The 72,089-nt window shown below is 37.4% G+C and overlaps 1 protein-coding gene across 1 annotated transcript; it reads left to right on the forward strand.

The window, feature by feature from the left end:
- The first annotated feature begins 11,609 nt into the window (after positions 1-11,609).
- cndp1 (carnosine dipeptidase 1) lies at positions 11,610-32,745 on the forward strand. The gene is made up of 12 exons (XM_084725883.1): positions 11,610-11,705; positions 14,676-14,786; positions 17,074-17,217; positions 17,876-18,038; positions 20,495-20,583; positions 24,085-24,282; positions 24,398-24,482; positions 28,096-28,256; positions 28,350-28,514; positions 28,631-28,772; positions 30,299-30,446; positions 32,113-32,745. Exons 1-12 carry the CDS (start codon positions 11,631-11,633, stop codon positions 32,189-32,191), a joined length of 1,560 nt encoding a protein of 519 aa, XP_084582009.1. The 5' UTR covers positions 11,610-11,630; the 3' UTR covers positions 32,192-32,745.
- Positions 32,746-72,089: the final 39,344 nt, after the last annotated feature.

A 72,089-nucleotide genomic window follows, 5' to 3' on the forward strand; every position in this document is an offset into this window, starting at 1 on the left:
TAGCACCTTGAAACAGCTTGACCTGAATAGAATAGACCCTTATCTAGTGTTCTTGGTAATACCTGTGTTTAAAATGACTGTTGTGGGAAAAGGTCTACGGAGTTTCATTCAGTCAACAAAATGATTAAATATTTCATTGGAGCGAATAGCCTAAATGATCTTTTTTGGGGTTTTTTCTGCTTATTTAATTTAATATTATTTCAATAATAGCTTAGTCAAGTCTTACTTTAATGTTTTATGTGGTGAAATGGCCTGGGTTCAAATATTTATCTACTGTGGGACTCCTATGGGTTCTTCACTTGGCAGTTTCTTCATGTACAGTATCGGGCAGCGGTACCTTTGTGGGTTAAGTGGTAAGAAAATCAATCCTTGTTAGTATAACTTAGTTTGAAGAGGGTGTACTTTACAGTTTAATGTATAATGTTCAAGATGCTTCCCTGTAAGCTGTTTTTTCCCCTGACTCACTTCTCTCATGATGCTGTGTAAGTGTGTGTAGGAAATAATATGTTTCTCCTGCTGCTGAGGGACAAATATTTGTCCCAGTACTGCCACCATGTCGGCATGGAAAGGAAATGCTGCCAAAGGCCTTGATCAGTGCTCCTGCAATTTCCTTAGAGTAACTTACTTGTAATAAAATTTATTACTAAAAGTAATAATAAACTGAAATACAGATGTATCATCGATAGTAGTCTCAGAGTTATTGCTGTATTGATGGATGAGGTGTTGTAATTAACGCATTAGAGAATCAATACTGATATTAATATTAAAATGACAAAACAATATTTTCCCCTCGCCTGTAGTGCTGTTTATCTATCTAGATTTTTTTGTTGTGAGTTGTAGAGTTTTGGAGGTATCTGCCAGAGAGGTGTCTGTTCTCTCTCCAATGTAATGGGACTAAATATCACAAGTCCTGTGTTGCTCAAAGCACCAAAAAATAAACCATTCAAAAACCATTGTCTTGTTCCAAAAATCATGACCTGGTTACACGCAATAATTCACAGCCTTTTTTTTGTAAGCACTTTCATTTATATTCTACTGCAGTGCATATGTATAACATTTTGTTAGCAGGATAGTGAGCCGTATAACAGCTGGAAGTACTACTACTATTTTAAATTATACAACAAAATACAACAATATATACATACATACAACAAAAGCCGATGACATGCCAAAAGTCAATTACAAATGTTAGCCTTCAGTAACTGATTCGGAAAATTTTCAATAGTATTTAGGCTGCACTCAGAGGTGTTTCTGATGGCCTGTTTGACATGATGTAGGGGAGACACAACACCTTTTGAGTTTCTCTCTATGTCTCGGAGAGTATTTGGACTAGACCAACCAAATCTTTATATATTAAGCTTACATTTGTATGCTAGTTACCCATACTGTTAAAGATGATTACATATGGCATGGGGCTGCACGATTCTTGCTAAAATGTAAATCACATTTTTCTCACTAAGAATTGAGATTGGGTGGCATGGTGATGCAATGGTTAGCACTGCCGCCTCGCAGAAAGAAGGTCCTGAGTTCGATCCCCCAGCTCCCTGGCTGGGCCTTTCTGTGCAGAGTTTACATGTTCTCCCCGTGTCTGCGTGGGTTCTCTCCGGGTTCTCCGGCTTCCTCCCACAGTCCAAAGACATGCATGCTAGGTTAAATTGCCTGCAGGTGTGAATGTGAGTGTGAGTGGTTGTCTGTCTATGTGTCAGCCCTGCGACGAACTGCCGAATTGTCCAGGGTGTACCCCGCCTCTCACCCAATGTCAGCTGGGATAGGCTCCAGCAACCCGCGACCCCTACAGAATAAATGGTTACAGAAAATGGATGGATGGATGGAATTGAGATCAGGATTCTCTCACACAATTCTTATTTTTTTTTAACAAAAGCATTTATTGCCCTCTTGGACACTCAAATAAAGCAACAAGTCTGAGACGCTTGCTGTCTAGACAAGGTTTTAATCAGATGACATAAACATGCAACAAATCAAAGTGTTGTAATTTAAACGTAACATACATTAAAGTGTTGGGTTTAAACTTAAAAAGTCTTGTAAAATACTTTAAGTCTCAACTTGTTCCAGTGCTAATCAGCCTATACATGAATGCAGCATGACATGAATGCATAGGGCAGTAGGAGCAGGTGAATCGTCATCATTTAGAAATGAAATTGCATAGATGTATGAATTAAGATTGCGATTTTTTACAATTAATCATGCGGCCCTCATATGACATACCATTCAGAATATTTATTTGAATGGAAGAAGTGAGATGTTGCAATTGACCCCAACCCTGGGGACACATGAAGACATCAAGTAAAAGAATATAATGCTGGGTAATCATCAACTGCAGCTAGTTTTGTCACAATACCAGAATTTTAAACTTCGATACCGTACTAGTATTAAAAGTAATGCTCAATACCTTTTTCGATACCACGGCAAAAATGAAAAAAAGTTTGAGGCACATGTTCTAAGCTTGGGAAAAGAACTCACTGAGTCAGAGGAATTCAGTTAAATAAAGACCTTTGCTTGCTGCTAATAAAGATCTGAGTTAGTCTGCAAAACAACTGAGATACAACAGGAAGCACTCTTTTTTTATTCTCGTAATGTCATGGTACCACCCAACCTCTCACATTTGAGTTATTCCTGCCTCCATGTACTTCCTTTGAATAGTCTGGCAATAACAAGCAGTATTAAACAATACTTTGGCGCTTTAGACCCGCTATAACCTGGTCAAAGCGCAAAGTCCATGGTCTTTCAGCACAAGATAGCACCCAGTGGGTTTGGCTGAAACACACACACACACCTTCACAATCACAAAACACCTTAATTTATGTTCATTCTTTTCCTGTCTGGATTAGTAAAGCGGCATCTGAAAATATTTTCTATCAGCAATTAAGTGTTAAAATATTGAAGTCAAAAGCCTGCGCATGTGTCTCGCGCTTGGCTGAGGCGCGCATATGTCTCCACAATCACAGAACACCTTTCATTAATGTTAAGACAATGTTGGACACACCTTGAATAAATTAAATCCATTGCACCTCACACTTTCCACTTGCACTTTAGATCCCTTTAGATGATTAATCAACCATTGATCATTCTTTTACATTTTGTTTTCACGTAATTTCCCCTTTTTTCCAGCCCTGTCCAGTCAAGCCGACACAGTTTGTAGGGCATGCAGAAGTAGGTTCCTACTCACAAGTCTGGAAATTCCATAAGATGTCCTGGATAAATTAGGCATGATACATAATAATACATTATACACAAAATAGGATAGTGCTTTTCTTCTTAACAACTTGCACACAGTGCTGGAACAGAAAAGGTTACAACACTGTCTAGTTTTGCTACAAGCCAACTGAACTGAGGCCTTTAACAAGTGTTTGAATCTTTTCTTGTTATGGCTTCTGTATTTCTGATAAAATCAAGTGTTAGTATTGTATTGTTTTTAATCATGTGGTATTGAAAAAGTATTGAAGTATCAGTACTTCTGACAACCTTAGTTGTGGTAGCCCCTCATTTAAGATCTTTAAAAGCCTGCTGTAGCCGAGGTAGTGTGTCCTGTCAGAGTTGCCACAAAGTTATTGCCAAAGTTCCATTTTTGACATGTGGAAAAAAAAATAAAAAGAAGCTGTTGCTGCTGTTCATTGCACTTCGTTTCCAAGTCTCCACATTGTGGTCATTATTTTCTTTTTAAACACAACAGCAATGGTATTATCAGTATGATGTCTCACTGTGGGCATCTTCAAATGCCAATTTGGTAGGCAGTGCCCAAAACCCCCAGAAGTAACTGGTTGTTTGGGGCAACACCTGTATCCAACAGAGTGTAAATCTGAGGACATGAGAGCCATCATGAAGATTCACAATGACAATCACTTGCTGATCTATGGGTATCCTACCACTGACTTTTTCAGCATGGACTTCCCTAGTGCTACCTTGAGGCTGAATATGCCAGGTGACAACAGTCTCTGTGAACAAACATACAGGAATTTTTAACATGTTTACCAGTCCAGTGCAGGAGTGAAGGATACCGCTGAGTATGAAGAAACACAGGCCTTTTTAAACCTCTCCAAATACTGGCATGCTGCATGTGGATCCTGAAAAACAAATCAATCCCAGTGATGCTTTAGGACACCATTTTGAAACACTTTCGTAGTGACACTAACGATGACAATTATGTGAAATCAGCCTGCATGACCATGAAAGGCTGTCAGCTGGAGCAGTCATCAGTTGAATTGAAGCACTTTGTAAAGTCCCGCAACATGATACGTAGCAATGGAGCATCCATCACTAGCTCGGATTACCCTCTTTCAGGTGATGAAGTAACCAATGTGGACACTAACGACGGACCACCAGTCACAGCTGGCATAAATGAAACCACAGCCACAGCTGACTGCCACTGCTGGCAACAGTGATGCACCATCAGCCACAGCTGGCTCAGATGACACCACAGCTGCTGGCACCAATAAGAATCCACCTGGAAATGAGGCTGTAAAGGGTGTGTACTCAAATCCAGCACACTGTACAACAAGAATCATTGGTATTGACCTTTATTTTCATACACAGGGAACAGAGGCATGAGCTCAGAGGCATGAGCGGTGTCGTGTGCCCAAAAACCCAAACATTTGAATCTTCTCACAGGCAACGGTACCAGAATGGAGCAGGCAGGAGACATTGTCGAGGAGGCAGCGGGTCGAAAACCAGGTAAGTACAGAGTTCAAGCAAAACACACCAGTAGGGAGCGAACAGAAGGTCAGTCGAGGCCAGGTAGAGAGTCGGGGATCCAGAGGGGAGGTAAGTAGCTTTACTCCACAGGAAAACACAGGCAGGGAAAACATTAAAACTCACACCATAACGTCTTCAGAGGGAAACATCAAACAGCCACGGGGACAGGCAGACAAAAACCAGGAACATTGAAGCAGAAGTGGCAGAAGGCAGCGGGGATTTTCCAGGATTAAGACAAGGCAGGTCGGGGAATCAGTCCATCAATGAATGCTGGAAAGTCTTGCATGGAGATATTGAAGAACAATCTGGCAGTGAGTGACTAGGGAGCACGGGTATAAGTACTGACCTGATTATTGAGGAGCTGCAGCTGTGTGCACAGGTGAGTGGAGTTGGGCTGATGAGGTGGGAGGGGCTGGCAGGCAGAGGGAATCAGGGGTGGGGCCAATGGAAAAGTACTGGGAGAACTGGTCGAACTTAGCATGGAGACGGCATGGGCTTCAGTGAAGTCAAAAACCCAGAGGAAGAGGTTCAAGAGGATTGTAGCACCCAATAATTTAATAATTTACTGCAAATGTAATAATGCCTGAAAATGTAATAAAATTTGCACTTTCGAAAATGTAATAAAACCCAATAATGCAATAACTTGACCAATAATGTAATAAAATATTCTGACTGATATTGTAATAACATTTTTACCGATAATGTAATACCTTATTACATTATTGGAGATTTATTACATTTTCAGGTGGGTCGTTTTTTTTTTAAAAATGCTAATGTAAAACTTGACAGATAATGTAATATAGAGTTCTACATTTTGTGTTTTGAGAATCTAAGACTGTTATATAGCCTACACTGGATTTGAAACAACAGAATGACTGAATTGCAGATCTATACCATACAGCTATATGCACATGCAGATACTCAAAGACATCCTGGTCCTGCTGAGTGTGTGATGGACTTTGGTTTGGTTTTGGCTTTCCTTTGGCTTTCCTTTGGTGAGCTGGAATTCTGGTATAGTTTTTGAGCAGCACTGGAGACACCAGGTAACTTCCCTAAACATACCTCTTCACTTCACAGTTTTCCAACATATCATTACCTCATGAAAACAAGTCAGTGACACTTCATTTGTAAAGATATAACATAAGCATTCCTAACACCCACATACACATTATGTGACACCTGACATAAATATAGGCCTCACTCATTAATGGTCTCATGAATGGTCTCACTTTTAATCAGTAAGATGTCAAGTGACAAAGTGGTCAGTCATAAAGTATATTATGAGATTTACCTGTAGGCTTTAAATAAAGATTAAATTATCTTGAAAACTGAGTGGGCACTTCTATATTAAGTGTAAAGTCAACAGGTGATTGCACAGGACAAACAATTCTAGAAATAGTCTAGTAACATACTAAAGTGAACAGATTTCTTAAGTGCCTCTTAAGTGCTTCTTAACCTAAACCATTAGGCCTATAAAGTTCGAAAATTAATAATGATTGAAAAAATAAATTAATAAAACTTGTGGTCCGTGCACCTGCGAACCACCTGTGAACAGGCCACAGTGACAAAAAGGTTGGGAACCCCTGTCTTAAGCTATTTATAGAAGTAGCCAAGCCTTGGCTAAAGTGTCAAGAAGTTAGCATCAAGAACTAGGCCAATATGCAGTCACATGGTCAATAAAATGTATGTTCAATTATATTTCAATTGAAAATTGAAAAAATGTCTAAAGCCTACCATTACCCAACTATTATCAAACATTATCACAGAAATCTGAAGGTATTGATGCTGAGACATTGCATACTCACTTACCAAGTGGTCACATAAAGGAAGAAATGTCTCTCTTGGCTAGCCACCACCTGAAAGAGACCCTCTAGTGGCCAGGATGCCGACGTCCAAGATGAATTAATACATCAAAAGCATCATTTATACAATATAGTGACTGTAAAATGGCAAATCGTATATATATATATATCTCGTATATATATATACATATGTATATCTCGTATATATATATATATATATATATATATATATATATATATATATATATATACATATATATGTAAACCCCAAAAACATATATAAACCCTGAAAGTTAAAAAATAACCAAGTCAGTTGTCATTATGTTTTGTCATTTTTATGCTGACATTTTTTATTAAACCTGTACTTATAGAGGTAAATCTCACGGTATGTCAGCTGACCACTATCACTTGACATAGGCTAGAGGAAGATGGTAAATGGTCTGTATTTATATAGTGCTTTACTATACCTGAAACGATACCCAAAGCGCTTTACATTATACATCACCTTCACCCAGTCACACACTGATGGCGGAAGAGCTGCCATGCAAGACGTTAACCACGACCCATCAGGAGTGGTTAGGGGTTCGGTGTCTTGCTCAGGGACACCTCAACATGAGCTCTGCAGGCCAGGATCGAACCAGCAACGGTTACAAGACGGCCACTCTACCCACTGAGCCATGCCGCCCCGTCATTCAAAGTGATATAATAACCATTTATGAGAGGATATATTTATGTCAAATTTTAAATAATGTGTTGGCGTTACGAATACTTATGCATACCCTCGTCAAATGAAGTGTTACTTAAATTTGTTTTGTTGGTTTGTGGTTGTTTTCACGAGGTAGTGATTCGTTGGAAAACTGGAGAGCGAAGTATGTTTAGGGAAGCAATAGTTATTCTCGTTTCAAAGTCAGTGTATTTAATTTCTTAGATTCTCAAAACACAAAATATAGACCTCTATATTACATTATCTGTCAAGTTTTACATTATCTTTTTTTTTTTAAAAGACCCACCTGAAAATGTAATAAATCTCCAATAATGTCATAAGGTATTACATTATCGGTAAAAATGTTATTACAATATCAGTCAGAATATTTTATTACATTATTGGTCAAGTTATTACATTATTGGGTTTTATTACATTTTCGATTGAGTTAAGTGCAAATTTCATTACATTTTCAGGCGTTATTACATTTTCAGTAAATTATTACATTATTGGGTACTACAAGGATCTAGCAATTCTTCTGCGGGAAGTTGCTGCATTGTAAACTCATTTGTTATGACACAGTTTTCATACATCAGTGTGGGCTTGCTGGCAAGATCCAGTCAGTGGTTACTATTAAATAATCTTATGATTTTTTACTATACCATTGATAACTTGCAAAGGGAGCCTTGTTGTAAAGTGTAAATGGTGTATGCTGAAAACATCACGGTAAACTATATTTGCTTTTGTGTAAGAATCTGCTAATAAAAATTATGTATTAATTTGATATGCCAAATGGAAATTTTTGACTATAAATACATGCTGACAGTGATTATAGGTTAGTAACTTATTAACAAAGCAAAATAAGCAATTAGATTGGTGGTTTTTAACAGCAAAAATAAATATGGTGTCATTATTTGGCAAGCAACAGGTGACTGCAGCTATTTTTATCTAATGTGTTGTAACATCTTATTAATGATTTATAAAGTGTTTACAACCCAATTAATAACACAGTTATAAATAACTTATTAGGGTAGTCTTATTGGTATCAGACCATGCTGCTGCTGTGTGGATATATTGAACATTTAGAATTTAGAATTTATCATTCACCTTTTCACAATTTCTTTTAACAAAATATGTCCCAAGCATGTTTCACGAGGTTTAAACTGAGCAAAAACTTATATGACCTATAATTTATATGACCTATTTGTCACACCGTATGGTATGTATATAGCTGTGTTTTTCTACACAAAAAAGTATAGGCCTACTTCACTTGATCTAATAATTTATTCTGGAGTATTCTGGAATAGCTTATTTTATTTATTTTTTCTTCTTTAACTCTTTTTTTTTTTGTCTGTCAGAAGCCCAGTCACCAAGATCATGTGAAGTGAACCTTGAGTAAAGTTCACTTATGGCCTATATTTTATGTTTTAAATGCACAGTGTGTAATTTTTGCCACTAGAGGTCTGTCAAATACAAAAAAATGTAGTTTGTTGAGGTCATGAAGTAGCATGGAATCATGGCAGTCATCTTTACTGTTAAACAATCTACCAGAAAACTACCAGTCACAGCAGAAAAAAATGTAAACCCTGGGATGCACCCGATTTTTTCCCTGATAATGCTACACTGTGAAGAACAAAACTGTGCTGAAGTCTGCAGAAGAAGATTGTTAGCTATTAGTTGCTAGCAGCCGGTTGGCTGGCTGCAGAGTCCTGCCCTTTCAAGGGCAGGCAGTTTCAAAAAACAGTGTTTGGATGAACCATCTGTCTGTCATGTCTAACACAGGCTAACTTCAACAAATCAGAGCAAATTCTTGTCGAGAGAAGAGCAAAAGCAACTTTTCCATCAAGAAAAGCCTTCAGTATAATTCTTTACTCTTCTTTCAATGAAGAAATTCTCTCAAATTCTGATATAACTGATGCTATCACAGTATCTACACTAACCTCTTCAGGAGCTGCCATTGTTTGTTTGAGTCGTGATGAATTGCTTCCACGGACGCTTCTTGCTGTCGTCACACCGAAAACCACACCTGTAGCAGCCACTAGTCCCTCCAAGGATGCTGATTGAGCACAATGGATTCTTGCATGGTCTTGCAAATCTAGCTGGGGGATAAACCCACGTGAAGTCAGTTTATTCACCTCTTTGAAATGTGGCTGAGTGTTTGGTCACCTATTTTCAGATTAAATGTACTAATCAATAAGAGGAAAGAAGGGGGGTTTACTGACCTTCATTTACCACTACACCCCTGCTAACAGCTAGTAGAGCTGATAGCTAATGAAACTGAAACACAGCAGAGAAATGTGAAGCAATGAACAGTAAACTGCAGTTCAAAGTGACAACACAATAAACTTAAAATAAATGTAAAAGTAAATAAATCTATTGAAATACAGCTGAGTTAAGTTCAGAGGTAAAAGAAACATTAGTTGGAGTTTGGAGTTACAGTCAGTGTTCACCAGATATGGCAGTAACCAGATACATTTAGTTCAATACTGTAGTAAAGTAAAGTAGCTGAAGTACTTGTACTTTGATAACAAAAAGTGTAGCGGATTACAAAGTGCTTACATAAACCAAAACTCAGGCAACAAATGTATTAACTATCACACTAAAGCCCTGTCATCAAGTGAAATAGTTGGAGTTATCTTTGATTCAGATCTTAGTCTTGAGCCACATATTAGAAACATAACTAAAACTGCATTTTATCATCTTAAGAACATCGCCAGAGTGTTTCTCATCCTCGCCAACTCGGACACTAATGCATGCTTATATTACCTGCAGAATTAATTACAGTAATGCTCTACCTTCTGGTCTTCCTAAGAAAATATTGCTCAGTTACCATTATTCTAAAACTCAGCTGTACACGTGCTGACGAGGACCAGACAGGGGGTACGTTTAACACAGATTTTAAAGTCTCTTCATTGGCTTCCTGTGTGCTTCAGAATTTATTTTAAGATTGTTTTACAAATTTATAAAGCTTTTTATGTCCTACCTATTTATCTGATTTGCTTTTATCCTATGAACCCTCTAGAACCCTCAGGTCTTCTGGTAGTGGACTTTTAATCATCCAAAAACTACCAGTCCTTTTACTTCCTGAAGACCTGAGGGCTGCGGAGAGTGTTGATATTTTTAAAAGGAACCTCAAGACCTACCTTTTTAGTCTGGCTTTTGATTGAACTTTATCTATTTATTTATTGTGTATTTATTTACACATCTTAATCTGACCCTACCTTTTGTTCCTTTGTTTTACTAATCTCATTTCCTCTCTTTTAGTATTTCATTATTTTGTGTTCTTAACTTTTCACTTACTTTTCATCTATTGTCTGGAGTTTGATTTTAATTTATCTTTCTATTTTGAGTTTTTATCCTGCCTCTGGTGTTTCCTCACTTATGTAAGTGTTTCCTCAGTTCCTGTTTTTAAGTGCTGTTCTCGTTTAGTTCTTTGTCAATTACAAAGTCATTGCTCTGTGTGTGTGCATGGGTGTGTGTGTGTTGGGGGTGTATTGTTTTATTATGTGATTTACTTTGTGTTACATTCTGTTTGTATGAGAAGTGCTACATAAATATAGTCTGATTGATTGACTGAATAATTAAGAGAGGTACTGCCACCGCAACTACGCCTGCAAATTTTATTCAGTTTGAAACTTTTTAATTGATCATCACAAACTGAGGTGTTTCCAACTGCCATTGTTCCAGCTGCTTCTCATTCAATTAGAAAATTTCAAGCAGGTAATTTTTGGCTCCTTTCAAATTCCTGTTGCCTTTTTCACCATGATTCATTCAAATCTTTATGGAAAATAAAAAGTCCTCGACTCTGTGAGAGTGGAATATTGCATGCAGGTGCACACAGTTCCAGTTGCCAGATTAAAGTTTTTTTCACCCCCCTGTAAGTTTTATTTTCATGTGTGTGTGACAGATCCCTCGGCTCTTGGCCTGTCTCACACTGGGACGCACAGAAAGAGACAGGAAGTTTTTACCAAGCACAATTTATCCAATGAACATGAAGAGATGATGGGATTAAATATTTTCAGGCAAACCTGTCTTGGGGTAATAATCTAATATAGCTACATGTCAGCTAGGAATGCTTACAAGTAGCTCAACATTAAGTTCAGCACAATGGGACGCCCGCCTAATATGGAACAAGAAAAGCCGCTCTGCTTTTTGTGTAACTGTTTTTTTTTTTTTTTTTGCTTGGAGATTCCAAAACACAAACTACAGGAATTTGTTCATATCACCACGCTGCTTTTGTTCCTGTTGTACCCTGGTGTGCATTCTTGGAGATGGATCAATAGATTGAGTGTAATTCTTGTGCCTGTCAGCAAGAAACTTTTAATTTGTCAGCTGTCTTGGCGCTGTGTCAGGAAATGTTTGACTGTGTGACCCTGGGGCCCAGTAGGAGTGTGATATGAAGGGAGGGTATATAAATGTCCAGGCAGCAACACGGGACCACAGTCTGCCTGCGTGAGAAGACTGTCACACACACCTCCAGCAGAGAAAAGGTAGGGTCAACGGCTATCCACTACTTTGAAAACACTCTCAGGTGAGTGTGATATACTGTACTATAAGCTGTTGTGTTTTTAGGGAATTATGGGGCTTCAAAAACCTGATTCTGTTATTACACATAAATTACAGATCAGCTGGTTACAACCAATTCTCATCCCAGGTCGTACTTTACTGTTGTCTTTGTCACACCCCTGCCAGAAAGCCTTCTTAACACAAGCTTAACATTGTGAAATGGTTGAAGTTTGTTTAGATTTAGGCCAGAGATGTTCTGCTACCATTTTTTCCTACCCAATATTACTAACTACTAACGCTGTGGATGTTATATGAGTGCTATCATTTTTGTAATGCCTGGTTCAGGTTAAACGAAAAAAAGAAAAAAAGAACAAATATGTAACATATAATGTACAGAGAGCAGGTCAGAATTGTGAAAGAATGATGCAGAATCATCCAGAAGGGGTTTATATAGTGACTGGCTCACTGTACATTATCCTGCTTGTTACATGGTTAGGTACTTAAAAAAATCAATAATTTGTCTGTTATAAGCAGAAACTGTCTGATACATATACAGAAATAACAGGCATTAGAATTCTGTAATTGACCAATAAGAATCAAGTATTTAAAGAAGCTGTGTAATAAATACAGAAAATGATTACCATTGAACACAACTTCACCATCCTGGGGGGGAAATGCTGTACAGGACAGTGAAGTTGCTGGTCCAATTTCGAGGGTAATTTTTAAATAACATGATATCGGACTGTGCGTAGGTTTGCATACTCATCGATATCTATACCAGCATTTTAGGCTGTAGCAGAGGCATTTTCCTATGCTGGTATCTGTATCAAAACAACCCTAGTTTAAGTATGAAAAGTACTTGGTTAAGTTGTTATGCATGTCATGTCAATGTCGAAGTCAATTTTATTTATGTAGCACATTTAAAACAACCATGGTTGACCAAAGTGCTTTACAAGCTTAAAATACTAAACAAACAAGCATAATACGCAAATTAGAATAGGATAAATAAACAAATAAAACTAAAGTATGCATGCACACATGCATACACATATATGCACACATGCATGCATACACCTACATATATATGTGTATATACACATACATACATGCTAACACATACATACATATCTATACACAACTAAATACACAAGTTGAATGCAACACTATGTGACCACGTAACTGCATCACCTACTTAAAATAATAATAATAATAATCTTTATTTATAGAGCACTTTTCAAAATTCACATTACAAAGTGCTTCACAAAGGCAACAAAATAAAACAAGGATCAAGTGTCACACAACAACTCAAACAGGTAAAATAAGATAGTACATTTAACATTTTAAGAAAAGCAGTGCACAACAGTTCAAACTTGTTGTTCAAAATGTTATATGTCAAACTTTACATAACATTGACTTTTGGTCTCCCCTGAACACAAACCCTGGCCTCCTAGGTGAATGTCCTGTGTTTGTTTGACCCATCCATCTCTCCTGCAGAGGCAGAATTTCTCCCTCTTTATACCGCATCACCTCATATGGAGACTGAATTGACTTAATACAGAAACACAAGGTGCCCCTGACCATCTGTATGCTGAGGGGCATGACAGAACATTGATATCTGACAACCTGAAAAGGGGAACGGGCTGGTCGGCTTTGATTGTTTATTTTTTTTTCTTTTTTGGATTGAATATCCTTAAATTTGACTGTTTCAAACAAGTATTACTAATTAATGAGTTGACTAGTCTACTTTATATGTGTGGGGTTGACTTTGAAACCCCAGCTGGAATGATTAGTCAATCAACTGATATGTCAATCAACAGAAAAACTGGCAACAGTTTTCAGAATCAATTCATCATTTCATTAATTTGTGAAGGAAAATATGGAAAAAATGCCAACCATTCTCTAGGTCCAGGCTCTTTTCCAATTTCCAGTTTTCCAATCTTTAGGCAACATGCTAAGGCCTTGGAGCCATTGAGGGATCTACACTAACTTTTAACAGACATCCTGTCTCTCCTCCAGACAGTAGATGCAGCTGTCGTCTCCTTTCAGATAAACAAGGAAACAACCTGATGGTGTTGCTATGGGGGCTGAGGTCACAGAGACGTTATCTTGTCTGTCTGAACAGAGAAGACATAACTGTAATGTGGTTTGGATAACACAGCTGTGGAGCCAGGGGTGTTGAACTGTGGTCTCAGACCTTGCGTATTCATAAGTCATAAGTCAGTGTGTTGGGTTGACCTTATTTGGGCAAAGGTTCATCATTACCTTGTCTGTTAATATTTAAAGACTATCTCGGAGGACTGAAACTCCAGAACTGAAGGGAGCATCAATACCAACTGTGTACTGGTTATTCCTTCATTCTCATTGATTAAGTGGTTTAATGAGGACTCCTGTGTACTTCATTCTTCTGATGCATGGGCAAAGGATAAAATCCAGTTGCCTTTTTTCTTTGTCATGTATCCTGACTATCTTTGGGTTTTAGTGAAACGAAAGAAGACTTCACTTTGGACTGAGAGAAGTTGTGACATTTTATAGACTAACACTTAAATAAATTGAGTAAATAATTAATCAAGAATGAAAATGGTTCCACCCCTAATTTAGAGCATGATGTAAGGGGAGCAGTTTTACATAGAATACACTTGAAAAGGGAGGAAAAAAAAAAAAAAAAAAGCAAATTTTACATTTTTTTTTCTTTTGGTGTGGCTGATAATTTCACAGGTGGTTGAGGTTGAACTGGGGTTATCTGTGCTCATGACATGTCTAAAATCCTGTGCTCTACAGCCCTGAATGTGTTTACTGTACTGAGGGCGGATTCTGTATATCAATCAGTCAAGTTTATTTGTTAATAATATAAGGTACAATAAATGATATGTTCATCAGACACACTCTGATGCAGCAATGACCTTTCATACAGCCAACTGTAGTGTCAGTGATCCACTTTCTGACTCTCCCAACAGATGGATCTTTCACGTCTGTCATCCGTCCTGCTGGTCATTTCTACTGTCCACGCTTTCCAGTATACAGAGCTGGTGCAGTACATTGACAGCCATCAAGAAGAATATGTGGAGGTACAATTTCTTCTTCTTCCTCTAGCAACACCTTTGAGAGTCCACTCACCATAATGACTGCATTTACTAGAGAGCATTGGTTATGAACCTTTCTGTGTCATGACCCTCCCAGAATAATCAGGTTGATGTGTGACACATGAAAGCTACTGAACTCACACAGGAAGACCATTGTTCTGACTCTCATAAAAACACACAACAAAATCTATTCTAAGGCAAATGATATCACTGGTACAGGCGATATGATGTAAAAAAAAAAAAAAAAATTCTCCTGTGTAAAATATGGCCCAGATTTCCCATCGTGCTTACTGGACTGAGTAATTCTATTCTATTTGGACTGTTTTATGTTATGAAATGCAAGTATTACTTTAAGTATGTGTGTTAGCATCCATACAGTACATGGTGGTTTACGTTGGTAATTCATTTTTGTGATAGTTTATGGTTTTAACACATATCTTCAGGCCAGCTGTATTTTGCATACTTTTGAGTGTTTGTGCCTCATGTTAAATGTCTTTAACCTATTAATGTTTATAGTTTAATTTGATCATTTCCTTTACAGCACTTTAAGTACGAGCTGTACCAGCACAAATCAAAAAATGTTTTTAAAATTGCTTTTTCTTAAAATCCTTTCATACGTCTGCATTTCCACTGGTGTTTTTAGTGAAAAATAATAAAATGTATGTATACCAAATGTAGGTAATGTAATGCAATGTGACTAACGTCTTAATATAGCATGATATAGAAATGGTTGTATAAAAAGTTCTGACAAATACTTGGTACCAAAACTACTTAAAAACTACATCAGTTTCAATATGAGCTTTTATCCAGTGTAAATCTGATATTTAGTATATCAAATGAAGGATTTTTTTATTTTATTTTCTTCTTTCAAGAAAATTAACTTCTCACTGTCTATCAATTAAGGCATGATAAATATGTCACATCTAAAATGAGTTTTTTTCACCTCAGACCAAAAAAATCTCTCTTTTCCTTGACTTACTAAATGTAGTTGTTTGTCATTAATGGGTTAATGGGCTGACGTCACTGAGACATGCTTCCTGGTTCTAATTCTGTGCTGCTTGCCACAGTATGATGTTATATTTTATATTCCACAAACATCTAATGACACCTTAAAATTATCTTGCAATTCCATTGCAACTCCACTATTTTAGGGCAACGAAATATGCTTTAAAACTTATCTAGTGCTGACTTAAGAATACTAATACACTGAATGCATGGATTTCAAACAACTTTAAGTTTTAGCTTGTATGTGCCAAGCTCAAGGCCTGCGATCTGAATCAGCCCAGCTCCTCATTTTACGTGGCCCGTAGAATATCATTTGTGCAATACAGTTCTATGCTACATTACAGAAGTGCAGCACCACAAACTACATGTTCCAGAATGCACCCTGTTTTGTTATCAGTGCACTGAAGGTGTATATGCTAGATAGCATCTCAATATCATATCCAGCATTGGCACTGCCATTATTTTTCATAGACTTCTTATTTCAGAATTAATTAATTATTAATGTGTTGCAAAAACCAATAAGAAGTGAATTCAGGCAATTATCTAAGGGATAGTGTGCAGTATGCAGGTCATTATTGGGAAATAAATCCCAACAGGATGATGCAGGACCCCAACACAAAGCATTTACATGACACAAAATATTCATTTTAAAATGATTTTATGTCTTTATTTTGCAATAGTGACATGCTCACTGTACATTATCTTGCTTGTTACATTGTTATTTACCAAAAATGCAATAATTTGACACTAAATATTAATTTTAAAATGATTTTAATGATTTAACAATGACTTTGTTGTTCCTCCAGGATCTTTGATCAGACTGTGACCATATCAATGGTCTGTTCTTCATAACAACAGTCTGCTATGCAGAAAAAAACAAATCTTAGAATGCTGAAATTGGCCAATCAGAATCGAGTATTTGACAAAGCCATGTCATAAATAATAACAAGTATATACATTTATATAGTCTTACATTAACAATCATAATGCTGATGTAGCCCAGGATGAAACTGAGTTTGACACCCCTGTTTTATCAAGTAATTAAATGGAAATTATTAATTGTTTCCAATTATCTCTCTGGTCATAATTACTGTGATCACTAGAGGTCGCCACCTAACAATAAAAGTAAAGGCAGGTCATAATAAGCAACTCGTTTCACATATTTTTCTGGGGAGGTTGGACTGAGTATTTTAAAAAAGGACAGAGGACTTAGATAAAGTTTAGTGCTGATGATTTAAATGTTATATATTTGTGTGTGTATTTTTAGGCTCTGCGGGACTGGGTTGCAATCGAAAGTGACTCCAGCAACGTCTTGAAGAGACTGGACCTGCACCGCATGATGGAGATGGCAGCTCAGAAGCTGAGGCAGATGGGAGGGACTGTCGAGATGGTGGACATCGGAGAACAAGAAGTCAGTGACAGAGCAAACCGCCGCCTCCCTTCCTTTCTGAAATGCTGCAGTATTAGAGATATTAGAGCTTTGTACATAATCACCACCTTAATTGGTTGGTAAATATCCTGCATTTCAAACACAGAGGTTGGCTCATCTGGGAGGGTAGCGGTGGCAAAAGAGTCACCAACTTCAAAGCGGCAGTGGAGCGGTCAGGAATAAATCTGCCTCCTCATTAATGACTGAGACACATCAAAGCAGCTTCCCAAACTCATTAAACATATAGGGAATGTGAGGTCAAACTAGAGGTCAACAATCTCAGCTTCTCACCAGTAATTAGGAGCAACATAGCTTGAACTCTTACTGCATTACATTGTTTCAGTGAATGGTAAAAACAATAAGCTGCTGGCCCAAACTCTGCTGAAGTGCTTATTTTGGAAAAGCAGAGCAGGAGGACTCCTCTGCACCTCTGCTTTCCTGTAAGATTATAACATTGAAATTCCTTTGATATTTGAGAAGCAGATACACAGATTGAGATTGTGTCACACTGGTCAAGTGATAGACTTTGCTGTTGCAACATGTAAAAAACAAATAAATTGAGAAACCTGAAAATCAAAGTGATCAGGGGTGGAATAAACCATATGTATCACCTTTAATACATGTCCTTTAATGTCTGCAGCTTCCTGATGGGCAGACATTGGCGTTGCCTAAAGTGGTGACAGCTCAGTTTGGCAGTGACCCAAACAAACATACAGTGTGTGTTTACGGTCATGTGGATGTCCAGCCGGCGAAGCTAGAGGACGGCTGGGCGACGGATCCCTACAACCTGACTGACATCAATGGTAAACTCTTCACTCGTCATGACCAAACAAACAAATCTTTTCTTTTTTTTAAATTCAAGTTGTTTCGAAAGTTGCCAAAGATACCAAAACATGTCAGGCTGAATTTGGGTAAAATGTGTATAAAATGATTCACAAATCATTTACAATATTTGCAGCCTTAAAAACATGGAGTCTTCGGGTTTGAATGATCTATTCTCTGTAAATATCACACACACACGTGACACTGAGAGAGAGAGTGAGTCCTGTGACTTTTTCCAACCTCAGGCTGGCTTCACATGGTGAAACTTTCATGCAACTTTTGTCAGTTGAAAATCAGTTGCTGCTGACTTGCATGGTATAAAACCCTCAGGCAGCAACAGACTAGGGCTGGGCGGTATACCGGTTCGTACCGAAAACCAGTCTTTATTGTTGTTATGATATGAATTTTTCATATACCGCCATACCGGTGAATATCCTAAACAACGTCCAGAATGTGCGCGACGGGAAAGTGTTTCAGCGGGGACCCATTTCACTGCTGCATACCAACACCACAGACGTGCTTGCTTGAGTGTGTGTACTAGGGATCTTCATGCCGACTAATTTCTCTGTTGATTAGAAGCAAAATTTAATTTAGAATAGTCACTAAGAAAACACAAGGCAGAATTTATTAATTTATAATTTTAAACACTGTCTGAAAAAATACTGTGTGTATTAAGAGCCATTTGAAGACGTTAATCACAGTCTACAATCGCCAGATCGTACTTGAAATGCCGCTGAAATGCGCGCTACTTCGCACTGTGCAATACAAACCTTACACGCTTATGCTTCACCTTTTCAGACTGAAGAGGGTCACAGTGTCTGCAGGTAAAGAACCCAGAGCTAACGTTAGCTGCCAACTGGCATCATGCATCATGCATGAATGAAATATTGACAAATATTTTAAATGACTAGTATTTCTGGTGCTGACTAGCGTGGGTGGGGACGTTTAATTGTATAGTCGTCCATGTGATGGTAACCATACTTTGAAGGGGTCATGCTTTTTTACCTGTCTGGACATGAAAAAAACATGACACAATCCTTATGACAGTAAAATGGGCTATTTAAAGACGATCAACTGCAGTAATTCTGTTCTCAATAGAAGAAAATGTGGGTAAGAACACTGTTGCATGAAAAAAAAAATACCGTCAAATACCATGAAACCGATATGATTAAAAAAAAAAAAACGTGATATGAAAAATTTGTCATACCGCCCAGCCCTACAACAGACTTGAAACTTGTCTGAAACTCAAATGCAACGGTTGCAAAACTTTCAACTTTGTGAAACTATTTTCACGTAACAGTCAATCAAAATGCTGATAACATGTCAGATGATGACATCAAACTATGATGCAGTATCATTCCAAATCATTCTAACAGACTGATTTCAACTGAAATGAAGAAGAAGAAAAAACAGAAGAGGGTCTTTTGGATGCTTCAGAAAGAAATTATCCTCATAGACTTCATTCAAAGTTGGTAACACTGTCAACACACAAATGTGAGCTAGGTAAAGTTTGCTTGCATTGCAGTCAGCAGGCGACTAATGTTACTGCTAACTTAGTTATAGCTACGCTTTAATATAAAGTTTTGATGAGAATCAGAGCTTTTACAATTAAGCTACAGTTTCATACTAATATCAGAAGGTGGCAACAAAGAGCTGTTTATTCATTTAAGTGAGAATGCACTCTCTGGAGACCCAGTGAATCAAGTTCCTTAAATAGAGAGTAGCCAGTAACCAAAGTCACATTTTCCTCCAGCATAACAATAAAAGAATTAATGCATCAGTATCTCTTTTCCTATATCCAGGACGGCCATTATGAAACAAAGAGGCCAGCCAGTGCCCGAAGAAAAAGCAATGCAACACATTAATTGTAGTAATTTAGTAATTTAGTGAAATATGCTATTGAATTGATTATTGTAGATTTTTTTTATTTATTTATTTTGGTATGTGTATTATTTGGTATGCATTGATATTATGTTTCATGCAGTTTGAAACCATCAATTAGTTGTAATAATACCTCTTAATAAATCAGTGGTGCTGTCCATGGTGCTGAAATAGCACACCTCATTATAATTCACATTTCTGTCCATTCTGCTCTTCAATCTCTGTAATGTTGGATATTTCTTGCATCACTATACAGCACACTGCAGAGGCTTGCCACCTCTGACCATTAGCTCCGTAGATTAGATTAGATTAGATTAGATTAGATTTCTGTTTCACATAGATATTTAAAGAAAAATCAACTATGCAACAAAATAATATTACAAAAATTCAAATATTATGAACAAGCAGCTGATGTGCAATCAGTGTTTCACATTCAGTGCTTCACCTACACAGGTACATGGGTCAGCACACTGGTTGTTGGCATTCCTTGTATTTTCCGGTGTAACATAACCCCTGGCTTGCTGACCTGATCATTTACTGACTGCTGTGTCTGTAGGCAACCTTTATGGAAGAGGAGCATCAGACAACAAGGCCCCAGTTTTAGCCTGGATCCATGCGGTGGAGGCTTACCAGGCCCTCAGTATGGTGAGAGAAAGTTCACAAAGCCATCGTATTGAATAGATTTTTCATGCCGCAGATTAATCAAATCAGATGTGTGAATCGAGGGAGTGGGAGCAGCAGAAGCACTGCGACCTCAAGTGAGACCAAAAGGACAGATTAGAGCACTTATTTGCAAATCATCTTCACCTTGAAAATGCTTGAAATATAAAGATGGGAAACAAGGAGGGAGGCCTTGGGCAAGATAGAGCTGAAAGATAACTCGCAGACTGTTTTAGTAGAATAAAATACTCGACATGTTCAGCAGGAACAAACTGCATGTCCAGAGAAGAGCTGAGCTTCAGCCAAACTAACTTGCAAAGTCACTGCTGTTTTTGCAAAGTCACTGCAGCAGTCTGTTCCCGCCATCCTCACTGCCACATTGTCTCGTGAAATATGGAATGCAATTAGTCGATATTGAATAAATACAAATGGCTGTGAAATAAATCCTGAAATAAATAAATGAGGCTGTAAATATATAAATAATTATAAATATGCAAAGAAGTCAGTGTTATGGCTGCGCATGCAAATATTATTTTCAATTCAAAATCACAAGCTAATAGTATCATTATCTCAAGATCAAAAAAAAAAAACGTTGTTTTTTTGTGTTAAAGCGTTATTTTTTTCAGTCTTTCCAGATTAAAAAAAGTGATGGTGGTTAGGTTTTTGTTATCTCTGCATAATAAAGATTACTTTCTTGTTATCTCAAGATAACAAAGCTGTTTTTTTATGAAAGAAAATAGCTAATTTTTCTATTACAGTTACTGAGATAGCAAATTCTCATGATAATAAGTATATTGTTTCATAATCTCAAGATAACAAAGCTTGTTTTATTGCGATATCGGGATATTTTCTCAAGATAACAATGCTCATTTTCTTGTGATAATAGATTCATTTCAGTAACATCTCGAGATAAAAGAGCTTGTTTTCTTGGGATAACAGTTTGCTTTATCTTGTTATCTTGAGATAACAAAGCTCCTTTGCTTGTGACAAGTTACTTTATCTTGCTGTCAATAAAACAAAAGGCTAATTTCTCAAGATGATTTTATTTATTGATGTCATTATTTAACGTGTATTAAAGATCAGGAGTGCCATGCCAGCACACATAAATTGAATCTTGTCAACTTGTAGCAACTGACTGAAACTGAAATGTTGAAACAAGGAGTACTGCACGATTGTGAATAAAGGCACCAACCAGAGGTGAGTCATGACTCCTGTGTCCATGCAGCACAAAACCCAGACAGAGACACACAGCTGTGAGTCCTCTGGTTACTAACTGTTATACAAAGTTTAACCACAGGGTGGAGCAGTCAAATTAAGCAGTTAAAACAAGACATCCTGTGAAGTCTGATCTGAATGGTATCTCAAATATAAAGACACAAATGCAAATTCTGCTTGTGTAGATCTTGACTGAAGTACAGTCTGATGTGTGGATCAGTGACGGCTTCTGCTTTTAAGCTTAAATCAGTTAGTTATCAAAACACCATCAATGCATGCTGGTGTAGCAGAGGTAATGATTCCACTTGCCATCATGTGCCATCATGTGCCAAAACAATCTTTATTAGCCCAAGATTACAAGACAATTAACCCCTTATTTGAGAAAACAAGCTTTGTTAACACAAGATAATAAAATAATAATTCCATTATCCCAAGAAAACAAGCTTTATTAACCAGAGATAACCAGTGTTGGGCAAGTTACATCCAAAATGTAATGCATTATATATTTTTAGTTACTGTCATTTGAAAGTAATTAGTTGCATTACAGTATTACTGTCTCTGAATTGTAATGCGTTACACTACTTTTGCATTACTTTTAAGTTACTTTTATTTTATGGTAAGTGTATTTTAACAGAGAGAGACAGAATATCAACAAAAAAATCCAGAAATAATATCATCATATAAAGGTTAGAAATTAATTTACATTTGATCAAGTAAGCAAAAATCAGCAGGGGATCAAATACTTATTTCCTCACTGTATATTCGGATTCGACCCTGAACCTGAGGTGCACAGATTCACTTCTCCTCAACAGCATGTGGACTCGCGGTTTAGGTTGCTGTTTGTAATAATAACACGGTAGATGGCTGCATGACCCACTCTCTATGACAACGTTAGCTTACCTTGTCATTGCTGGTGTTCACAGGGATTTTGTTGACAAGCTTTATGAACGCCGGCGATTCTACCGTAGATAGGGGGAGCATGTCTTCCACAATATACACTGCCGCCAGTCTCCTCACTTCTCTGGCTTCAAGAAGCATGGCAGACCGAGAGAAACTTTTGTTGCTTTGTCTTTCCTGTATGCTCGTCCTCGGTTGTCTTTCTCTTATCCGCAGGTGCATCTCTCTCGTTTAGCTTAATGTTAGCGTGGCACCGGTCCAGTTTACTAGTGCTATTTTTTTTAAGTAGAGAGTTCCCTCGGTGTCGCACACAGATTGCACTTGACTATTATGCTCTTGTCCTTTTCTCTGAAGAACTGAAAATAATGTGAGTATGTCCATCTCGCAAATGTAGAATCCGTGTCTGTAGTCATCTGCGAGTTCCAGCAACGGGAAATGACTCCCGCAGATTTTTTTTTTCTGCTGTCGGGATGTCTCGCGGTGTTGGTGAATTCTTGAAAAACAGTACCTAATCGGGTTAAAATGCTTTGTAACGCGCGTTACTTAGATTGTAACTGGTATAATATTACAGAAATTTTGCTAGTAATGCGTTATATTACTGCGTTACAGCAAATAGTAATACATTACTGTAATTGCGTTACGTGTGTAACGCGTTACTCCCAACACTGGAGATAACCAATTAAATAACCTCTTATTACAAGAAAATGAGCGTTGCCCTCCTGAGATAATGAAAAACATAACTCATTATCACAAGAAAATAAGCTTTGTCATCCAGAGACAACAAGCTTTATTAATCCAAGATAAAAAAAGCAAACAAGCTTCATCAAAGCAAGATAACAAAATAATTCATCCATTATCATGAGAAAACAGGCTTTGTTATCCCAAAATAACAGTGTAATTAACTCATGATCAGCATCCCAAAAAAATCAGTTTCCTGACAATATAGTTCAATAAATAAATTTTTATTTTAAAAATGTTTTTATTTACTGAATTGTATTGATTTACATTTTATTATTGCCTTGCTTATTTATTTCAGGATTTATTTATGTATTTATTTAATATTGTCGGCATTCCCATGTGAAAAAAATACACAGCTGAATATGCACATCAAAAGGCCTCAGCTAGATGCTGGGTGCATTAAGGTGAAAGGAACTGTGTGGTAGTTGACAAGACTAGTTTCACACACAGCTAATGGCTCATGATTTTAGTGTCTGTGAGCACCATTACAGCTTCAAAAAGGCATCCAAAAATAAGATGTTTTTCAGATGACATTCTCCTCCAGCAGCTCATCCTCCATCCTGACCATGTGCTGTCACTGTCATTTCCCGCCAAAAGATCCAACGGAGTGACTCTGTCTCCTTTTCTGTCCACCAGGAGCTGCCAGTGAATGTGAAGTTTGTCATTGAGGGCATGGAGGAGACGGGCTCCAACGGCCTGGATGCCATGATCCTCGCTCAGAGAGACACTTTCTTCTCTGACGTAGATTACATCATCATCTCAGACTGCGGCTGGCTCAGCAGACGGCCCGCCCTCACCTACGGCACCAGAGGCAACTGCTACTTCTATGCCGAGGTCGTGTATGCACACACGCACGCAAACACAGACCCAAACTGAAACAATAAGTTCACTCGAACAGGCACTCAGTCAGCTCTTACAGGCTTTTTCATGTTGTGAGGTGTGTTTGCAGGTTGAAGGACCTAAACAGGACTTACATTCTGGTGTTTATGGAGGCACTGTGATCGAACCAATGACTGACCTCATTGGCATTCTTGGTGAGTCTGTTTCACTCACAGGAAGATAAGATACTGAACCAAGGTATTTTTATTCACCTTATATTTAGACAAGAAATCTCATGACTTTCATTATCTCTACATCCAAGACCTGACCAGAATGGCATCATAAATTTGATCAGTGTTTCTAAAACTTATTACACCACATACCACCTCAGAAAATATTGAGCTCTCCATGGACCACCTAACTGTTGTGCACAGTTTGGTGCTCGGTTAGTGAGCACTTCATTGGTGCATCTTAAGTAGCCACTGGCTCTTTCATTGTTGTCAGAGGAGCAGAGAAGCAAAAAAAGATGTAACAAGACAAATGTAACAAGATGAAGAAACACGTAAAATATGTCACAAGACAAAAGAGACAGCAGGACAAAAAAAAGATGTAACAAGACAAAAAAAAGATGCCACAAAGTAGCAAAACAATGTAAACTGCTGTTTTACTTTCATCCTTTGAGTACTTTTCAGAACTTGTGCTTTTTCACTTTTACTGCTGTAAAGTAGTTGAATCAGTACTTCTATTTTTTTAATGTAAGTATCTGTACTTACTTACTTAAAGACTGGGGACTTTTGACACTTCTGACTGGCATCCACTTAATTTTCAACAAATATTTAAACAATCTCTTCCTGAGTTGCACTCTGTCTGTTTGGGATCATGATTACCACGTTTCTGAAGCGGTCATTTTCATTTTCTTTATTTTACCTCTGCTTATTATCTTGCTATTATATTGTTGCTTGTATCTGGTTGATGGATGACTGGGGTTGCCACCTTTCAGAAATGAAAATAAGGGACACCCACCACAGCTCCTCATGACCACCATGGGCCCGACTCCCGTGGGGCAGCAGTGGTATGTTTTATTTTGTGCCAGTGTTTTTAGTAAAGGGGTGATCAAGAAACCAATTAGTCATACTCAGTGGTGGACAAAGTACTCAACCCCAGTAACTGAGTCAAAGTATAGATACTCCTGGTCAAATATTACTCAACTACAAGTGAAAGTTGCTCAGTCAAAATTTTACTTGAGTTAAAGTACTAGAGTTCTTGCTTTTAAAAATACTTAAGTATTCAAAAGTACGAATTACAAAGTACATTTTCTAATATCAATACACGCTGTATTGTTTTCATGATGCATGTACAGAACCTTGTAACTCTCTGAAACCACCTGATGATGCACTGACTTGCTGTAGAACCACTCTGTTACACAAAGCCTATAGAAACACCTACAAAAAATTAGCATAGAAATACAATCAAAAACAAAAAGGACAGCTGTTGTCATTTTCTGATGTAACTGTATTAAAATCACTGCATAAAAGCAGATTGAAGTTGACTGTAAAGAGTTCTCCAAGTCTGTTAAATAACTGAGATTTCTTTCTGGCTTCAGAGGCAGTATATATATACATGAATTATGCTGTATTTTTCATCTCAATAAAAACAATCCAACTTTAAAAGCTACCTGAAATAATTAATAATTATAAAAACAACTTGAGATTTAATTTTGTCTTTCTCCTGCCGTCACCATTACTGCTTTTTGTTTGAATGAAAGAGGGAGAGTTTGCTTGTTCTTGTTACAGAGAACACCTGGATGACATATTTCCACTTTTACATCAGTCCCATTTGAGAGGAGCTACTGTGATTGGTTTCCTTCTGTGAGGAACACATCATGTGACCAACTGCATTTTAGAAAAGAAAAAAACAGCAACAGCTGACTTCAAAGCTTAGTCGAAAAGTAATAACAACCTTCCTAGAAATGTAGTGGAGTCAAAAGTACAATACTTGTCTTTGAAATGTAGTGGAGTGAAAGTAATACGTTTCAAAAAAAAAAAACAAATACTCAAGTAAAGTACAGATATTAAAAAAATGTACTTAAGTACAGTACTCAAGTAAATGTACTTCACTACTGCTCACCACTGTTCATACTTAAAGCTTGAAATGCTTTATTACCAATGAACACATTCTTTATTGTGCAACATTGTTGCATATAAAGTGCTGTTAATTAGGCTACATAAAGCCTTAATTACATGCATCCCTATTTAACATACAGTGAGGAAAATATATAACAAAATGCCATATGCACACAACTTAGTTATTGCACAATTGATTAACCTATTTAATGAGATACTGTATGATCTACCACATGGCAGTAGCACTAGCACCTAAAGGAGATCTATTTGTGTGGAGTGTGCAACAATGAACTTTTAAAATATAAACTAAATAAACTGAGAACTTAATGTAACTTTTAAAGTGCATAACTGTTCTTGCTGTAGGGACTCTCTTTGTGAACCCTGGGGACATTTTTACTTAAAGAGGAAAAAACAAAAAAAACCCACCAACAACAAAAATACTTGTAAACTGTATCATGGTGTAGTGGACAAGGCGCGGGTGTTGTGAGCAGCACCGGTGTGTGGTGTCTGTCTCTACGCAACTGTGACCGCAACACACGCAGGCAGCCAGGCACAGACACACAGGACCGGAGTGGGGGGTCCTGCGTGATCCCGCCACGACAATTTTGCTGGCCTTAGTATTTCCTGTGTTTTATTTTGTTCATTATTGTTAGATTTAGTGTTGATGTGTGTGTGACAGACATGTTTATTGGACATTTCTGAAAATCATGAAAAACAAATCGCGTCCCGTATTGAACCAATACGGGATGTAACATTTAATCGTCAATTAAAGGACGATTCCGTATTTTACGGGACAGGTGGCAACCCTATGGATGACGTGCTGATATTGTAACATTTCAGTGGATCAGATTTCATGGATATTTTATGTATTTTCATTACTTTTTTTTATCATTTCAATAGTATTTTATGTTTTTAAATTAATTTATTCTATTAGAAATATCCAGTGGTCAACAAATACCACACTAACAATGTGTTAATCCACCTCTCAAAATTTTCTGACCTTTCTCTTGGCTCAGCAAGTTTCTTAAAGAGCTGAATACTTCAGCTTTTATCAAACATTACTCAATCGGGGAAAATTGTATATTTGTTGGTTTTCAGTGGCGGATTAATCCACATTTGGTGGGATTGGGTCAAAATTATTTAGTGTGTGTCTTCATGGAATTTTTTTTTTTTTACAACAGTGGAGCTCTAAGGCACAGAAAAACATGATTTATCAGGCCTTGGAAACACACGTAATACATAGTAGGGTCAGTTCATTTACTAAAATTAATTTGTAATCTAGACATAATTTGCCTCTTTTCTGCATTCTATTGCTTTGGGTGCCTCATTATTTTTGATTAAGTATGAGCTTTCTGATGTTTTTTCTTTTTAACTTTCATATAGCACAATTGATGTGAAAAGTCACAAAGTATTTCATTATTGCGCAGCCGTATAGGTGTAGTTTAGGAGAGGTCACTGTTGCATTGTAACGGCTTATTAATGATTTATAAAGTATTTACAACCTACTTAATAACTTAGATCCAAACCATTTTTAAATACTTTATAAGGATAGTCTTATAAAGTGCTACAGAGTGGTGTAATGAATAGTAAGACTGAAGAATCTTTAAGCAAGGCACTGGATCCATCACAGCTCCTGCAACTGTTACCTCTGACCTCCATACAGTGTGAGATGAAGTCTATTAAGTAATTTCTCTTCTTGCTGCAGATACACTGATCAGCCCTAGTGGTAAGATCCTGATTCCTGGGATCAGGGAGGCAGTGGCTCCCCTCTCTGATGAGGAATGGAGAATGTACCAGGACATCCAGTTTGACATGGACAACTACAAGAGCAAGATCGGCGTCAACCAGCTCATGTACAGCAACAAGGTGAGAGCAGAACCTTGAAAAATGGTCAGAATAATCTCCTTTAAGGCAAGTTGGCTGCAACAATGAATGACTGTTATTATGTGTTTCCTGTAGGTGGATTTGTTGGCACACATGTGGCGTTACCCCACTGTCTCCATCCACGGCATCGAGGGGGCCTTCTCTGACTCTGGCACAAAGACTGTCATCCCTGCTAAGGTCACTGCAAAGTTCTCCATCAGACAAGTTCCAAACATGGACCCTGCTATGGTGAAGAAACAGGTAAAACAGGATGTGAACGCTCAGTCAAATCTGAGCGTCTTTTTTAGAATAATAATCATCAATCATTTCTTCCCATAAACTACCCCTGCTCTTGTCACGCTGATCCGCTGCTTTAGGTAACAGACTACCTTCAATCAGTGTTTGCCAAGAGGAAGAGTCCTAACAAGCTGAAGGTCACTATGGTGATCGGGGCCAAGCCCTGGTTGGCTGACACTCAGCATCCTCTGTATGAGGCTGGGAAGGCTGCTGTCAAGAGAGGTACAGAACACACCCATCACCTCACATTAAACACATCCAAATCCTTTCTATTGAAGGTCAAGCTTAAGCAAACTGTTACAAACTACAAATATACACAAGTAGTAGTAACAGTAATACAAATACTAGCACTAATACTAACGTTTCATTTTGTGTTCTCTTGAGAGTTATTTATGCACTGACATCCAGCTGAAACATTTTTTAAAATTTTTAAACTTTTTTTCCACCACTGTTATTTTATGAGCTTATAGTAGAATCTTAATGTCAACAGACAGATCCTTTGTTTTCTCATGCACTGGTCAATTTTTGGATTTTGCTCTGTTTTGCTTCCATAACATATCAGACTAGTAGAAAGAGAAAACAGTTTGTTTAAATTGTTCATGCTTCATGAATCACAAAACTAGTGTGCTGCTAGGATTGTTTAAATATATATTTCAATATAAAATATGATATCTATTAGTTTTTTTTAGCCCTAATGACCTGTAGTGTCTTGTGAAATGTATAGAATTTTACAGAACATATAAAGGCTATTTTCTTAAAATTAGTTTTTTTTCTCATAATCTGAGCTGGAAATCTCCACTTTAGAGGCACTTTCCTACACCAAACCTTCCACTTTTATTCCTGTCTACATTCTGATAATGAGTGATAATCTGTAGAAAGCTTTGACTCTAATGTGTCAATAAAACAAAGCGAAAATTTTGAACCTGGCTTGATCCAATGTTCAGATTTCTGTTGTGTAAATGCATACAAATTAGTGCACATTTGATTATATAATACATCATTTGCTTATTCAGCCCAGGGGCCTGGGACTATAAGTTAAATATTTCCCAAAATGTAAATACTCAAATAAAGTACCAGTACTTTATATTTGCACTTAAGTACTTGAGTGAATGATTAGTTTGTTGATCCCACATCTACGGTACATTCTTGCTGTAGGCAACCTACCACTTGCACTTGAGGTGCGTGGAAATCCAAATAAAGAATAAAGTATGTAACATATCACATGCTGCAGACATTTTAAATCAGGTACAGTCCTTTTGAGCCAACCATTATTACTGTATAATATATTCAAGCACTCATTCACTTATTTGAGCCTCTTAAAAATGTATTTTAACTTACAGAGAGCTGCCAGTGTTCTTACTAGAAACTCCAGGGTTCAGCGGTGAGACTCTTAACTTGTAGCGCTGCAGCTTGACATAATTAGCCAGGCTCCTACTGTTTTGTTTTTTAAGTTGGATTAAAAACAAGAGCATGATTAGTTCTTTGCCTGAGGATCTCAGCTGGTTTCACACCACATTTTATGGAAGTGCTTTCATGGTGTTACTTTTTATTACTGTTTTTGGCTTATTTTTTATGACTCTTACATATTGTTTATAATGCTTGTTAAATGTCTCTACTGATTTTGCTTTTTATCTTTGTAAAGTGCTTTATCAGTGTGTTTGAAAAATGATACACAATTCTTCCACAAGTGTTTTATTCTGTGGTAAAACTTCATTACACTCCAGTATAAAATGTTCTCCATTCTCCAGTTTTTGACATGGATCCTGATCTGATCCGTGAGGGTGGGACCATCCCCATTGCCAGAACGTTCCAGGATGTGACGGGGAAAAGCATCATCATGCTGCCCATCGGAGGCTTCGATGACGGGCTGCACTCCCAGAACGAGAAGATGAGCAGGTTTGACAGCACAAACCGCGACTCTTTCCTTTCTATTTAATTTTACAGGAAGTGTTAAATAAAACCTTTATTAGTTCATACTGTATTTTCTTTGGAGGATGTTGGACTGTTCAGATTAACACAAGATGAAGGAGATTGCTGGGATTTAGTCAGACGGAAGGATGCAGGAATCTGAACCTTCAGGCCTCACACAGTCTAGACATCACACTTACAGTATATCCATAGACTAGAATAACCTAATTTTCACCATATATAAAACACATAACTGCAAAAATGTGCCACAAAAATAGTATGAGAAACTGACTGCAATTTTAGGCAGAAACCACTGTGAACAAAAAGCAAAGCAGTGCAGATGCATTTAAAGCTGTATTATGCAGTTTTAGGGCAACAATTGCATTCTAACCTTTCGGCATGTTGTAATTCAGATGATCTTAGAGAACACTTGATTTCTGCTGCCTCTCTTGGCTTGGATTTTAGAAAATCTACCCTGGACAGACTTTGTCCAACCACAGGTCGGTGAGATAGTTGATTGCCGAGTCTCATTCCCACTTCATCAAACATCATCACTTTGGGTTGGTGTCAGCAACCGAAAGCATCTGTATTTGATGTCCTCAGAATAAGACTCAACAATAGACTATTTCCTGAATATCTTACAGCACCTTTAAAATGATCATTTGATTTAATACAGCTCACAGCCACATGACAACACAACATCTGATGGACAAATGAACAGGATCTGGATAAAAAACAGAATACATAGACTGAACTACACAAAGTTCCATTAGACCTCCCCAATGATAAAATGGATGCTGTGAGAATGTAAAAGAAGAAATTAAGACATACTGGTCCACTCTCAAAGTCTAACTACAGTGGTCCGTACTTTGGGACTTTGAGCCTGATAAGGTTGAGCTGTTTTAATTTAGCATACACTATCCATCACAATTTGGATGCAATGGTAGGTGTTAATTTCATTTACATGAAGTCTAACATTAGCTAGCTTAGCGTGGATGATAGTGTCACAATCACAGTGTCATGAAACAGCTTCATTTTGGATTTATTTTGGTTGATGAGGCTAATTCATGAAATAACATTGTGGACATCTAGTTAAAATGAAGCATGTTAGCCTGCTCATGATGTAGTTAAACAGAATGCTTGTTACAGGAGTCTAATTATGTGGCTTGAAGGAGGCAAATGCCGAGCTGTAAATGATAAAAGCTGAATTAAACTCACCTTGTGACAGAGGATGTTCTGTCTGCTTATATAGCAATATCATAACTCCCTGTATCCTCAAATTGACTGTAAATCCACATTTTAAAGCTGATATTTTACAAGTAATCTTACTTTTTTAAAAAAGAAATTCACAACTTTGTCACCTTTTTCACCCCAATGAGTTTTTGTCCCTGCACTAACTGGTGGCGGCAGAAAAGTAGAATAGGGATTCGATTTTTTTATGCTTCTAGAAGAAGGTATAATGCATTCATCTGCTGCTGTAAATAATGGTGGAAGTCTGTAGAAAATTATTGTTAAGAAAATATATATGTACTTTTCTTACTATCAGTGCCAAAACAACAGTTTGTACAACCAGTCCAGCATTCTGATTTTTGTTGTTTTCTACATTTATAGACAACAGCTTCTTTATCATCTTCCTTAAACTTTCCCCTCCCAGGTACAACTATATTGAAGGAACCAAGTTATTCGTTGCCTACCTGAATGAAGTTTCCCAGATTAACAAGACCAGGGTGTGATGTTTCATGGCATCACTGACTGACCTCATAAACCACACCAGCCACAGCGAGCTCTCCTTGACACGAGCCTGGTTTTATCATTTTCACTGTGCCCTTATCTTTCTTTCATCCATCCGTCTGTGTCTTGCCAAGCTTTTATTTATCTGCATCTCATGCACCTCATCCTTCTGTCTGTGTTCTGCTGTCTGTCTGGCTATATAGTTGGTAAAAGTATTTTTAAACAACACCTTTATTCTACTTATGAATGTAGACAAAAAGAGAAGCAATAAATAGGAAACAGGAGTATCTATCTCTCTATCTATCTATCTATCTATCTATCTATCTATCTATCTATCTATCTATCTATCTATCTGTTTTGACATTGTGAGTGAATGTAATGGCATGTGTTCTTCCTTCTGATTAGCTGAGATGTCTGAAGTGATCTTATGTTGCCATTCTTGTCGCTCAATTTGCATAATGTGGCATACTATATGTTAATGCTCCATATAATGTCAGACAGTACTGTAAGTGTGTGTGTATGTGTGTTATGTAGTAAAAGCTGTACAATGCAACAATTGTGTACTTTTTTATTATGTGTAAAAGTGTCAAAATGTAATGAATGATACAGTTATAATGAAGACAGACACACAGATATTGCTCATGAAACATTTATTTACCAGTCAAACATTTATTGAAGAGTCTGACTTGTATAGTTACTCATTTTGGAGCCAAGACTGAAAATCTATATGGACAGAGGCTGCACAGACAGATGTGCTGCGGCTGCCAGCAGCGGCTGTATGTATGGACAGAATCCAGCCATTGTCTGATGTTAGAGCTCTCTACCCAAGGCAAATGCATACGCTTTACTATGCATGTGACAGTCAATAGTGTTCGATAACTGTGTTGAAAAATATCTAAATAACTTAGTCTCAAATTTGGCATTTAAGATTTGTAACACAATAGAAAATAATAGCCCCACTAGTTCACAGCGAAGTTTTTCTTTTCTGTCTGTCTTTTCTTTTTTCTTTAAAGATTGCTTTTGGGCATTTGCCCAGAGAAGAAGTTGAGTTTATTATGAAGACATACTAGACTTATTAAGATGGAGATTTTTGTTGTGGTACATTTAAAATCTATAGTTGAACATCTTTGAAAAAATGTGTGTTGCAAATTAACAAAAAAATATAAAGCTACTACAAGGTGTTTTTAACTGGTTATGAAAATGTCTCAGTTTATCACTGATATGACCCACATAAGTTAATGCAAGAAGATCATTATTCTTAATACCTGTCACTGGGTTGGATTTTCCATGAAATCAGATGAAACAAGCCTGTGTTTTCCCATTTGCATTTTCCCACGCAAAGTTACACAGAGTAGTGGTCAGTTAAAATAAAGCAGGAGGAGATTTTTGTCTAGATAATTCTATTCTTGATTATATAATTTGTGGTTATTGTGTTTATGATCCACATTTGTCAGGGCCTCCAAGTATTTCAGGAAAAGCTTTGTTGTATAGTTTCAACTTAACTTACCTCAAGTAATGTAAGAGAGACGACTAGGCACCAACCAGGTGCAACAATACACAAGGGTTAGCCAGCTAGCAATGCAGAATAGCATATAATGTAGCATCTTAGCGTAGCTTTTCAGCCTTAGCTAGCTTGGTAGCTTCAAGCTAGGTGTGTACGTTTCTGCAACCAGGCTGCATTTGGTCTGCTTCAGCTGCACCCACGCTCCACATCTTTGCCCATCTTTGGATCAGCCATAGATTAGGCAGAGTCACGCACTGCGAAGATGGTGATGGTCGGAGCCACCACACAGAGGTCTCTGCTTTAAATCTTTATTAATGCACGCTAAGCTATATTATTTCAGCGTGACTACCACCAGAGGGCAGCAATGACTTGCGTTCCTACAGTTTGGAGATACACACCAGCGTTGGAACAGTAGTTTATAAATAATTATATGATGAACAATTAATTACACTATGATGGAAAGCAAGCTCATATTGCCTGAACACAGAAATGAAAAGAGATTCCAAAAAATACAAAAAGCAAGTTAATTTTCAGGACAAAAAGGACCGGATATGGGACCACTGCCTGTAATTCAGGACTGCCCTGAATTTTTCAGGACTTCAGGTCACTCTGGATTTTACACAGGCTATGATTGTAATACACTTGTAAAAATATGATAATATGAAGATTCAGTAACAAAATCACAGTAAGAGATGTCTTCTCAACCTTCATGTCCACTGCAGCATTTGCTTAAAGTACACATAGTTCCTCTGTTCCAACATGGAGAAACTGAGGGACAGAGACATTACTGTTATCTTGTACAGATGTCATACATCCCAGCAGGAAGTGGTGGGGAGGAACCCTGGTGTTGTGAAGAAGCCGTGTCTGACACTTCAGCGGCCTGATTCACAACACCAGCTGACCCTCCCCACCCACACACATGCACACACACTCCCAGTGCAGTGAGTGCAGAGGCAGTGTGAGGGCTGAAGTCAGGAGTTCATCTTCACTGAGTCAGTGACAGAAACAAGCCACTGACAACTGAGACACCACCCAGTGTTTATGGTTCCTTTATTGTTCTCAGAGGGCAACACACACAGTCACAACCTGTCTTATTAGCATAAAACTGATATTACTCACCTTTTCTCTGTAGGACACTTATGTCCACTGTTACTCTATACTACTGTATGCACTGGTAGTGAACTGCTCAAACTAAAGTAACTATTTATAGTTACTCAAATTACTGTAATTAAGCAATTGTATGGGGGTCTTGGTACAAGTCTGTACTTACACTGAATTATGCATTACACTGAACTGTTTAGTTACTTTTAAAATCATAATTGAGTACTGAGTGCAATTTCAAAACCTCAGTAAAGTGATTTGATTGTAAACAGGCCAATGAAAACCAGGACATATGGGCAAAAATTTGAACACTGCAGAGGCACAGGTTTGGAGTAAGGATGTTAGTGATCGAGCATTAATCGCCATAGAGAATTTAACCAATTAAAATTCGTAGATATTTAATCAATACTCTAGAAATGGCAGCAATTGCACCTCATTTGACATTGATTTGCCTGGCGGAGGCTTTAGTGCGATAATTAAACTTAAAATTGAAAACAGAAAAAGTTGAAAATGAGGGGAAAAAATTAAGAAGCATTAAAAATTAATTGTTTGTTTGCATTTTCAACCATTGGTTAAGGAAAATGCATAAAATTTGCAACCCTGGTTTAGAGCGGTGATGACGGTTACAAAGTAACTAATACCCTGAGTACTTTTTGAGAGATATACTTTGTACTTCTACTTAAGTAACACCAGTACTTTTACTAGGACATACAGTAGATCGGCTTGGGTGCTGTACACACGGTCTCCACTGGAGGGCAGTCCGAACATGGCAGCTCTCTTCCACTGTCACCGGTCACACACCTGCAATGAGACAGAAAAAAAAAATTAAAAGCAGCTCTCAAGGAAATGTAGTGTTTGAAATTTTGGGTTTAAAAATGCTGATGAGCCTAAAAAAATCCTATGAATCACATGAAACCCTGTAATGTAACCGTAATATGTGCGTATATTATCCTAAACACAGTCAGTGATTATCTTTAGCAAACCTTTTACAGGAACTCAGTGTGTCTGTGCAGTGAAACACAAGACAGTCCTCAGATGTAACAGTGCTCTATTTGGTTGCCTATTTATAAAGTGCTTTGGTATTGAGGACAGGGCAGTGATGGAGCTGAGAATAACTTTGGTTTCACAGCGGTGAGCCTTAATCCACCTTGTAGCAGCCCACTGTGTATGCAAACTAAAATCAAGTCATACTAAAGTGGGTTTACAGTAAAATCATCTCCAAGCCATGTTTCTCCTCAGTATAACACATCATTTTAGGAAATAGATTCAGGATTGCAGATGAGCTTGTCTGGTGGGGTCAGGCTGGTACGATTTATGACCTGAATTAATAAATATCAAATAGCCACAAGCTAAATAAAATTCATTTTGAGTCATTCTCTGAAAATCAAAGTTTTGTCTGTTGGCTAGATAGGATCTCAGATTAACAGCAAATAAAGCAGCAGTAAAATGTCAAAATACTAAATTCAGTTAAGTCTTGAATTCAAAATGTTGGCCAAGTTACAGTAGGTAGTTATTTAGCAAAAAAAAAAAAAAGAAGCAGGAGGAGTTTTTTTTTCGATAATTCTATTTGTCATGTTAATGATGTTGATATTTTGTGGTTATTATGTTGGAAACACTGCTGCTTTTGTCCACAGGGGTCTCCAAAATCAACACAGTACGAAGGTTCCTTGTAGTAGCTTTAAGCAAAAGTATGTGAAAGCACCCATGTATCAAAAGTAAATTAAAAAAATAGAAGTAGTCATAACACAAAATGGGCCCTTTCAATGTTATCTTTTTTTAATATTACATTAGGTGTTGATTGAGTGTGCTATTTTTTCACTTTTCCTTCTAAAGCTTATTCTGAATTTCTATTTCACAAACTGTTACTGTACTGTTACTTGTTAGTTTACGAAAAAGTTTGTAGTGTTGTGTCTGTAAGCTAATTATACCTTAGAATGATTACAAGTCCTGGTAGGTAACTAAAGATGAGATATAAATGTAAAATAAATTACATTATTTGTGAGAACTACATTATTTGCTGCTGAAATGTAGTGAAGTAGCATGAAAAACTAACAAAGTTATATGTAAAAGTACAGTGGTACCTTTAAAATCCTTGTTATTGAAGAGTGACTAAACCCCCAAACTGCTTTTTTTCAGCTGAAACCCCATGGGTATATGTGTTGTTGATGGCCTCAGGTCCAAATCTTAACATTTTAGTGCAGTATATTTGAAATCTACACATTGTGTTATAAATGTGTCTTGAAACTGCCCCTTGCTATTGGCTGATCTGGTGGCATCAACCAACTGCCCTCTCCACCCTTGCAACTGTGAAAAAAAATTTGGTGCTTTGGTTTGAACTGATAAACAGTAGAGCTGTGGATAACTTACATTCTGACACTCTCTTACAGGCACACACCTGAGAGCCTCTCAGCCTCTCTGAGCTGCTAACAGTCCATACGTGTGAGCAAGCATCCTGATATGAAATACATTAGACTGAACGTGACTGGTTGCTATCATGTTGATAGATGAGGCAGCTAAAGTTAGGGCTTGTGTTGCAGTGGATGCTGGTCATTTGTTGATGTTAACCAACTCCATTTCTAAGCTAACGTTAGCTAGTTTTTCACATGGTTGGCACTGAAGGCGATAATTTTTTCCTGGGGAATAAAGGGAAAAGAGCTTTTTCACAGCAGCGATATACAATAGTAGAGTGAACACAGGTGTTACCAGTGACACTAATTAAGGTCCTGTTCCATTTAGTGCAGCAGAGCCTTTTTCAGTGAGCCAACATGCACAACAGCAGCACCCTGACTCTGTTTGACCTGAATGGAATTCTACTATTTCATGTCAAAATGGCTGCTGTTAAGAATGTCTGTTAGCTTTAGCTGCTAAAACCTCTGCCATGTTCACCAACTAATCTCAAACTGTGGGCGTCTGTTATTAGCTGTCACTCTGAGTCACGTTTCACATTACACAGTCATTTCTATCAATACAAAAAAAAAACATACCTTCGTATTAGCATTTAGCAAAATGTGTTTGTACAATACAGTTGAATTTTCTTAAACCTGATGTAAAAATTGTTATAAAAAGTCCAACTTCTGCTTTATTACTTAATGGCGTGAATCATGAATGCTATTGTGCTGTTGATGATTATTTGTTTGGATCTATGCAGACAGTTATGGAGCCCTAAAGCAACCTAAAACATCAATTAAAGATTGACGAGGCACCTAAGAACTGAACATCTAAAAATATTTCATATATTTCAGGCGCTTGGTGTCTGTGGGGTAAACTCTTTCACAGCGGGCGCCTTCAAATAATGTCCAGCCAGCTGTTTGAGAGTGCTGTGTTGGGCTGTAGGTGAGTGAGTGAGCTAGTTTACTGTACCGCTTGTGCTGCCGAGTTGGACCAGTGTTTACAATGTTCCACAGCTCTTGTTGTGAAATTGGTTTTTAAGCGTAGCCTTTGACCACTCCATTAATCACTGGTTTGTCCTTCTGCCTGACCAATCCAGGGCGGGTTACTAATTCTTCCGCAAGCTGCTGTGTCACACTCAACATAATATCCCAGCAATACATTTCTCCTAATCCCTTTTTATCAGGTTCGCTGGCCTTTCTGGTCAATCTAATGACGACAAAGCCCACATAAGGGCTTTTGTGCCAAAGGAAAGTTCTTTTACGGTTTCAATTAAATGGCTGGGCTGGCCCAGCGGAAGCTCTTTGCAGAACGCCTGTGTCCTTCAGACAAAGAATGTCACTGTGGATAATGGACAGAAACACTTCAGCGAGGAAGAGGGAAAGGAGGTGCAGAGTGTGGGGGGGGGGGGAAGAAAACCCACCCAGACGCTCGCCTCACAATTTAGCTCATTTCAGAGCCAAAGGTTGTGGAGTTTTTTTCTTTGGGAAGGAGCACAAAGATTTAACTAACAATCAAAACTAGCCTGAGGGATTCTGAGCTGGGAGCAGTGGCAGTGTGTGCGTCTGTGTGTATGTTTGGCTCAGTTAAAGTGAATTATTTGAAGAAGTGCATCACACTTTCTGAAAAGGTGAAAGCAGTCAAGGATGTGAGCTCCAAGCTTTTGGGCAGTGGCTTATTTAAAGGCTTTCATTGATTTCCGTTGTGTTTGATGCTCCAACAAGTCTGCAAATTCTTTTTGGTTTTGTCAGCAACATTCATCCTTGTCTTCAGCTGCTAGGGCTGTGACAATAACCACATAAGATGATACGGCAGTCATAAGATGCCTACCGTCATTACCATTGTCACTGCAAATTTTATTTTAAAGGGTCAATCTCATGGTTGACAGGTCAGGAACACAGCCTCTGACTGGTCAACAGACTCAGCAACAACAACATGCTAACAACAACTATTTTCAAAACAAAAAAAATGGATTTGTTTTACCACAAATCCGAGAAGATGCTGCAGTTCAAGGCTGGATTGCAAACCTTCTGAAAGGGATGCAATCGAGCGGACGTCGTAAAGGTACACCACAAGCATTAGCATAGCTCAATGTTAGCCTTTCGTGCTGAGCTTACTTTGAGGCTAACCCCTTCACTTTTCCAGCATTTGGGGAACAAGAAATATTACTTTTCTTGGACTTGAGAAGCTGCAGCTTTTATTAACTAACACACTGTGACCTGTATTGTACATTTACTGCCAGTCTGACGAGTGACTTACTGCGAGGTTTAATTTTCTGCTCCACTATGAGTCCAATAACACATAATTATTAAGGCAGTGGCGGAATAGCACAATATGCTATAGCTGTAGCTTTGTCACCGCGACAGAAAAAATGCATACTGTCACAGCCCTATCAGCTGCTCACATTAATTCTGGTTTGTGTGTATGAACAGCAAATAATACATATTATCATTTGTTCATTTCAGTTTGAAGTAGTTTGTTTTTGGACATCTGACTGAATGTGTCCATCACCAGTAGGAGGAACTCTCAAAAAAGGCCCTGGCCCAGCCTTCCTCACCACTAATCCATCCTAAAACATCCAGCCACATTACTCCAGAGCTCCAGAGTCTCTCTTGGTTTCCTCTAAATGTCAGAATTGATCTTAAGATTGTCTTTCTGCTCTACAAATCCATCAGTAGCCTCAACATGCTGAACCGGTGTGTCAGGTAGATCTCTATGCTCATCTAGATTAAATGTTCTGTGTCCACAGCACAAGCCTACCCTGGCTGTTTAGAGCTCTTCAATAAGCTGGCGACAGATGTTTTTTTTTTGTTTGTTTTTTTTTAAAAAGCTCATATTTCTTTGTCTCACTTGTGGATTCTGTTGGCCTGGACAGGCAAGGCTGGTAACTTCCCTCAAAAACAAAAGGAAGATTTAAAAAAAATAACAACGGTACATACATGCATAAATAACATACAACCATCATTCATATTCATATCCACATATGTGTAATTTGTGTTTCCCAGTGTTTGTACAGTGCTGTATCTTAAGATCCTGATCTGTATTTGACTGTAAAGGTATTTTCCTTTCTTTTCTAATGTTTAATAATCCTGCCATGTCTTTTTTTTGTCTAAAGTTAAGTTGCAATTTTTATTTATTTATTTTCACTTTGCATACAATAAACATGCATAGCCAATCCAGGTTGTATGTTTTTTTTTTTTGTTTTCTTTTAATTCTGCAGCTGTGGATGTGCACCTCCTTCAGCTTAATATGGAATTTACTGTTCGCCATTCAAGTGTGGCAGCAGGAACTAGAACATTTTGTGCCCTTGTATCTTTTTAAAGCAACATTTCTTAGTGTCCTCTGTCAAATCCTCTATAAACACATTTGATTTGACTTTCACAAAGAAATTGAGGCTCAGAAAGTCTAAATCAAACACCTTCTACCACCATAATCTACTCTACAACAGCTCTGTGTGACATTCAGACACACATACATTTAGCCTGCTATGCTCTAAACAGCCTTATTAAAACTGGTACCAACACTATTTTCCTCCGTAAAGGGAAGGATTGACTCACAGTACAATCGAGTCTGAGTATTTTTTTGACTTTGAGTTACTGAGAATCAGCACTGGCAGGACAGGATGTCCTTGAGCAAACCACTTAATTCTGGTTTATTACAACCTGGGTCCTAAGGTGGTAGTTTTGTCCATCCTGAAACATGGCAACATTGCTACAACCAAGTCAAATAGGGCAGGTTTGACCTTCTGCAGTTGCCATAGCAATATTAGGGATTTATTACTGACATTTCTAGTGTGTTCAGTTTCACCTTTAAGTATAATGATGTAGATAATCTGAATTAACAGTTGGCCTTTTTACATATTTCTCATTGTCTGACTGCTTATGTTTCTCCTCTGTGGAAGCGTGGAAATACCAAACTAATTTGGATTCTCTTCCAATTTGAACAATTCAATCAGTAGGCCTACTGAATAACACTGGAATTTAAATGACACTGCATTTACAGGGGTTTTAACATTTGACTCAATGGCTGTCTAAATATTTTAGATTGAATTTTAAAAATAATTCCTCATTTTGCAATGTCAGATACTGTTTGGGGTTTCTTGTTGTATATCAGAACTTATTTTTCTTTGATCATACGACTGACATGTTTAGTCAGTAACCTGATAGAACAGATAGCTTCCTTTGGGGCCTGGCTGGTTATCTCTGCAGCCCAGACACATAAGTTTAAATTTTTCATTTTGAATCTTTATGTCTGACTTCACCATTTCAATTTCAGCCACTTGATTTTTTTGACTCAACTTTCTTTTTCTCTCTTTTCTTTGTATTATAGTTTAATCTGCAAACACCCCAGAGATACCCAGAATATTTTTTGAGTTGCACAATTTGAAATTATCCTTTAGAAATTTTTCAAAAAGAAGAATTCAAACCACATAAATTAAGACAAAAGTTCCCGTGTTATTTAAATTTACATTAAGTATTAAGTGGTGAGTCCATTTCATGATTAGGCCTTTAGTTAATTAACTTACAGGATTAAAATTCTGATGGACTTCTTTTGCTTCCATATTTGCCCTGTTGAGCAATTATTATCTTCACTCACCTTGGAGTTTTTGTGATTTTTGTGTACACATCTTTATCCAAAGAGCACCACAAACAAACTCAATTTGAGTCATTTCAAACATTTTTAGATATATAATTTACTTGTACTTTACTTGAGAAAAATTCTATGCCATTTCATAACTCTACTCTAATAATATATTTTTTTACTCTATAGTTTCTGGGAAAGATCAAGGATTTACATACACAATATGTTATTTAGATATTATATGAATGTAGATTAGAAAATAATATGCATTGTTGTAGATTTACCAACCAAACACTATAAAAAGTAGCTAAAATTAGTTTTACCTGGACCAGCTACAACACTACAATACAAAATACTGTTGAAACTTTAAGTATATTTTGCTTTTAATACTTCTGAACTTTTACTTAAGGGGTAGTTTGCCCCAAAATGAAAATTCAGTCTTTATCTTCTCACCCTCACAGCGATTGAAGATGTTTTGGTCCACACAACACTGCTGGAGTTTCACAGGAAAACAGCATAGATAAATCTCTCCAACAATGGAAGTGAATGATGACCATTTTCAAATGTATAGAAATGACAGAAAAAGAAAAAAAAAACACTAAAAGGCCTCCATATTGCTCGTCTGACATGCCCATTGTCCTGACATGCAAAGTCATTATTTATACCACGTTTTCAGCCTTCATCTTCACTGTAGATCCTTAGCTTGGAGCCACGTTCATGTGCACATGCACACCATCTGAGGGGTGTGCGTGGATTTAAGGAGACTTGGATTACACCAGTCAGGGTGTATGGAGGCATTTGATATGGGGTTTTTGGTTGTTTTTTTCTGTTTGAAAACTGCACCATTCACTTCCATTGTTTGGGAGATTCTGCAACACTGTTGTCCTGTGAAAGTCCAGCAGTGATTTGTAGACTAAAAAACTAAACTCCTTCCTTCCTACCTTCAATCAGTTGGAGGGTGAGTAGATAATGACTGAATTTTCATTTTTGGGTGGGCTATTCCTTTAAGTTGTAATAAACCAGAATTATCCTATATTGCAAGTGCAACCTATTACAGTAGCGCAGAGACTGGGGGGTGTCACGCTCGGTCAACTTTCGCTCTATAGTTAAAGGTAAAGGTAGTTAAGTGAGTGTAGCTGGCTCAGTTGTTTTCGACAGGAAATTTGACTTCATGGCCAGCAGCCAGCTGCTCAGTGGCAGCAGCGCTGCAGCTTGGCCACAGCTTCTCTAGTGCAGCCAAAAAGAAAAAAAAAAAAAGGCCATGCCACACCCAGTTAACACTGCTGTCCCTTGGGTCCTCGTCTCCTCATCTCTCCCCCCTCCCTCCCATAGGAGCCGTCCATCCTTCACGCCGCTTTTCAGACAGCTGTGCTTACGCTGCACTCCACAGAGAGGGTGGGAAAGAAAGAGACGGGCAGAGAAATAGAGTCTGCCTGCTGCCGGATAAAAGCAAGCTTTTTGTTTCCTAATGGAGCCATGCCTATTTTATTTAGATCAGTCATTCAGCCGATAGTCATTTTGTAAGGAAGAGGAGGAAAATGAGGAGATGAAGGTGGCTGACACTTCTGAGAAATGAGGAGAGCAACAGGGATGCTGCATTCAATGAACTCATTCATTAAGTCACATTCTTTCTTATAAATATATAAATTGAATGTATGTTTTATATAATCATACAGTCTTTTGATTTAAGTTTGCCACCATTTTTAAGTTCTTTTCATTGCAGCTGTAGCAAATGTTTTCTTATTTTAAGCTTTTTTGTGATTAATTCTGACTCAAACTTCCATCACATGCACCTCTTTCTTGAGCTCTGGCAAACTGAAACAGACTTGTAAAACTCAAATTGAAGCTATTTCACAGCTGCCGAGTGAAAAATAAATGAAAAAGCCACAAAAGAGATTTACAAACAAGCTCGCTCAGCTTTAGCCCGGACCAGCTGAGTGACAGCGAGGAATATGGGCTGCAGTTTGCGAGGAGGTAGACAGACAGAGAGGCTCAGTGATCGGCCCACAGCCAGATTGAGTCCAGTATTTTCAGCCCCAGAATAAACTCAAGTCTTATCACAGGAGGAGCAGCTGGCTGCCGAGCAGGACAGGTGACAGAGATGATGCTGACAGCAGCCTGGCCTGCCAATCCAACATCTCTGCGGATCCCCAGAGTGAGGGGAGAAAGAGCTCCACTGATAGACATTTGAAAGGAGCTGCTGTGCAGTTAAAGCAGCGGTCATTGTAAAGTCACAGCAGTGAGAGCGATGTGGAGATCGCCTGAGCTGCATTTACTAAATGTTCACAGAGTGTGTAACCTGGGAAATGCAAAATCTGAGTCTTTGTCAGGCATGATTTACTGCCTGTACTTAGAGACAACATGATCTCACATATTTTTTTTTAATTAAAAGTGCATTTACTCAAATACTGTGCTCAAAGGGATAGTTAGGATTATTTGAAGAAGCAGAGAGAGGCACAGGCATGGAAGCAAAGCAATGTACTGCTGTGGATGGGGTGAGCAACGAAAGGTATTTTAGCTGGTTAAAAAAAGGTCCACCTAAAAAATTCAATATCACTTTAGGTGTTCGCTATATTTAGAATATTTTCCATGCTTTACTTTGCCCTCAGACAGCCTCCTCTGACTGGAAATGGCTGTTACATTAGCCAAATATCACTTTCTCTAAACCAACCAAACTCCATAATTGAAATCAGTCATTTTATCTTGCATAACACAGGAGTTGCTGCTTTACAACTGCTTCAATCCCTTAGTTTGTTTGTACTATTTTGTGACTTTGGTGAATCCGTACTATCCTTTTAAAACACCCAAGTCTCACAATAACACAAGCAAACTAACAGATCTGGGCAGTGGTAGACCAGCATCTCCTGTGTTCTGTGAGGTAAAATGACTGATATTGCCTATGGAGTTTGGGTGGTTTGGATAGAGCAACATTTGACTTCAATAATGGAAGTTTCCCATCATTTATATTGACTTATAACATAGGTAATACAACACTTCAAATAATCTGAATTATCACTTTAAGTACACTTTCATTGTACTTGTACATTATTTGATTATTTCCATTTAATGTTCATTTACATTTCATAGAAAAATACACTTTTGCATTATCTGAAAACTATAGTTCCTACACAGACACATCATAATTTGTATCTGTATCAATTAATATCAATTCATCAGCTTTATTGGCATGACTACAATAAAATATAATGTTGCCAGAGCATATCAGTACAAACATGGACATGGTATCTGTATATGTTCAACCAACAAAATTATCTGTCTCTGTATCTGTATTCAGATTATTTAACACACTGTGGTCCCATGTTTATACTTTAAATCTAACATTTATTGGCAATGCAATTGTTGCGCCTTCAACAGATGAAAATGATTTAATTTTGGCATATAATTAATCATGAATTATATATCCTCATCCTCATAATGTACTTTTCATCCGCCCCTCCATTCTTTTTTTATTTTAAGCTAAACTAAATTTTATGTTGTTATGTCACTTATGTTTTATGACTCAAAAATTGGAAGATTAAATCAGTGATTGATTACAGTTGATACAAACCTTTTTTAAAACTATGTCAAGGTAACAAAGCTGACTTTGTCTGAATAATAATGAGCAACGTCAGACAGAAGAAATATCCATGCATTTTCTGTGCTTTCCTGGATAACATATTCAGATTTGGGTGTATCTGTAGTTACTATAACTCATAAAGATTTTACATTAAACAATCAATACAATACATTACAATATGACTGTAAAAGATTAAACCCTCCAACAGTATATAATGTAATTAAAAACTAGCTCCACCTTAACTAACTCTGACAGCAAATTTCTCCTCCCACATTATTCATCAAAACCAATCATCCAAATTAATCATATATAATATATAACAGTATAACAACTGCATTGGCTGTTTGTTTGCATATTAAACAAATGCTTTTATTTATTTGCTACTAATACTAATGTTCTTTAACTTAATAACTGTGTTTAATGCAGGGCCATTACTTAGCATTTTCACACCGCTGTATTAGAAAAAGTGAAAGGTCTGAATATTTCTTCTTTTAAAAATAAAAGTCACTTTTGTTGCCTTTATGGTCCATACAAGACAAACTCAGCCAGGACAGTTCTTGGGCCTTATCCAAACATAACATAAGATGTTGAGTTTTACTGAGTTTTTCCAGTCCATTTATGTAGAATCAAACAAATTACAGATAAATTGCAATGGTAAGTAATGTGCATGGAACCCTAAAGTGATAATATTCAAAATGATTAATATGCATATCTGTAATGTCATAAAATTTTAATGAAAAAGTAATCTTAACCAGATAACACTGAGCTGCAGTGACAATAGTCTTCCAAATATTATAATAATGTATAATATCAGAAATATAATAGATTCCTAGACAGTCATAACCACTGAGTTTGCATGTCAACAGATCCATCTTTTCACTCTTATATAATTGTAAACTGAAGAACTTTGGGTTTTGGACTGCTGCTCAAACAAAACTGGACACCTGAAGACCTTGCTCTGTGTTTTGGAAAATATGATGGACACTTTTTCACTATTTTATGACATTTCATAGCCTGAGAAAATAATCTGCACATTAATTGCTAATAAAAATAGATGTTAGTGGCAGCCGGAAAAGTCTGTGAGTTTTGTGCTCGTACTTTCAAAGTTTGAGCAAACAAATTTTTATTGACTCGTCATTCTCCAGGCTGTGTGTCTCCAGACTGAATATCTGTAAATCAGCATGGGAACGATCCACATTTCCTTTCCAAAGTGAAGATGACAGTATCTGCAGGTCCATCAGGACGGTGGCAGAGCAGCAGGAAAGATAATTAATGCCTATAAATAGAAGATTGTTGCTTTCTGGGTTGGTAGACAGTCCAAATGTGACACAGCCTCAGCCATTACCACACTGTATCCCAATGCAAATTAAAGATAGGGATGAAAAATCATTGCATATTATTTATTTTTTTTCTCCTCCCTTTTTCTTTGAGCTCCGTATAAATCTTGACTTTCTTGTCTAAGAAGGCAACTTTTAGTGCTTAATTAGTTCATAAAATCTTGTAGGGTGTGCCAGCACTGAAGCAGGGTCCCCACGGCAGACCAACAACAGTCTGCTCATTAGAAGAAGCCACTGGTCTGTGTCTGTCGCTCTGCATGGGCTGCTATCAAAGTCTCCGTGGCTTAGAGGAAGCTACAGATGCACTGAGGAACACACACGCTAAAGAACTATAGGTACACGAACACTCACACACACACACACACAAAACTTTACCTTCAAGGATGGCGCTCTATATTTTTCTTACCGGCAACAAATTTCATGAAAATTAACAACTAATTGCTCCATATAGTATATCCTTCCTGTGCCACAGATGTCCATTAAAAACTAATCAGTGACTGGGCTGACATGTTCCCTCATTAACATGAACACACACACACTGTAGTTTATTTTAACCTGAGCACCAAATGTGGAAGGTGAGACACTACACGGAGACCTTGACACAGGTCAAGATTTTGGTGTATTTTGCTTCCATTACATGTCCTCTTTCAGACTAATGGAAAGAAAACATCCAAAATACACATTTAGGTGTTTATTTTACTCTGTGTTGTCTATTTGCCTCTGCAGATTTCTCCTAAATTCATCAAAAGTTTTAAATAATAGATAATAATAATAATAACACCTTGTAAAATCATATTGGTAGGATGCTATGCATATGGGTTTTGTAGTTTTTTTTTCCAGGATGAGTGTAAGCTTTTACTCATACATATTAATTACATTATTTAGTTATTCTTTAATATATGTCTCATGTGTTCCTTCTGTGATGATTGTAATTTTTACTGTATGTTGTTAAATATGTTGATTTGTGTGAACTTTAGTGTTTATATCTTTGTTTTTTGTGTTTAAGTATGTTTTAAATATACGTTATGTCTTTAACTGTAACAGGAAAACTAGCTTTGTTTTAGGGCACAGCTAATGAGGATCCTGACAAATAAACAAAAGTTAATTTTCACAAAGCTTGAAATACAAAAAAGTTACCTACTGAGGAAGTTTCATAGTGATATCTACTAGATAAAATATTTGTTTTACCCTGTTCAAAATATATGGAATTTTATAATACATATCTTTAAAAGCCACTTTCTCAAAATGATTTTTTCTCATACTTTGAGCCAGAAGTCTCTTTTTTGAACATTTTATAGAGGGATTTGCTCATAAATCATTCAGTCTGATTTATGTACAATTCTATTCCTAAGAAACATTTATTTTTGATTTTTCTGTTTTCTGAAACAAGAATGCTGAACCCAGCTTTATTCAATGTTTATATTTCTGGTCTGGGAAATTATGTAAGCTAAATTAGTGTACATTTACTTAGATAATGCATCATTTGCATATTCAAATAAAACATTTCGGAAAACTTGCAACGCAAAAAAATAATTGTCTTAATCTAAATAATCAAATGAGGAAGTTTCATGATATTTATTGGCCTTATTAAAACTGATGTAGTGTTCAGACGTAGTGTCCTTTTAATCCAAAATCACCTCTACCAGTATTCCTGCAATGAATTTATACAGATGGGCATTTTAACTAAGTACATTAACTTAATTACATGCTGTACAAGTACAACAATATATTGTTTTATTTGTTCAAGTTAATTAACCTTTAATATTTCTGGTGTTTATTTTCAGAACACTTCAGAGTTGTAAACATGACTTCTTCTAATGTGTCTTTTGATTAAAGTTAAATGAATGTACTCTACAGAGTTCAGTCAACTCATTAAAGTAAGTTTCTAGAGAAACATCATCAACATATCGACAGACTTCCCAGAATGCATTGTTTGAGAGTTAAAACTCTCCTGAGACCTTTGTTTTTTTTTTTTTATAGTTTGGCAAAAACATATATGATGAAAATTTGCTGCGTGTCTTTACACACACACTTTAAGTCATGATTGCTTATTTTTTTACAGTAATGAAAACCCTGTGAAGGTTAATATTGAATTTAATCCCTACAACCTGAAAGTTAAAATTGAATAAATTCACTGAGAGCAGTTTCACATATTGTCTTTGTGCCAATGCTGGAGCAAAGAAGCTCCAACAGGAACAGAAGTTCTTTGTGTGGAAGGAAGAACTGAGTTTTCAAACTGAGAAAACATAAAAGGAGGAAAGTCAAGAGTTGTGGGTTCAACTTAATACCTTAAGCATTACAACTGAATTAATATCAAGTTTATTTGTTTTGAATCATTACAATATTACCTCAACGTGTCTTTTTAAATTCAGTCAACCTAAAATTTTAAGGCAGCCTGGACACTTTTTTTTCAAGTTACAACAAATTTTTTTGTTTACAGTGTATTTTATTTTTCCAGACATATATAAGATGCACCATATGAAGTAGTTCAAATTCTAAAAATACACGGGAAAACACTGGAAACTCACAAAATGTACTGATATTAACTGTTTTTTTTATTATATTATTTACCATTATACATTATATTATTTTATTCAATTATTTAGCATTTACTGAAAGTATATTTATGAGGTGTTAAAGATTTGTGAGCTGAGTGTTTAATGTCACAGACAGTGTAGACCGAGAGACTGACACACTGTGACTTCTGATCATTAATCCACTCAGTTTAATGTAATTTATCATAAAGAATAATGAGCTCTTAAATCTTTGTGCCTATTATTTCTCTTCCTATTTCAGGATCTCGGAGCTTGACGCCCTGTGAGAGCAACATTGCTGCCACCTGTGCCTACGAGTCAGATGCAACAATATAACAAAAGTGGCATGTGACTTGATGGCGAGACGAGGCTGCGGAGTCACTGATAATTTCATGATGGGGAAGCTATTGTATTGCAGCTGCAGAGAGAGGAGAAAAGAGGCGAGAGAAGTGGTGACTGTGGACCGCTTCGCCTTTTACACTGGATGTTTGGCAGGCGTGGCACACTGCAGCAGCACTGAACCAGCTGGCATCCACATGCACACACACAGACAGACAGACAGGGAAAGGGAAAGAAAAACAGGGCAGCAAGACAGCTAGGAGACAGATGAAGGGGTGAAGAGAGGATGAGGCAAGGTTAAGATGGATATAAAGAGAAAAAAGAGGGGAAGACAATCTCTCTTTGCACAAACACACACACACACACACACACACACACACACACACACACACACACACAGAAGGCTTGAGAAATGTGATCTCTGGCTGTGACTGACAGTGCAAAAACCTCGCTCTGCACCATCATCTCTCCTTCCTTTGCAGGTGATGCATCCCATTTCTCTCCCTGTGTGCGTACACAGGCAACAAATTGAGTCGTCATCTGCAGAGCCAGTGGTGCCGAATTACCTGCACCTATTAAATTGTTGCTTTCCTAATTAGCTTCCATGTGAACTCGGCGGCTGCCAAAATGTGTGTCACTTTTATAATCCTACCCGCAGAATAATTTAAATGGGAGGTAGCTACCTTTAGGCGGCGCCGTGGCTGGAGTCATTTCCAGGCCACATTAAATGATAGGATCTGTAATAAGACTGAAATATAGCTCGGTTGATTGAGTCAAGTGAAGGAGAGAGCTCTTGTTATATTAATCCTAATGTGAAAATGATGGAAGAAAAATGAAGTTAGATAGCGATTAAATGATTAATCCCACAGGGAGCTGCATGTGTGTGAGTTGCGTAACAAAAATTTATTGATGCTTTTATGCAATTATGTAATTTGCTAAATACTTTGAAGGGTGCAAATGCAAATTGAATACAGCGAGTGACTCATGGCTGCGAAGCAGGTGTGCACGAGCAGAGGCAGGATTATCAGATTGAATCCAACCCAAGAACTCCAAACTAATTAAAACATTCTCAGACACAAGAGCTTTATCTCTCCGTCTTTATGAACAAGTTTGTTGTGTATTTAGAGGAGGTTTTGCCAATAAAGTCAGAACTTTTGGGGGATAAAACAGTGAAAGCACTGCGGGATTATTTGCAGGAGGAAAAAAGAGGTTGCTATGGTGTGAGAGAGAGAGAGAGAGAGAGAGAGAGAGAGAGAAAGAGAGAGAGAGAGAGAGAGAGAGAGAGAGAGAGAGAGAGAGAGAGTGCAGTCAGTGTGGCAGTATTATTATCCCCTTAACCTTACTGACAAGTATGCACAATGTACATTACTCACACCTCAGACCTGGCACAAATTATGTCATCCCAAAAAAACAAAAAACTTTACAAATTAGGAATTCCAACACTCCAGTTCCATTTTTTTTTTTTTTTTTTGGTGGGAATTTATTCTTAAGGATTTGTATGTATGAAATATATGACTTTTAGGAAATCTTTCATTCTGCTTCAGTTTTTTAAATTTCTGAACTTTCTCTACAGCTAGAAAACAACCTTATCCCAGACAACAATTCACACTTTCAAACGATTTGAAAATGCACCTTCAAAACCTAAAACTAACAATACCTACTGTTAATATAGGTATAAAAATGTGCTTTTAGAATCATCTTTGTTTTAAAATATATTATTTTAATGAAAATGTTGGCCTTTTAAAGTTGCATCCCAGGTCAGCTTCATCAGAATTTTCCTAATAAAATGGTGAAAATTGATTTTTAAATGGCTGTTGACAGTGGTGTCTGATTTATGGAGCAATGAAAAGAGGCTTTAAAAAGTCCCTCTGAAAATTATTTAGGCCCAAGTGTGGTAAAATATTGAAAAATACTGAAATAGGTGATGCTGCATTTCTAATTGCCACCCATGTTAAGAAATAAAAAATAAAAAGATTCATGCATGCCTTTTTGTCTGATGTCCACACAAAGGGTTCAGTCTTGCCCACAATCAACCAGTGGTGAACAAAAAACACTTGTATGTCAACAAAATTAAACAAGAATTTTGAACCTGGCTTTGTCCAGTGTTCAGATTTCTTTTCTGGAAATGCAAATTAGCATATAATAATACGATTATGCATATAATAATAATAATAATAATAATAATAATAATAATAATAATAATAATAATAATAATAATGATAATAATAATTTGAATATTCACATATAAGATTTCATAACGCTTACATACAGTTTCATGGTGATATCTATTAAATATTCCACCCTGTTAAAATGTAGTGCCCCCTTAATCCTCTCCAATGGTCTCAGCAGGTTTCATGTAAAGAACTTCTATACAGAGGATATAATGTTAATTAGCAGTACCATAGATTTTGCCAATAAAGTGAGACCTTTTAGGGATGAGAGTGAAAGCACCGCAGGATTATTTGCAAGAAAAAGGAGATTGCTATAGCGTTCCTTGAGAGCCGCGCAGTCAGTGTGGCCGACAGTTTGCTTATTCCCTCAACTTAACTGAGTAGGATGTCTGCCAAGCTCCCAAGGGACTCTGTGTGTGTGTGTGAGTCTGTGCGCATGTGAGTGTGTGTAAGTGTGTGATACAAAGAAAAAGGACGGGAGGAGAGCAGTTCCAGCAGGGCAGGATTTGCTGAATGGACAGACTGACAGCCAGTCTGTACGCAGCTGCAGCAGAGGGCGGCCTGACATGCTTGGGCTTTGCACCTGAGCTGTTTGGCAAAATCAATTTTCATACTATATGAGCGAAGACTGTAAGTCCTAGAGAGAGGCCACTGTGCTATGTAGGTCACATTCCTGGGAAACAGTACAGTAGCTCTCCAGAACATGTTTGCATCTTGTACATGATATCTTTAGCTGTCAGGGTCAGTTTGACAGCAGGAAACTTACCTGGGGAAGTAGTTTAAGTCACCGCTTTAGGCCATAAAATGATCAGAATGAACAGAAGTTAATGAGAAAAGCAAGAGTTGTTTACTTTTGCTCACTACATACACTATTTTAACTCAAAAAAATGTTTCAACTTAAAAAAGTTAGTGTCTGTGCTGCCTTAAATGTTAAAGTTGACTGAATTTTAAAAGACATGTTGAGGTAATTTTGTAATTATTCCAGACAAACTTTTTTCTATTCAGACAGACTTGGTTTTAATTTGGTTGTACTTGAGAAATGTTCCATAAGCTTAAGATATTAACAGCTCACATGCTGATCATGTGTCTTTAAAAACCTTAATTTAATGAGTTGATTGAACTCATCTTTTCAAGTCAAAAGACTTAAAATGAGAAAAAAAATGTGTTTATAGGTTCTGAAGTGTGAAAAAGACTATAAAATTTAAGTCTAATTAACTTGGATAATAAAACTTGTATTATTAGGTTTTTATTACCATTTTTATTATGTTATTATTACTATTTATTGTGTTATTAATATTATTTTTTCCACACTGTATGGGAATCTGTTTATTTTTGGCATTAACTAATTTCTTAGTAATTTGCTGGAATATAGCTGTTCAGTGTTCTGATGTATAGTTTGTAAGTACTCACTTATTATGGTTGACTTGTAGGAAATGATTTACACTGGTTTGTAATCTTTATTTTCAACCTCTTGTCAGCAATTGTGGATCTATCAGTTGTTAACAACCAGCCAAACAGTTATTTTTGTTTTGGACCTGAAGAGGTGAAATAATAATTCAAATTTAAAAAAAAATCAATTGGAGATATATGAGGAAGGTTATGTGTAGTAGGTATATTGTTTTTGCTTTCCTACCCACTTAATTATGATAGGACCAGTTTATTTTTCAGCGCCTTGTTTAGGGTTCTGACCCCAGTTTGAGAACCGCAGATCTAGTGATCAGATGGAACAAAGGGAAGGGTCAGCTGATCAAATTTGCTCCATGAGTGTCTGAGACCTCCCGGTCATCAATACTTTCCTGAAAAATCTGTTGTGTGTGATGTGACTCTTTCACTTCTGCCCCTCTGGTGGATAATCTGTGCACTGCAGGCAGCAGTGGGCACTTGGATCTCACATCCAAAATGGCTGCCTTCTTATAGCGTCTCACAAGCTTTTGGCAGAGAAATCTTGCTCCTTAATATTTCATACCGTACTTTATAGCAAAATTGTGTTGTCTCGTGTTGTGTCTCAAATATAATATAATGTATGATAACTTCCTGTATATCCCAATCGTCATATATTATTGTATTGCACATCATGACGCAGTTATTCCTACCACAATACCAAATAAACAGTTTTGATTATTTAAATAAACTAATTTAGAGACTGAAATGGCATCTTAATAGCATCTTATCATAGAGTAGAAATTTAGATATTTGTAGCTTTATTTAATAGATGCAAACTAATCTCATAATAATGTGAACAAGTTGTATTAATTTTCACTAAAACACTTCCTTAGCTATCATAATCTATATGCTATATTGACCAATTCAGATTATTATTGACTTGATTAGTTCTTTTGGTCTACTACAAGATGAAATAAAAAAGGCTATTAAAATGTATTTTTAATAATTTTGTTGTTGTCTCTTCACAGGGTTTTATTTGTAAAAAATTATGATTATGATATTAAACAGTGTAGAGATCCAGACACAGGCAGGATAACAAGCCAAAAGCACTGTGACACAGGGCTTTAACTGACAGGGATGCACTCGATCACACAAGTCAATATTCATTTGTAACTTAAGTTTATGCCCAACAATTGATGAGTTGTGTCCATTCCTCCATTAGCTATATCTGGTTATGCTTGCCTGTAATTTACTTAAGTGGAAACGTTCCATTGTGTGTGTTTAACTGCACATTAGTATGGTTTCTCTTCTTAAAAAACCTGCAAGAGTAGTACCAATTGAAAGGTTTCTCCTTTTCCTCTATAATTATGTTTAAAGATTTCAGCCCTTTGTGGGAAATTGAAAACATTTACCAATGATATACCTTCTTCTTTGTAGAATTATTATTAAATCATTAGGAAAAGTTACAGAATATTAGCAGGGAATATGGGACTAAAGTCAGTTTTAATGAGTTAAAATCATAATCCCTGACAGTTTGACTTCAGTCAGTATTTACCTCTTCGGTAGACATTAAACAATTCCCACACGTCTCCTCGTGTCTCCCTGAGGTGGCTTGTTAGTACTTGTTAACAATAAACGGGCAAATCCCAAATGTCAGAATCACCCCTAAATAGCTTTCATGCCTTGTATCAGGTGAGTCATATGAATTTCCGGGACGAGAAGTCGCGCCACAGCTTTCCTCACGCTATTGACCACAAAGCCTCCTACTTAGCAGTGGAAAACCAGCACTGACTGAACAAACAGGCAGTTTTATGCTCCGAATAAACAATAAGCAGAGATGCAGAGAGTGACCTTGACCTGTTTGGCAACAAAACAAGGAGAACAAGTTTGCAGTTTGATGGAAAATGCAACAATCTACTTGTTTAATTAAGTCTTAAATATACAAATATATGACTTTAAAGCCAAATCTATTTCATTAATTTTTATTTTCATCCTGACTCAATTTGTTGTTCTCCCATTCATGAGAATATGGACAAATCACATCCTACCAAAAAGAAAGAAAAAATTTATAGAGAAAATTGACTCTTAAAGAATTTATAGATGTGAAACATAGGAAATGTTTTGTTTGCTTTCATTTTCTTAACATTTAAAGTTCTGTGCAACAAAACCTTCTTGTCCCAGACAAAAATTCACAACTTCAAATAATTTAAAAATGTCTTAAAATTCTAAAGCTAACAATTCCTACTAATAACATAGGTATAAAATGTGCTATTATAATCATATTTGATTCTCAGATTTCTGTCAGCTCTGTCATATTTTTACAAAATTATGAATTAGTCGTGCATTAAAGAGTTTACCTGTACCCTAAGGACCCCTGTCTCACTTCCTGGTCTAAAAAAGGCAGGAATACTGCTTAAACTTTCGACAAATCTTTCGACAAATTCATCAAACATTTCTACATTTACATTTAATAAGAAATCTACATTTAATAAGAAATCTTACAGTTAATACATTTCTGCATTTAATAAGAAAAATGTAGTGTCTACATTTAATAAGAAATTTAATCACCAGAAGGTTGGCCCATTACAAGTTTAAACAGCCAAGAGTTTGATCTTTTAAAATATATTTTCCCAGCTTTACTGCAGAGTAAAATTCAAAACCCCCTCAAAATACGGTTTCATCCTAATTCTCAAGAACAAGTGAGTTAATGAAAACTTTATTTTCATCCTGACTCAATGTGTAGTTATAACTATAATAGTCATGTCAGATGAATTTGTCCATGTTTTCCTCTTGCGCAGTTCTCATTACAGTCTCTGTAAAAGGTAATTCTAAATTTGCAAAATGGATAACGAGCTGTGATTAAATATCTTCGGACGTGCAGCGGTTCCTGGAAGGGCTTCACTTCAAATTTGAAAAAGAGAAAACTTGGACAAACAAACAAATTTCAGTCGGATCAAATCAGTGCAATCAAACTCAAATGAAGCTGACCTTTATCTGCACACTGCCTAAGTAAACAGGCGGCAGAAAGGCAGTAAACACTTTAATTTGCAGTAATTCCCTACCTCTCAGCTGATGCAGGGCTGCTGGTAGAAAACTATCTGCTCTCCAAATAAAAGCTGACGGCCGGCCTGCAGGAAGAAAGCAAATGTTAGAGCAATTAATTTGTTTTCCTTTAAGAACAATAAAGGGCCAGTTGGTGTGTGTTTCACAGGGACGGACTGTGACCCCTCACACACACACACACACACACACACACACACACACACACACACACACACACACACAAAGTTTTTTTTTTTAATTCAGTGCAATAAATCACTGAAAAGTCAGTGAGTACACTCAGGCAATGCATGTGTTTGTGTTTTTTGCATGTTGTTGCTTGAAAATTCATTTCTCGTGTGTGTGTGTTTCAGCATATATATGTGTGTGTGTTTATTGTCCCTATAGCCCATCTGTGCGTGCCGCCTCCCTATCGACTGTGCCTCTCTCACAGGCGGCGCAGCGGTGATGAGGTCCACTCTGCGTCGGTAATAAGCTCGTTAATCATGCAGCCATACGGCCCGCAGCTCCCCATCCACGTCCCAGCTATGATTATCAGCATTGATTGGCTCGGGAGAAAGCAGCCGCTGCCTCCGGACCAATGGAGGCAGAGGTTGTTGGGGTGTACGGCGCATGAGCAGACGACCATCGATTTAAGCATGAAAGGAGACTAAATGGAATCCAAATGTTTTGCCTTTGAGATCCACACAGGATGGACTGTGTGGCTTTTATTCAAGATTTTATACCAGGATGTAACTGAAGGCACACGTGTCCTGTAATATGAATTTATAATGGAAACCTTAGAAGGTGTCTTTGAAAAACTGCACTGACTTTGACTTTATTCTCAGAATGGTATTTCAACTTTATTCTCCTTTTATTTTTTATGTCTGACAGCAATACTGAAGGTTCAACTTTATTCTCAAATATTTCAGCTTTATTCTCAGTAGTTCAACTTTATTCTTGATATTTTGACTTTGTTCTCAATATTTATTATTCTCTTTATTCTCAGCATTTCTGCATTATTCTTGACATTTCTACTTAATTCAACTATTCTCAATATTTCAACTTTATTGGCCTTTATTCTCAACATTTAAACTTCATTATATTTATTCTTTACATGTCCACATTATTCTTGATATTTCAACTTTATTCTTGACTTTTCAACTTCATTTTCAACAATTCAAATTTTGTACCAGACATTTCAACTTCTTCTCAACATTTAGACTTTAATCTTGACATTACAACTTTATTCAACCTCATTCTGGACATTTCAATTTTGTTCTTGATAGTCTCACATATTTAGACTTAACTGTCAGACATTTTGACTTTTTCTCTTTCAAACTTTATTCTATCCATTTTGACTTTATTCTCAAAACTTCTAATTTATTCTCACAAATTTCGGCTTAATGATTACACACTGCGACTTAATTTGGCCCTAAAAATCTTCTGTACCTTTCTGTATTCAGACATCATCTTCAGAAACATGAAGAATATGAACAGATATGCAAAAGGCCATCTGAACAAGAAAAAATGACAGGAAGACAGGAAGAATTTATAAAGAATCATGAATCTCCTGACAAAACCTTGGATATTTAAAAATCAACTGAAAATAAGTTTAATACTCAAGCACACAGTTAACAAGGATACAACATGGCGGAAATGTGGATGTAAAGGAAAACTTGTTATATTAAAACTACTTATTTCAAAATATACTGATTGGTCTGACCTACTGTCTTAAAGTTAAAGGGCGTTGGGGGATTCTACATAACCTGGGTCTGTCCAAACATCTAAGATATCATTCCAAAAAGTTTCAGTCTGTGCATCCTTGCTGAAAACACATCAGACTTATTGTCTGAATTTTATATTCTGGACTTTGCTTTAAATAGGAAAGTAAATAAACAGTCACAACATTCAAAGCGGGAAAGAGAAAAAGGTGGTTCTGTCATGGAGAAGATCAGAGAAGAAAAATATAAATATTCATGGTGTTACTTTTAAAACCAACACCACAGTACCTAAAGTTAATAATGTTCTTTTAAAAATGATTTTGTCTTAGTTATTTGTACTCTCTGTAAGGATCATCTCCTGCCCCACATAAAACACCTACAACTGCACACACACCACCACATTTTATTAAGTCATACCCTCACTGTGCTGTCATTATATTATGTTAATTTCATAAACTATTCTCCTATTTTGTCTTACGTGTGTTCTGTCCTGTCTCATGTTGTTCTAAGTTTTGGGGATGTTGTGTTCAACCTGATACAACCTAAATGCTCTTCCTATGTAGTTAATCATAGATTATAAAACTACATATCAGATCTATCTGCTGTATAACAAAATATTCAATATGTTTGTAAATAGGCTGCAATAATTGAAAAAGTCACAACACAAGACACCACCACAACCACACACTCATTTGAAACCAGATTACCAGCAGTAACAAACTGAATACATAGTCAATGAGGCAAAGGCAAAATAATTACCATTTAAATGCATAGGATTTGAATGTAATTACCCATTAGTCTACTGTTTTATATACTGTGTTTTAATTAACATATGTAGAATACATTTGGCTCAAAAACTGCAAGGAATGACTTCCGTTCTCCACAATTCCAGCCCAACAGTCAGTGATAGTGAAATGTACTATTGTCCTCAAAGTCACACACAGATCATCTGACTGATCACTCACATGCATACGCACACTAATTACTGTATTTATAATGAAAAGGAAATGCCCACATACACAGGGAAACAGCTGAGATGGTTTACAGAGGCTCTGCATGTTACTACGACCCGGCTCATTTTAATCGAATACCTGGAAGTGCTTCCAGCGTTAAAACACTTAAAAAGCACTGCTGCTGTGCCGTCATGCAGACACTTTTGGCTTTCGTCTGAGAAAATTTTGTCTCTGCTTCCACCAGGACACAAAGGCAGTGAGAGGAATTTAATTTGTGGTTCTCATAGCATTCAGCAAAACTGAAAAAAATCTAACCAACTTCCCATTTCAAACACAATGGACAATTCTGTGTTATAGTTTTCACTGCAACAAATGATTATTATGAATGATTGACCAATTTATCAATTAATTGCCAACTATCAAATCAATTTTATCAACTATTTTGTATGATCAATTAATCATTTAATTAAAATAAATGTGAAAGTTTTCTGGTTTCTTTACTTGTTTATGACAGTAAACTGAATATATCTGGGTTGTGGACAAAACAATAAATAGCTTTGAGAAATACTGATCAACATTTTTCATCTTTTTCTGACCAAACAGCCATTGATTAAGAGAGAGAGTTGACAGATTAATTGACCGTGAAAATAACACTTAGTTGCAGCCCACTTATTTTCATTATGAATTAATCTGCCAATTATTTCACGGTTAATTTTTTTAAATGACAAAACATTTGAAAAATGCTAATCACAATTTCCCACAGCCCAAAGTGACAGCTAGACATTACTTCTTCTGTCCACCTAACAGTGCAAAACCCAAAGACTTTTCATTTAAATGTGCTAAATGTGTGACACTTTTGCTTGAAAAAAGACTGAAATGATTAAAGATTGTCCCGGCGTTTTGGGTCAGGCTGACTGTTGAGTCTCAATGTCAATAATCAACTGTCTTTCCACCTTTAATTGGCAATTAATTTTCCTCAACTTGACTAATCACTTAATCAGCTGATCATTGCAGCTGTACTAGTTTTTTACCTATGAGGACATAGTCTCTCTTAGAAGTATACATAGTTGTCATTATTTGTATCTGTATTTGTTCAACCCACAACATTATCTGTCTCTGTATCTGTATTCAGGTACAAGATGGGAAATGGGTGTGGTTTATACCAGTTCACGTTATAGCGGGCAAATGTAACCTAATATTCATTGGTGATTCAATTGTTGTGTCTCAAAGCATCAAGTTTATTTAAAGGTACAGTTCATCTTAGAAGCAAAAATACATAATTTCCCCTTGGCCTGTAGTGATGTTTATACATCTAGTTTTTTTTTTGTGTTTATGTGAGTTGCAGAGTTTTGATGTCTGCCTTCTCTCCAATATAATGGGTCTAAATGACACTTGTCTTGTGGTGCTCAAAACAGTAGAAAATACATTTGAAAATTGCAACACAAGTGTCTCTGTCCAAAAATCATGACCTGGTTACTCAAGATAATCCACAGACCTTGTTGTGAGCAGCTTCACATAGGAACTACTTTATTTCTGCAGTAAAATCTACCAGAACTACTTTCTTTTCTTCCAGAATGTAAGTAATTCCTACATGAAACTGTGCACAATGACATCTGTGGATTATCTAGGTAGCTGAGTCACGATTTCTGCAAACAGACACTTCTCAAAATCATCTTTTTGGTGCTTTGAGCACCACAAGCCGAGTGCCATTTAGTCAACATTATAAAGGAGAGAAGTCACACATCTCTCTGTCTGAAAACTAGAACAATAGATGGATTAATTACACTACAGGCCAGGGGTCAACCTGTATTTTTTGATTTTGGGGTGAACTGTCCCTTTAATACATATAATTAATCATTAATCATTTTATTCCCAAATGATAACAAGCAACTTCAGCAAGCATTCTTCTGTTATTCCAAAAAACATATTCAGGTGCATAGTTCTTCAAAGAAAAAATTTGTCTGTTCATAATTTAGGTGAACTGCCCCTTTAAACCAAGTGAATGTTACGAAGTTATATTCAATCTATGAGCTATAATAAAGAATAATATGCAGCACTCTGAAGCACATTACGATCAAACGTATCTTTGGAGAAGTCGTGCTGAATGCTGTACTTTGTGTAATAACAATCTCTCACCTCCTCCACTGAAATGAGGATATGGAATTAGGGCATCAGCCTAAAAAAAGAGATTGGAATAGAAAGATGAGGCTCCAGGGTCTGGTCAAAAATTACCTCAGTCTGCTCCTCAAATGAAAGCAAATGTGTCTTCCCAGCTCTGCTAAAAGCACCAGACAGAGGCTGCTGCTCACTGACACACACGCACACACACACACACACACACACACACACACACACACACACACAGACACACATGAGGCCTTGAACAGCACAGTGCATTAGCTTTCAAACGCAGCACTTTGAAGTGACAGGAACATTTGAGTATTGACTCACAAACTAGTTACCTCTCGATCTGGGCATCACACACATTCTTCTATGAAGAATAGCTGAAAAGATTGATTTTTGTTCTTCCCTTCCAAGGTGATTTAAACTGTGTGAGAATCTGAAGAGCTTGGCAGAAATCATTCAGATCTTTAGAAAAGTGACAAACAAGGGCCCGAACATCTTCGAAAGCCCCCAAGTGGTTGTTCAAAGCCCTCTGATTTCAACTTTCTGCTGGGATCAAGAGGCTTTTTCAGACAGCCACTTATGCTGATGTTCTCCATGTAATCATGCACCTGGCTCACCTCTCCTCACCCTGTAGCCTCCAGCCTCCCACGAGACGCACGGCTCCGACAAACAGGGTGAAAACCGCTGGAGAAAGGCCGAATAAAAGAGGCAGAGAAAAAGAGGAGGAGGACTCACTGTAAGACCACACACACACATAAATCCTCTCTTTCTCACAAGCCTGCACACACACACACACCCTCCACTCTTAGACATAAGGGTTGCACAGAGGTTCCTCCTGAAGGGCTGTTGTATCCAAAACCATTTGCCTCTGAAGATCCCCTTACATCTTTGTAAGATTAGAGTTACACAAAGAACCCATTTCATCTAAAGAAGAAAGAGTTTCATCATGAACTCTTTCATCAAGGGTTCTTTGTAGTATAATATAAATGGGACCTTAATAGAGCCCTCTGCGTGGGTTCTACATAAAACACTTGGAATATAAATGGGTTCTCAGTAGATCCCCCTGGATGGGTTCTAGATGAAACCCTTAGAATATAAAGGAAATCTCGGTAGACCTACTTCAGGTGGGTTCTGGATGGAACCATTGGAATATTAAAAGGTTCTTGGTAGAACCCTCTGGGTGGGTTCTAGATGAAACCCTTGTAATATAAAAGGATTCTTGGTAGAACCCCCTGCATGACTTTGAGATAAAACCCTTAGAATATGAATGAGTTCTCAGTAGAACCCCCTTCTTAGGTTCTAAATAAAACCCTTGGTGTGTAAAATGGTTCTCAGTAGAACCTCCTGAGTGGGTTCTAGATGAATCCCTTGGAATATAAAAAGATTCTTCGTAGAACCTCCTGGGAGGGTTCTGGATAAAACCTTTAGAACATAATAGAGCTTTTGGTAGAACCTCAAGTGGTTTGAGATAAACCCTTGGAAAATAAGTGGGTTCTCAAAGAGCCTCCTGGGTGGGTTCTAGATAAAACCCTTGGAATATAATGAGTTTTGGGTAGAACCCCCTGGTTCGGTTCTTGTTAGCAACCTTAGAAGGTGAACAGATTTTGTATAGGACCCCCAGGGAGTGTGTGAAACTATTGCAACATAGACGCGTTCTCCTTTAGAACCTCTCATAGAGTGCTCTGGGTGAAACCTTTCTCACATAGTTCTAGATACTGTATAACCCTTTAAGTTTGGTTCCTTTGAAAAGATTCTCCTGTGGGAACAAACTTGAAGAACGCTTTGTGGTTCTAGTTAGCACCTTTATTTCTAAAAGTGTCTGGTAAAAGCCACTAGCAAACTTTGTCACTCAATTAACGTCTGGTTTTATCTGATTTTAACATACCTGCCATCCTCAGCTGGAATTAAAGCCTCACCTCTCCCCTCCCCCTCAACGCACTCACACTTTTTTTTCCTCCCCCTCTCTAAGTAGCTAAGCACAGTGTGTGGGATTAGGCGCTGTGGTAACAACTTCCAGATTGAAAAATGCAAGATTGGGCTTCCACATGTTCACAAAGACTTTAGCTTTTATAAATAGAATTGCCTTACACGTTACATGTTAAGTCTGCAGACTTAAACCATGTCTGCCTTTTTTGGTTTCATTTTCAGTTCAATCACATTCAAACACCAGCATGGTGTTTTTTTTTTCTTTTTTTCAAAATTTCTGTTGCACTTTTTTTTGGGATTCCATGATGCCAAGCGAGGCTAATGCCATGAACTGTCTTGTACACTGTTTTCCACAGTGTTTTGCAGTTCAAATGGCGGATTGGAAACTGCTGACATTCCGGTGGCAGATATTGCTCTCTTGGCCGCCAGCGCCCTAAATCCCCTGTTGCGAGGAGTGTGGTGTGAAATCCATTTAGCACAGATTCATGCAGAAAGCTTGTCATCTCATTGAAAAGATCCCCCTGAAATATGGAAGAAGCCATTTATAAAAAAAAGTATGATATTCTCCTCTTGCCATATTTCTCTCCCTCTTTGTCTGTCCATCTGTTTTCTTTGTCTCTTGTTCAATTTCCTGTGAGACAGAAGTGTCTCCTGGCGGTAAACAAAGATGGCTGCTCTGTCACAGTGGGGGTTAATCTTTCATAAAAGGTGTCGGGAGACTTTTTTTACAGTACTACTCCCTGAGGCATAAGTGAGGGTTTATCGTGTCTTTTATTTCAGCGCTCAGAGTTCAGAGCTGCTGCTTGTACTCAGGCTTTTAACCTGTGACTGATTTGATCAAAAACACATACTGGTGCATCAGTCACATTAGTCCCAGGTTATTACTTTGAACTAGAACTGAGAATAGTTCAAATGTCTTAATACTGATACTGGCTTCTGCCTCACTTTAAAAGAAGAAGATGTTCAAAAACCTGGGGGCAGCTGTTTTTACCTAGATAACTGGACTAAAAAGAACAAAACTGATGTAAAATTTGTACAGTATTGGACTATATAGAAAACATAAATAACTATCAAAACTTCTTATCGAATGACAAGGCATTTTTCAATACTTGATAGCACTGAAGCAACTCAAATTCAAAATTTGATACCCAGCCCTACTCTGGTCTCATTTAAGTGGAAGTATCAACTCCCTCATTAACTATTTGCAAAGTTCTGTTTTGTTAAGAAAGTTGGACATTCTCTTACATAAGTTTTTCTGTGTTTTCTTCAATTTATAGCTCCAAAATCAACTGAGAAATTCACAGACCTGTACTTGGCATTAAAAGTAATTTTTCTTAAAAAATACATTAAACACTTGCTATAATTAAAGCTGTAAAATTAGTCCTTTGTGGAAGCCATCTTGTGCTTGAGCTTACAGAGGAAACACAGTGCAGTGGTGCTTCAATGTGGCGTACTCATAGTAGAAGTGCAGAATTGTTATTATTATGCCTCCGCCTGCCGAAGGTGCCGGGCCGGAGGCATACTGTTCTCCGGTTTTCCCGCCGTACGTGAGTCCGTGAGTCCGTGTGTCCGTCCGCCCGTCCGTCCGTCCATCCGTCCGTCACAGATTTTTGTTTGTGCGATAACTTTTGAACGGGTGGACGGATTTGCACCAAATCTTGTGTGCTAAGCCTCTATAATAGGTACATGAACTGAATAACTATGTTGGATACTATTAGGTAATAAAGGTAATAGCTCTTTCCTTGCAATCTTTTCTCATTAACTGTATACTGTATCAATAGAGCCATAATTCTCAAACTTCTGGGACACTTGCAAATAGGATTTATAATGAATCAATGGTTTCAATCAGGTGTAGGGAGCACAAGCGGTGGAGGCATCAGAATCGATGCTTTAGCATCGATTTCTACCCATTTTCATTCGTATCTGTATCTGTTCAACCAACAAAATTATCTGTCTGTATCTGTATTTGGATAGAAAGACAGAAGTGGGCGTGGTTTATACCAGAAGTCACATTAGATCAGGGAAATGTTTCATTTTCTAGAGGTGCACAGAGTTGTCATTATTTGTATCTGTTTCAACCAACAAAAAGATCTGTGTCTGTATCTGTATTTGGATAGAAGGCCAGAAGTGGGCATGGTTTACACCAGAAGTCACATTAAATTAAATGTTTTATTTTCTAACTGAATATTAATTGGCAATGCAACTGTCAGGCCTACAAAGCATCAAAAAGATTTGTAATGTTGGCATAACATCATTAATTATGAAATATATTTCTTCGTCCTTAGACTGTAATTTTCATGTCCCTCTTTTAAAAAATATTTGCAGCTAAACTAAGTTTTATGAATTCCTATCTCCTCCCCTTTACTGAAAAATTAGAAACTGAAAAAATGTTTTATAAATCTTAAGGTTCTGCTTTGTAGAGACTCAATAGTAAAGATATATAAGCATATAGAATATCCTTAAGTTGAAGGGAATAGTCTTGGTGTATTAAATCAGTGATTAATTAAGGTAGATGCAACCTTTCTTATCTATGCCGAGGTAATCAAGGAGCCGACTTTTTCTGAATAATAATGAGCAACATCGAATAGAAGGCCAGACTCTGTTTACGTTGCATTATTTGTGCTTTCCGGACTAATGTATTTGGATCTGGTGCATCCCTAATGTGTAGGCAGATTCTCTGATCTGATTAGATAAAGGATGTGTGATGGAAATGACATTAATTAAATCTATTGTATCTATTGTATGACCAATCAAGACTTTTGAGTCAGGCAATAATGATAAACACACAGTCTTCCTTTCCCATCATGCTTACTGAGCACTTTGTTAAATTAATGTTACAAAATGCAAATGTTTCTTTTTGTTAATGTTTGTGTGTTCCGAACATGGTGGTTTATATTTATAATTATTGTTTTTGTGATAGTTTATAGTTTTAACCATTAGACAGGTGACAGGTATGATATTTCCTGAGGTCAGTTTTATTTTGCATAATTTTGAGTGCCTGACCCTTATACTGAACGTCTTTAAGGGTCTGTCATCGCTGAGAGCTGCTTCCTGGCTCTCATTCTGTGCTGGTCGCAGCAATATGTTGTTTTATTTTATTCTCCAGAGCTATGTGGCAACCCCCCAGAAATTATCTTGTGACCCCCTTGGGAGGGCCGACCCTCAGGTTGAGAACCACTGTTGTAGCATACTGACCTGATATGTCAATTTGAACTGGAAAGCCAGGCTCTCAGGCTATATATAAATGTGAGTGGAATAAGAGAATGGACTGATTTATGTATGAAGTGCAGCACCAAACTGTTTTGAGCAGTGTAATGAGCACAAACTTTCCTTCTAAGTTTTTGTAAATAAAAGTCTGCCTATTTTCCCAGCATGCCTCCCTGCCAGCTTGATGTCTTTGTCCTCTTTGTCTCACCATGCTACATTGCACCTCACTTTACAACATCATCAAATCCTGCACAAAATATGAGTCTCTGCATTGTTCAGGTCTGCAGCCTGAAACGCTGCGTTTACTCTGAATCTATACATATCAAACCTCCTTTCTGCCACCCACAGCGGACGCTCCAGCTCTGGTTTCTGAATACAAAACTGGAAACAAAAAAATCGATCGCTGAAAACTGTGCATTCAGCCTAACGACTCGCGCTGCGTCTTTACGAGGAGCCCAGCTACAGTTGAGTCCCATCGCCTCGGGAGGAGCGGTCTCAAAGCGAGAGCTGATGTGCTCTCTGGAGTCGATATCTTTTGTCTGAGCAGAAACAAAGGTCTCATCCAGATGCTCTGAAAGCAGCGTAATCCTAAAAAAAGTGCCAATATAGAGTCGATAAATTCTCCTTCTGATCAGGAACATCATTGATATATTTGCTATTAAACCAAAAGCTTTGTTTGGTGGCTCTCCAGCATCAGCATGAAGAGGGTTTAAGCCAATCAGAAGTGGTCCTGATGAGAGTGTGTGTGCACCATGCCTCTGCTCTCCAGTGCTATTTCAGGTCTGGATGCCTTTGTGTGCAGCTATATGTCAAACAAAGGGCCGCTTCGCCTGCCTGCCTGCCGTCCATACACCCGATCTAGGGGGGGAGGGAGGACAGAGTGTGTGTGTGTGTTTTGGTTTGGACTGGGGGGGTGGGGGGGTGGAGGGAGTGGGGGTGCTGTCTGCAAGGAGCAACCAGGCGTGTGAAAATACTCCACGCTGACTCTCTCCTCCTCCTCCTCCTTTTCTCAGTCATCTTGACTCCTTTGTGCTCTATTTCTTCCATTCCGCTGTCCTCTTCCCTTCGTTTTCATGTGCTCACCTCATATCCGCGACCCTTTACCTCTCAACCCCCCTCCCTCCCCCTCCCTTACCCTCCGTCCCTCAGATGTCATCCAACACACACCCAAGAGCTAAAATTAGCCTTCAACAAATTATAATGGAAAGTTTACCGCCCATTACAGCTCCTTTGGTGGGAGACAAATCTTTGATATGGAAATGTTGCCGCCGCTGTGTAGGATGCATACATATGCACTACATTTCTGCATTTGTGTGCTTCTGTGTGTGTGTGTGTGTGTGTGTGTGTGTATGTGTGTGTGTGTGTGTGTGTGTGTGTGTACAGAGTGTGGGAAGACAATGAAAAATGGAGGGTGTATCCTCAGGGAACCCTGTCGTAAAGCGTTCCGACAAATTGGGACTGAGGGTATGTTATCTCTGAGGGTTTGTCACAGCCCACAGCCAATATACACACACATCAAACTGACACATGACAAATGGTAGGTGTGGATGATGGAGTTACTATGAGCCAATAAGCTCTTTAATGTATTCAAACCTGCTTAGCCACGCTAAGTACCTAAGTGCTCAAAGTGGAGGAAGGTTAGCGGGCGCTAACAGTTAGTCTGGAGATGAGGAACAAAGAAATATGAGCGTACAGTTCACATCCATCGCTTTGAGAGTTAGCATTCAAACATCCACGCACAAAAAACAGTAGAAGAAGAAATACAAAATGTTAAAAAAAAAAAGAAACTATAAAACATCCATGTCATGACAACAAAGCAGCCAATCAGTGAAGGAATCCAGCAGCACAAAGACAAAGAAAGAGAAAAAGGTCTTACCTTTCAGTACCACCGCCACATGTGAGAGTCCACTGCTTTTCTCATACACACACGCCAAAACACACACACATTCACACACATACAGCCATCACACATGCGTTCCCATGCGCTCACACACACCATGTGCAAGCAGGGAGAAACGAGAACCCATCATTGTTCTCATAACCCCTCCCACACAGATGCGTAGCTCTGTCTGGATGGAAACATGTAGGAGTAGCACTCTCTCACACACAGACACACACTTACACACACTCACATATTCTCACAGTGTCTGGCTGAAAAACATGCAGCATCAACAGTCTACCTTGTTGCAGCCTCCCTCTTCTTCAGGAATTCCAGCACACACGCACACACACACACACACACACACACATACACACACTTTCTCACTTTCTATCACACACACTCCACTCCTATATGCTTACAGCACACAAAGACTCCCACTCACAGATCATGTGATGTGTGTGATGCGCGACGCATGCATGCATGTGAGAGCATGTGGTGTCTCTCCGCTGCCCACTCCTCCTCAGACACTCTGTGCGCCCTGTGTGCATTAGTGCACCACGCTGTGATAATGCCTGATGTGTGTCTTTTCCATCCGTATGTGTGTGTGTGCGTCACTGTAATTGTGTGTCCTCGTGTGTGCGTGTGTGTGTGTGTTCACACATGTGTTTTTTTGTCAAAGGGGTTAGGTGTTAGGGTAAACAAACAGGCACCTTCACACCAGCCATCAGGGAGGAAACAGCTCTCACGTCCCTTCTATTAGTCCCGAGGGGCAGCGTGGATACATGTACTTACCCTCTCTGCATTATTGATGGCTGGTAATGGTGCCATTACAACAGGATAGCAAGCTGGTGGATGTTTTAACACGGGGCTGATGAGGACGCGTGAGGAATCAAAATCCACCAGGCCGGGGTTGGCTAATTTAAAAAAGGGAGGGCAGCGAGGCAGAGCGCAGTGCTTTAACAGGGGATGAAGGATACTGTGAGGTCCAAAAGCATACCAGACCCACTGATTACACCATTATACAAGATAGGAAGCTGATGAATGTTTGAGTGTGGCAATATAGAGGCAAAGAAGGGCAATCAAAGTGTATGATGAGTTGTACGGTGTGGGTTCTTTTTCTGCTGACTGCAGGTGTTTGAGTCCAGCCAACTTAGCTTTTCTGATTGTGCAGACTGAGCGTAAATCTTAAAGCAGCACAGACGCACGTAAATCTTAAAAACAGTGGACTGCTACCTTTTAGAAAGAGTGTGCGAGGGGGAAAAAGTAAGTGTGTGTGCAGGGTTAGGGTTACTTAAAAAAATTTATTCTGATGTTAAAAAATGTAACCAGTAACCTAATCCAAGTATCACAGTATTAACTTGATTACTTTATGTTACTTTTTGATTACCTCAATATAAAATATGGTGAAATTGTTCTGCAACAACTATTTTCAAAATAACTGACTGATTAAAGTTATTTTCTCATTTTACCAATTCGTTGTTTGGTCCATGAAATGTCAGAAAATGGTTGGAAAAATGTTGATCAAAGCTCAATCCTCAAATCCTCAAATGTCTGGCTATGTTCACAATTCAAAAATATTCTGTTTTACCGTCATAGAGGAGTAAAGAAACTAGAAAATATTCACTTTTAAGAAGATGAAATCTGAGAATTTCGACTTACATATATATATATATGTATATGTATATATATATATATATATATATATATATATACATACATATATATATATACACACATATATAAATATATATATTAAAAACTGACTCACAATAAAGAATCGATTAATTAGTCCAGTCACAATCTTGTCAGTTTAAAAAAAGGTCCACATATGGAGGAGTATGTTTGTGTGTTTTGTCCATAAAAAGTCAGAAAATGTTGGTCAGCATTTCTCAAAGTCCAAGACGACGTCCCCAAATGTCGTTTTTAGTCCACAACCCAGAGATATTCAAACGTGGAGCACAAATGTAAGGACCTATTTTTCAAGTCTTTCCTTTAACAATAATTTTGATTATCCATCAATCTGTTGATCATTTTCTGCACTGAGTAGTTGTTTTGTCCTAAAAAGTAAGAAAATGCTGGTCACTATTTCTCAAAGTCCAAGATGACAACCCCAAATGTTTTTTTGTCCATAAGCCAAAGATATTATAGATATAGAGGAGCAAAGAAAACAGAGAATAGGTTTTTTTTACGAGAAGCCATGATAATGAGTCGGCAACTGTGTACTGAGTAAGGACTTACATTGTTATTTCTTTTAAAGCTGTAATCCTACTAATAATCCCCATTTTTACTAAATATACCTGAAATTTGATTACGTCTTTTTATCTGTAACTATAACTGAATTATTGTACCCAGATTACATAATCCCATAACATGTAATCTGTTACTCCCCACGCCTGTTTGTGATGAAAAGCCTGGTCGGTTTGTTGCTGAGTCCTGCTACCTGCTGTGTTTGTACAGGAGGAAAAAGAGCAGCGCTGCTGTGACAACAGAAAAGGCTGTGAGGTCAGGATTCTATCGGAGGAATATTTACAATCTGTCCAACTAATTAAGACTATACACACACACACACACAAGTGTGTGGTGAGCGTGCACTGACACACACATTCACCACATAGCCTCTTTAGCACCAACGTGCGATGCCTTTTTTTGGGATTTCATTCAACTACAGCTATACAGTGGAAAATTCTTATAGTGATAATTATTCTTATTATTAATATTATTATTACTGTTTATTATTACTGTATTTATTATGGTCACATCAAAAAAAGCTGCTTTAAATTGAACTTTATTACTACTACTACTACTACTACTACTACTACTACTACTACTACTTATTAGAGCTGCAAAGATTTATCAATTACTAATTAATTATTAAATTAATGCTTAACTATTCTGACAATCGATTAATCTGATCAGGTCAATTTTTTAAGGACCTCCCCAAATTCTCTGATTTCAGCTTCTTAAGAGTGAGTATTTTCTGGTTTCTGTACTCCTCTCTGACAGGAAACTGAATATGCTGAGTTTGTGATAAAACAAGACATTTGAGGACATCATCTTGGACTTTGGTCAACATTTTTCAAGATTGTGACAGAATTAATGATCTACAAATTAATCAGAGATGACAATGATCATTAGTTGCAGCCCTATGCTGAATCTTTTGTAGTTTTTTTTATTTTCTTGCAGATTATAATTCATTGGTTCCCAACCTGGAGTCTGGGCCCCCCTTAGGGGGATGCCAGAGATCATAGGCGGCCCCCATAGCTTTGTCTGCTCTGAGGTTGTAAAAATCTGATTTGCATGTTAACTAAAATCACAATTTCCACAAAAAAATGAATTTTACTGACTTTTTGAAAATACAGTGCAGCTGCTTCAAACATTTTTCAAATTAATGAACAAATTAAATAATGTATTGAACGACTGCAACAAATGTTTATTTTTATTACTGATTAACCTGTGAATTAATGAATCAATTGCTTGTTTCATTTGTAAAATGTCTGATAATGTGAAAAATGTTGATCAGTGTCATAGAGAAGCAAAGAAACCAGGAAATATTCACATTTAAGAAGCTAGAATCATGTTTTCTGAGTAAAAACATTCCTTATTGATTATAATTGATCGATTATCAAAGTACTTGATTGATTTAACAATTGATTCATGATCGGTTAATCATTGCAGCTGTAATGTATCATGCTACTACATTTTGTTGCCTGTTTTTGGCAGCTTGTTGAGGATAAAACCTTTATCACTGAGACAAATTCTCATGATTTCAGTGTGCAGGCAGCACCACTTTACACCAATGCAAAGTATCATGGGAGTTAAATGAAAAAAATAGACTTGCATTTTGATTTTTATTTTGTTTACCTTTACAAGTTGAGACATTTCTTAAGTCCAACAAACCATTCACAAAGCCACCAGATCATCTGAAAAATACAGTTTCACAAAGCTGAAAACATGAAATTTTTCTTCTTAGCTGAAGATTTTTCATGATAAGCAGTTTTCATTTGACAGTAGCGACATGTTTCCATGGATGAAAAGATCTAATATGAAGTGTGTTAGCAAACTACTTGATCACTAGAAGCAAATTATTTATACATTTGTTTAAGAATGAGTGTCACTGTGATCACTAT

The sequence above is a fragment of the Lutjanus erythropterus genome, chromosome 9 (assembly GCF_056507025.1).
Source record: "Lutjanus erythropterus isolate fLutEry1 chromosome 9, fLutEry1.hap2, whole genome shotgun sequence".
Classification (NCBI taxonomy): Eukaryota; Metazoa; Chordata; class Actinopteri; order Lutjaniformes; family Lutjanidae; genus Lutjanus; species Lutjanus erythropterus.

Excerpts from the sequence above, each read along its gene's own strand:
- cndp1 (XM_084725883.1), top strand. The coding sequence starts at position 11,631 with ATGTCCAGGCAGCAACACGGGACCACAGTCTGCCTGCGTGAGAAGACT. Across the intron at positions 28,773-30,298 it reads GAAGGCTGCTGTCAAGAGAG|TTTTTGACATGGATCCTGAT; the intron begins GTACAGAACACA and ends TCCATTCTCCAG. Across the intron at positions 30,447-32,112 it reads CAGAACGAGAAGATGAGCAG|GTACAACTATATTGAAGGAA; the intron begins GTTTGACAGCAC and ends TTCCCCTCCCAG.